Source organism: Panthera pardus, unplaced genomic scaffold (genome assembly GCF_024362965.1).
Source record: "Panthera pardus isolate Hobbes unplaced genomic scaffold, ASM2436296v1 HiC_scaffold_26, whole genome shotgun sequence".
NCBI lineage: Eukaryota > Metazoa > Chordata > Mammalia > Carnivora > Felidae > Panthera > Panthera pardus.
This window is the reverse complement of record NW_026526832.1, coordinates 26049244-26121332: the sequence shown is the minus strand read 5'-3', so window position 1 is coordinate 26121332 and position 72089 is coordinate 26049244. Positions and strand designations below refer to the sequence as shown.

At 42.7% G+C, this 72089-nt stretch overlaps 1 long non-coding RNA gene across 1 annotated transcript; it reads right to left on the bottom strand.

Moving 5' to 3' along the window:
• Positions 1-24112: 24112 nt before the first annotated feature.
• Positions 24113-54497, bottom strand: LOC109268086 (uncharacterized). The gene is made up of 3 exons (XR_002080463.2): positions 54404-54497; positions 50463-50566; positions 24113-24594 (listed from the first exon to the last, which is right to left on the bottom strand). It is a non-coding gene; the product is annotated as an uncharacterized LOC109268086 (long non-coding RNA).
• Positions 54498-72089: the final 17592 nt, after the last annotated feature.

Below are 72089 nucleotides of genomic sequence, written 5' to 3'. Positions count from 1 at the left end.
TTTTAAAAAAGACAAAGAAAAAAGTGAAAATCGTACATTTAATGCATAAATGTTTCACTTTTCTCAAAATGTCTGTTATTGAATCAGTTAATATTAATATTGATGAATAACTACATTAAAACTTAATAAAGCAGTACAATCTGATTCTCTAGATGTCTGTACCTTATCACAGAGTCACAGAAGATTCATGCTAAAAAAAAAAAGTGGAAATCATCTAGGTCAGTAGTTTTCAAACAGTATTCCATTGAGTATCAGGATTTGACAAAATTTTCTCAATAGGTTTAAAGGGAAGCTAAGTGAACAAAGTCCCATGTTCTCACATCTAATTTAAACAGGGCTTTTTTTTTAAATCTGTTTTTTTTTTGTTTTTTTTTTTGTACTGGGGCTCTACATAAATTTCATTTGTGACTGAGTGATTTGCTACAGAACTAGGCAGAAGCCTGCAGTGCTAATACTTATATGTCCTATTCAGACTATATTTTTAAACTATTTATACATTTATGTAAAAATACTGAGCACTGACTGCATGAAGGGGGCAGAAAAACAGGACAGCTAGTGGTGAGGTTCAGCCTTTCTTCTTGTCCCAAGCATCTTTTTTTTTTTTTTTTTTTTTTTTTTTTTTAATTTTTTTTTTTTTAATGTTTATTTATTTTTGAGACAGAGAGAGACAGAGTATGAATGGGGGAGGGTCAGAGAGAGGGAGACACAGAATCTGAAACGGGCTCCAGGCTCTGAGCTGTCAGCACAGAGCCCGACGCAGGGCTCGAACTCACGGACCGTGAGATCATGACCTGAGCCGAAGTCAGTCGCCTAACCGACTGAGCCACCCAGGCGCCCCATTGTCCCAAGCATCTTGGACGGGGCCCAAGCTTGCAGTTTAACAGAACAAAAGCTCCATGGTAAACCAGATTTTCTTTCTTTAGAAGGGTTTATCCTCCATGTGTTGTTTCTTAAGCATGCTCCTTGGGAATCTCACCCAATATCCCAAATGGCTAACTGTAAGATCACATATGGTACTCTTCCCCACAGGAGTTCTGATAAATTCAGTTTTCTCCATCTTACCCTATTTCCAATGCTGTTTTAGCACCTCATATAGGTGGATATACTGGGCAGCCAATCAGCTGGCCAGCCAATCAGCTGGCCAGCCCCATTGTCTGGCTTAGTGTTTTTAACATAAATGTTTGATAACCACAAGTTGAAATCAAGCCTCTCATTTGCAACTGAGGACATTGGGATCTAGAAGACAAAGTGACTTCATGAAGGTCACACACTTCCCCATTGTATTCAACAATGCTATCATGTTCTCTGACAGCTTCATTTGGGTATGTTTTTCTTCTCAAATAGGTGTCAGTGACCTTGGTTAAGGATCAGTGCTTAGATTCTTTTTCCAACTCCTTCAGCGTAATGTTAAAATTAAAACAGGTGACCAGTAAGTACTTGTTGGCCTGTCTTTTTAAAATAGTTTTAAAAACGAAAATAGATTTCCATTTTCAAGTTGTATGTAACAGGATGCAATAGCCCAACATTTCTGCTGCAACAATGAGGGGGAAAATAAGAAAATATTTTAAAATACCGGTCTTTTGAAGATTTCAGATAACTATAGAAGCAAAAATGGCTGAATCATCTAAATTCCTGGAGAAGAAAATGTTCTTTTTAGAGGGAGCTGACAAACACTGGCTGCTTTCTGTGCTGGTGACATTTGACAAACACGGCTGCTGGACTAGGTAGAGGTAATTTATTAATGGGAAATACAAACCAGTAGAGTGTGATAGTCACACAGACTAAGCTGAAGGATTGAAATCTAGTCAAACCTGAAATTTACCATAATTTTTTCCAATAGGACATCTGATGAGGTTTGGAAAAGCACAACATGCTGCTAACAGAAATTAAAAAGTGGTGGCTTCTGCTGGCAGGTATTGAGGAGGGGACCGGTTGGAAAGGGATATAAGGGACCTTTTGGTGATGAAGAATATATTCTATAAGTCGTCTTGAGGAGTGTGTCTGGGTAGGTAAAACCTCCAGTTCTCCCATACAGGGAAAAGCCCAGTTCTTTCCTCTTCCTATGAGTGTTTGATCTCTGTGTCTCCTTCACTGCTCACCATGAGCACAGAACACTTCCCTTCTGACACTACAGAGCAACAGGGGGTAGAGCGGCCAGGAGAGGTTACTCTGGGCATGTGGTGCTTGAGTTGAGTTATGAAAGCTAAGAATGGACCATGACATTGACATTTGGTTAAAGAAAGGAGGAAGGAAAAATTTTGTTGTTTCTTAGGAGCAGAATGGAGGCCATTGGAAGCCAAAGGAAGAAGTAGCATGAGGTGGTATGGAGACACCAGCAGGTTTCTGTAGGCCATGATAAAGTTAGGATTTCTTTTCTATTTATAGGAGGAAGTGATTGAAGGTTCATAAGCAGAGAAGTGACATGAAAAATATATGTATATATTTTTTTATTTTAGAGAGAGAGCACAAGGTGGGAAGAGAAGCAGGAGGAGAGAGAGGGACTCTCAAGCAGGCTCCACCATCAGTGCCTCAGAGCCCAACTCAGGACTAGATCCCACAACCCTGGGGTCGCAACCTGAGCCAAAATCAAGAGTTGGATGTTCAACCAGCTGAGCCAATGAGGCACCCTGAAATTAAATGTTTTAAATCAAGGACTCTGGCTAAAATTTATGATTAGAATGGAGGCAAGAGAATACTGAAGAGGCCATAACAGTAGAGCTGATGGCAGCACAGGCCTGGGGGGCAGTGACAACAGTGGGGAACAGTGGGGATCTGAGCTCAGGGGTGTCATCATCAGGGCTGGCTAATGGATAGATGCATGGGATGGAAGGAGGCCCTTCATCCTCATTCATCAAGTGCCTCAGGTCCTTAGGCTTCCAGTTCAGGAGCTTCTCCTGCTTTCCTTATGTTTTGCAGATTTCTTCTTCTCTTGCTCTCATTCTTCTGTTATACCCTAAATACCTTCCTTTACCTCTTCCTTCCCTAGAATTCCCTTGTATTCTCCAGAGTGCTTGGTCCTTTTTTCTCTTCCTTCTACATATTCCCCCAAGCACTTCTTCCTCTGCCACAATTCCCAGAGTTGTATTCCCAGTTCAGACCACTGTCCTGATAACAGATCTCATTGCCTATCAGCTATTGGCTCCAAAAACTCAAAATGTCTACTCAACCTTCTCCTAAATTTGATTGTTTAAAAACAAGATTTTTCACCCAGTCATCCAAGCCAGAAGCCTGAGGGCTGTCCTAAATTTTTTTTTTTCTCACCTCCCAATATCTAATCAGTCACAACATAGTATCTATTTTATCCTCTAATACTTTCCAAATCTTTCCCAGCATCCATCCCCACTGTTTCTTCCTTAATTCAGATACTTGACTTCTCTTACATAGATTGTTTCAAATATCCCCAGATTTCCCACTCTCAGTTCTCTTCAAATCCAACCTCTCCCGTGCCTGGGGAATGGTCCATATATTGTACAGTGCATTCTTGTGTTTCCTCTGCTTAAAAGTCCCATCAGCTCCATTGCTTCTGGGATAAAATACAAGTGGCTTGCATGGCATACCAGACTGTCTATACCCCACTTGTAGCATGCACCTCACCTCCCGTTATTTCCCAATTCATGGTGTATGCTACAGTTATGCTGAATTATTTACATTCTCCAAATTCTCCATATTGCTTTGTGCCTAAAGAGCTGGCATGAGTATTTCCTCATCTGGGAAGTCTTCTCCCACCCTCACAGATTCCATCAACTTCTTCCTCATTTCAAAATTTTCTTTTGGACATTTCTCCTACATACCACTAGTTTTAGACTGTGCAACCATGAATCGTTTGATTGTTGCCTTTATTCTCTCTTATTCCTCTTTATTCTTTTCATTTGTCTTTATACAGCTCCTTGGATTTCCCCCCATGGGCAACCAGGTGTTAACTCCGTGTCTTTACGATGCATCCACACTGCTATGTTACAGGTAGTATATTGCTTCTAACAGATTATTCATAATATTCCAAGGTGAACACACCCACCACATTTTATCCATACATTCGCCAAGTAATGCACAATCAGAATGCTTTCAGCTTCTCACTACCATACTAAGGTGGCAATGATAGATGTTCTCTCTTCTGCAAGTTGACTGTTCTTTGGCCTGCTAAGAATACATACACACTAGTAACTGAACAAAAAATAAGTCTCATTTTTCAAATCAGACATGCCATTTTTCTCTTCGTTCTCATTAGTAAATCATTTATTTGCTTGATACAGCCATCTTTTTTAGGTTAGATAGCAGGTTGAGTCTCCCAGGCTGATTAATTGGTTAAACTCAGGTTTTTGCACCTGCAAAGCAATGACCCCTGCAAGATATCTGTTCTCTGACATCCCTTTAATTTTATTAGTGGCTTATGGACAAAATCACTTGACTGAAACTTTTTCAAGTTTAAGTTATTTGGATTCACAAGAGCATTTTTCTCCCGGTTATAAATCAATGAACCTAGTCAAGATTAACTGCCTACACATGAGCTTCAAAAGATCCTCTATGGCCAGACAGAGTTGAAAGAAACACATAATTCCATAACACACTAAATACAAGCTGATCAAAGTTATTGGAGCTGGTTACCTAATACTGTACTTCCTCACTGTCATATAATCTGATTTCAAGTAGTTGGAATCTAAACACATATTGCTAGATCCAAAACCTCTTCCTTTGGAAATAAAATCACCATTTCTGTATCCTGACTGGTCAAAATGTGTATTTAGACAGGTCTAAACTAAACCCCAGGTTAAACATTTCTGAACTTAAATTTGTGAAATTCCATATGTTTTAGGAACTAAAGCAAAAAGAAAAGAAACATAGCTAATGAACCATTTCAAATAAGAACAGTTCCCATACAGAATCATCATGGAATCCTGGATGCAAAAGGAATCATAAATCCTTAGGTATTATGTAGCAAAGAGGGGGGTTGTTCGAGCCCTCAGAATTCCGAGGAGGTGCCAAGGGGCAGTCATGTGAGAGTTGAGACCCACCGGGTGGGTCTCCCTAAAGCAGCCTTCTTTAATCTGTTATACATATTTTAAAATTTTGTGCTTTCATGTAAGAGATGATTTGGAAAAAAGTTCCACTCCTTAAAAATAAATTGAAAGTCACTGATCTAGCCCAGACTTTTACACAAATCAGTTCCTCCTATGACATCCTTGACAGGCAGTAATCCAGTATCTGCTTAAACACTGCTGTCATTGTGAGTTCACGATCTCAAAGCAGCTCATTTCCATATTGGATATCTGGAGTTCTCAGAAAGTTTCTCCCTTCTAGAGTGCCAAGTTTACCTCCCCATAAGCTCTAGCCCCATATGTCCTCTGGAATAACACAGAATTTCTATTTGTGACCTCCCTTCTCCATGTCCCTTCAGAACTAGAAATATTCCACTTCTTTTCCACAATACACATTTTATTCACATTTAAGACTAACTTTAATCTCAAATCACATATCCATACATCTACATCCTTTTTGCTGATTTTACTTAAACTTGAACGCCTGCTTTGTTAAACAAAGACTGTAAACAAATATATACCATGTCTGTTACATGTGTCTGTTACACAGGAACAGCTTTTGACCAAATTTATCAATCCTTCCCCACCCCTGACATTTCTTTATCATAAATGCAGGTATCAAAACAATCCTGAATACACTTTGGATACTATTAGTAGTCAGCATCCACACTGTTCAAATAATTAACACAATCTCTGACAACATATATTGTACCTGCTACTTTGAACAATTTGAACTGTAGCTCTTCCACTAAGCAAGATGGATAGAGCATGTCATTTCTGCTTTTCCTTCTTGAGATTGTTACTTTTCAAAGACATGTGCCTCCACGGCCATCTACATTTCTTGCCATGCTTTCATTACGTAAACCTGAATTGCATTTCAGGTACTCCAGGTTTATGCCTAAATGACAGCGCCTTAAGAAGAGGGAAAACATGGGGCACCTGGGTGGCTCAGTTGGTTAAGCATCTGACTCTGGATTTCTGCTCAGATCTCATGATTTCTGCTCATGGTCATGAGATCAAGCCCCACATGGGGCTCTGTGCTGGGTGTGGAGCTTGCTTAGGATTCTCTCCCTCTTGGGCACCTGGGTGGCTCAGTTGGTTAAGCATCTGATGTTGGCTCAGGTCATGATCTTGTGGTCTATGAGTTCAAGACCCACATTGGGCTCTGTGCTGACAGCTCAGAGCCTGGAGCCTGCTGTGGATTCTGTGTCCCCCTCTCTCTCTGCCTCTCACCTGCTCATGCTCTGTCTCTCAAAAATAAATAAACGTTAAAATTTTTTTAAAAAAAGAAGGAAAAAGTAGTGCGTTTTCCTCCTGTTATCTGAAAACATAATGGGTGTATATAATATATACATATATGTATAATATATATATTCTTTTTTTAAAGCTTATTTATTATTTGAGAGAGAAAGAGAGAGAGAGGGACAGAGAGAGAGACTGAGCAGGGAAGGGGCAGAGAGAAAAACAGACAGAGAATCCCAAGTAGGCCCTGCACTGTCATCACAGAGCCTGATGCAGGGCTCTAACTCATGAACTGTGAGATCATGACCTGAGCCAAAATCAAGAGTCAGATGGTTAACCAACTGAGCCACCCAGGCGCCCCTAAAATATATTCTTACAAATACCCAGGTCATGTTCACCAGCTAGAATTCTTTTACTTCACGCATGGATATATTTCATTGTGATATTTAGACAAGGCATTAACATGAATAGAAGGCTATTAATTTCAGACAAGTTTGAGATCCACTAAAATTAACTGTTGTATGTTTGTCTTTCTGGGGGTTATGGATGTCTCATGTTTTCCGTAGACATTGATCATTAGACATCTTAGCCCTTGAAATGTAATTTTAATACTATACAAATTTTTCCATTTTGCTAATACTGGTAGATTCTGTGCATCTACTATTCCACTAGAATTATTTACTACATTAATATTAATTTTTGCTACAAATCTAATAGGGGAGCTTCTGAGCATTTAGGTCCACATTCTACTTTCAGGCTCTATATTCTGTTTTCATAATTTGTCTGTGGAGACTTCCATCTTATCCTGTGATGTGAAATACTAATATGTCTGTTTTGTGCAGGCTACCCAGGACTGGTTCCTTTAAACACATAGTTTTAAAAATCACCAGTGGAATATTCTCTTCATGTTAGCTGCTCCCTTACCCATGCCATCATGGCAACTTAGAATTGATCATTCTCTCTCCATCTCCTCCAAATACACATCTCAAGGCCTTGGATTTTCTTCCTTATTTGGGTATGCCCAGAGCATGAGCCCAGGAAATTATAATAGGCACTCACACTAGATTAGTTGGTAATTAAATTTAAAGTGAAATATCTGTTTTTGCATACTAGAATGAAAGAATGATAGGCAATAAAAATAGACCCTAAAGCCTTGCCTTGGATAAGCCTAACTATCAGCCACAAGCAGAAAACCTCACTTTCCTAAATCTACATTCCGACCCCTTCAAAACTCTACCTTTTCCTTAAGATGTGTAGAAAAGTCAGGGGCACCTGGGTGGCTCAGTCAGTTGAGCATCTGACTTTGGCTCAGGTCATGATCTCACGGTCTGTGGGTTCGAGGCCCACGTCGGGCTTTGTGCTGACAGCTCAGAGCCTGGAGCCTGCTTTGGGTTCTGTGTCTCCCTGTCTCTCTCTGCCCCTCCCCTGTTCATGCTCTGTCTCTCTGTCTCAAAAATAAATAAACATTAAAAAAAAAAGATGTATAGAAAAGTCAGAAAGGCCACCTGAGATTTTCAAGTGTGTTCCCCAAGGAAGTAAAAGTCAATGAAAATCCAGCCATACAATTCCACTGGAAAGATCGAGGCTTCTGATAGCACCCTCTCAAAGGAACAGAATGTTTGGGCACCTGTGGGGACAGAGTGCCAGCACCACGTAGTGCTGTAACCAGTAGACTCATTTTAGGAATCGGAATCATATGCCAAGGCAGGTGGGAAAATAAAGAATAGGTGTTCAACTCCTAGTAAACCTTGCTGGAAGAAGAAAAAGTACAGCTATCCAGTTGACTGTGGGTGGTGAATTTATGAGAAAATTAGAAACAAAATCAGACTATTTAAAGTCTTAAGCAGTAGGGAACCTTGGAGAAAGAAGGTGTGAGGTTTGTAAAAAGCCAAGAGTAAAGGAAACAAGTTATGCCCCAGGAAAAACCACTCTATTCCCTCCATTTTGAAAACTTTGGCAGACTAGAGCATTAGAAAATGAAATCCAAGCTCAGCCCATGGTAACTTTCCAACCCTGGATCTACAGAACAAACACACATACACCTACACTTACACACACACACACACACGCGCACACACACACTCCTGTTTAATTAAAAAAGAAGGCTGCCAAGACTGAATGAAAAACATCCTCAATGGCCTGAGGGGGCAGCCCTCTATGTGACTGAGAACCGAGAGCCTGGTAGCAGATGTCAAGTGAGACTATCAGCAGGAATATCTATCTCCCTTCACTTCACTGAATTTCACTCATGTCCATGTCTTCAGTTACCACCTATGTGGTAGCAATGACTAGCAAGTTTTTGTGATCAGCCATGACCTCTCTTCTGAGCTTCAGTCTCGTGTATCCATGCACCTAGTCCACATCTACACAGAGATGGCAAGAGAACACCTCAATATCAACATGTGAAAAATGAACTTGTGATCTTTCCTCATGCCTGTTGCTCTTCCAGGTTTCTTTACCTCAGGAAATAGCACCCTCACCTATCCAGTTGTACCATCCAAAATCTAGGAGTCACTGTTGTAGCCATCACATAAGTGTCTAATCTAGGGCCAAGTTGTATCAGTCTTTACCAAGTTCTCCATTCTTCCCATTCATCTTCACTTTTTTCTATCATCACCTTCATTTTTCTTAGCTGCCATCTTGTTTCATCTTGACTACTGTTCTAGCCTCTTAACAGATGTCCAACATTCACTTCCTTCTTCTAACAGTCCCTCATAATGAGCTTTTCTAATTTTTTTATGTTTTCCCATTTTTCTTAGGCTAAAGATCAGAATTCTTATCTTGGTCACAAAGCCTCTAATGGCCTGGTCCCTGCCTACCCTCCCAACATCAACATCAGCAGGTATCACTACTTCTTATTCTAATGTCACACCACACAATTTTTTCCAACTCTCCAGTATACCTTGCTTCCTCCTATATCAGTTTTTGCTGGAGTATCTACTTTTTCTTGGGTCTCTTCTGAGCTGACCCACTGTCATTCTTCTGATCTCACCTGAAATGTCATTTCCTTAGGGAAGACTTTCTGACACTCAAACTGGATTGGATCACACATTCTTATGCCATTATAGCTCTTGGTACCTTTCTTTCCTAGACCTTATCACAGTAGTAGTTTTATATTTGAATATGTGTCCTTTTAAGTCAAGTCTGTCTCTCCTTATAGACTATAATTGCATGAACCATTGCTGGTCTTGTCAGCACTGTGTGCCCAAGACCCTGCTGCTGCCTGAGCCACAGGCATTCAACCAAAATTTTCTACTGTGTTAATGAGTGAATGAGAACTGACACTCAAAGTCTCAGTGTAATAACCCACCTTCCTTCTTAAAAGTCCAGCTGGGTCCAATGTGGTGAAGCCCAGACTAAGACAGAGCCCTAGCTGACTTGGCTGTTCATGCCCAAGCTTGGGGAGGCCTTAGCCTGGAGGGAAAAAAGGGGAACCCAGGAATACTCCTCTTAGCGCCAGCCTCACACCTGCCTCAACAATGATCCCACTTGAGCCTGGGAGTGTCCAAGCTTGTAAAACAAAAGTGAGGTAGAGATCTGGTCATGTGGTTCAGAAGTCAGGCATGAGAGGGCACAAGCTCTCGTGGCACCAATAAGGGCAGGACTCATGACCTCTCACTGGGCAGCACACGTGAGGAGCCATCTCTTACATGGGTTCTCCCTGCTACATCATGATAGGAAGTTACCCGAACAACTTTGGCCACCATTTTTTACTGTAAAGGAGTTTGGGCTGGTACAGTCTGAACAAACTTCTTCATTAAGTGGAATATAAAATAGGTTCACCTGATAACAACATCATCTTGTACATGAGGAATATTTAAAGACTCGAGTGTCTTGGCTGGGCTGAGATAAGAACCCATAAAATACATGAAAGGATCCAAATGACTAGTGTCTGCAAATATATCCCAAAAATATTTTTTACACTCTTTTGGTATGTCTAGTTCTGATCACATCAGGAAAACCAGATGTTAAGAGAAAGAAAGAATGAAAAAAAAAAAAGAACACCACAAAACAATTTCTCTGACAATTTTACAAAAACAAAAATGAAATTAGATCATTCATTTCTCAAAATTCCAGAGTTCCAACTCTGATCTAAGTGGGTCTGCTTATCTGAAATTACACAGCAATAATGGTTAATGCCAAACCCCTGTTCCACAGAAGACATGGAGAGCTTTGCTCCATCTCCGTGAAATTATTAACTAAAATGCATTTTAGGGGCACCTGGGTGGCTCAGTCGGTTAAGCGTCCGACTTCAGCTCAGGTCATGAGCTCACAGTCCGTGAGTTCGAGCCCTGTGTCAGGCTCTGTGCTAACAGCTCAGAGCCCGGAGCCTGCTTCAGATTCTGTGTCTCCCTCTCTCTCTGCCCCTCCCCTGCTCATGCTCTGTCTCTCTCTGTCTCAAAAATAAATAAAAATATTTTAAAATAAATAAAATAAAATGGTGAAGCATTTTAGAATTTATATATCACAATTATATGCATTGTATCACTGGAGTCTGTCAAAACCCTGAGAGGTTATGTGGGCAAATTTTATTACCATACTGATACTGCAATTGAGGAAACTGAGGCTCAGAGACATTCACTGGGGATCGTGTGTTTTTTTCATATAAGTATTTTTACTTATCAAGCAATTGATCAAAAAATATTTGCTCTCGGCCTTATGCTGGAAGCTGAGGCTGACCAGGGTGGATAAGACACAGGACACTCACTAGTTACTGAGAATTGCTGGGGGACACTGTGTACACAAGAAGCCAGCAGCAGGCAGCAGGACCCGGGTGCCCACATTCAAGCATCAGTGCTGAGTACAGGGAAGGGAAAGGAAGAATGCATGGGGATAGTCAGCAAAAGCTACATAAGAGGGGAAGGTGAACCACCGCTATTTGCGAAAGCTAGAATCTCAGCAACCTGCTGACAGACAGCAGAATGCACAAAACAGCACAACATGAACTTGGCACTGGGACTTGGGCCATTAGATCTATTTTATTATTATTACTGCTGTTATTTTACTTTCCTGCCTGGAGGACAACTAAGGCCTATGGAAAATGTCCTTGGACATGATTCTTTTCACATGGCTGATTATCAGACATCATCTTATTTCACAACACCTCTACTTCCAAAATAGATATCAGTATTCTCATTCATTCTTCCCCTCATGCCCGGAAAAGTGGGGCGAGGCAGGTCTGTGCCCCCTCTCTTCAGATGGGGCAGCTCTTCCCCTGGGGGTATGCACCTGCACATTGCTCACGGGGGAACATGTACCCTTATTACTTGCTTTCTACTCCGGGCTTCTGCCTCCTTGTCCAGTGGGGTAGGTATGGGTATGTGTGTGCATGTACACAAGCTTTTTTGGGCTTATTTCGCTGTAATAGTCTGTCACTTTTCTTATAGGCACTTTTAAATGGTGGAAATAGAAGACAGAGACTTGAACAAACGTCATAGAAAATTTACCTTAGAAGCTTGAGATTCAGTACAAAAGTCTAGCAGTTTCTCCCAAGTTCACATGCGAAATTAACAATCTTTGTTCTTAGCCACATGACCACCTTATCAAGGATCTTAATTCCAGAGCAATTTCAACACAGCTGGACTCTTTCAAGGCTGCAAGGAATTCCTAATAGTGCCTGTCATTGCTGGATTTGAATCATCTCTTAGGGGAAGGTGAGTGCAAGTTGATATCCAAAGCAGAGAGCTTCCCTCAGGGTCACCCTGTTTCACAGGTGTTTAGATCCCAATTTAGCTCAAGCCTAAATCCCTGTGATATCTTTTGTTCTTTTCTCCAGCAAACACCTTCCTGGGTCCTGCCCTGGGGAAGAAAAGTGTGAACAGCATTTCCCACTTGGCTCATTAGGGATTCCATCCCAAGAAACAACCCCTCTGAATTCCTAAAGAACCTGCAAAGGGAGAGAAAGCTATTATATTAGAGCTAATAAACAATTTTAGCAAAATCAAAGAATACAAGATCAACATACAAATATCAGTTCTATTTCTATATACCAGCAACAAACAATCCAAAACAGAAATTTAAAAAATTCATTTATAATAGTATCCAAAAGAATAAAATGCTTACAAATAAATTTAACCAAGGAGGTGCAAGACATTTGAAAAGAAAAACAAAACACTGTTGAAAGAAATTTTAAAATACCAAAATAAATGGAAAGACATCCTATGTTCGTGGATTAAAAGTTTTGATACTGTTAAGATGGTAATATTCCCCAATCTAAAAATTCAATGCAATCTCTATCAAAATTCCAATGATCTTGGGGTTCCTGGGTGGCTCAGTCAGTTAAGCGTTTGACTTCAGCTCAGGTCATGATCTCATGGCTTGTGGGTTCACAGGCTCATGTCAGGCTCTGTACTGACAGCTCAGAGCCTGGAGTCTGCTTTGGATTCTGTGTCTCCGTCTCTATCTGCCCTTTCCCTGCTCATGCTCTTTCTCTCTCTCCCCAAAATAAATAAACATTAAAACATTTAAAAAGAAATTCCAGGGACGCTCAGTCAGTTAAGCATCCAATTTCAGCTCAGGTCATGGTCTCGCAGTTTGTGGGTTCGAGCCCCACGTTGGGCTCTGTGCTGACAGCTCAGAGCCTAGAGCCTGCTTCGGATTCTGTGTCTCCCTCTCTCTCTGCCCTTCCCCCGCTCACACTTTGTCTTTCTCTCTCACTCTCTCTCTCAAAAATAAACATTAAAAAAACAAAAAGAAATTCCAATGGCCTTTTATGCAGAAATGAACAAGCTGATCTTAAAACTCATATGAAATTGCAAGAGGCCCTGATTAGCCTAAATGATCTAGAAAAAGAAGAACAAAACTGGAGGACTCATATTTTCTAATTTCAAAACTACTATGAATCTATAGTAATTAAATGATATGGTATTGGTATAAAGGTAGACTCATAGATCAATAGAATAAAATTGAAAGTCCAAAACTAAACTCATACATGTATGGTTAACTGATTTTTGACAAGGGTAAAGAAAAAAAACATTTAGTGGGGAAAGCATAATCTTTTTAACAAATGCTGCTAGGACACCTGAATGTACACATGAAAAAGAATTAATTTGGACCACTATCTCACACCATAGACAAAAATTTACTCAATGTGGATGGCAGGTCTATATATAAGAGCTAAAGCTATTAACCTCTTAGAAGAAAATATAGGGGTAAATCTTCATGACCTTGGATTAGACTACAGTTTCTTAAATATGACACCAAAATCGTAAGGAACAAAAGAAAAAATAAATTGAGATTCATCAAAAATTCAAGTTTTCATGCAAAAAACACTATCAGGAAAGTAAAAAGATATCCCATAGAACAGGAGAAAGTATTTGCAAATCATGTATCTCATAAGGGTCTAGTATCCAGAATATATAAAAAATTCTTACAACTAAACAACAAAAAGACTAACAACCCAATTTAAAAATGGTCAAATGGCTTGGACAGACATTTCTCTAAAGAAGAGATATAATGGCCAATAAGCACATGAAAAGTTGCTCAACATCATTAGTCAATAGGGAAACGTGAATCAAAGCCACAATGAGACACTACTTTATGCCCACTAAAATGGCTCTAATTTAAAAAAAAAAAAAAGTAAAGACCAGAAAGTAGCAAGTGTTGGAGAAATTGGAGAAATTGGAACCTTCATACATTGCTGGTGAGAATCTAAAATGCAGCAGCCCTCTGGAAAAGTTTGGTGGTTTCTTAAAAAGTTAAAAATAAAATTACCATATGACCTAGAAATTCTACTCCTAGGTAAACCTAAGAGAATTGAAAACACAAATTCAAACAAAAACTTTTACGCTAGCACTCATAGAAATATCATTCATTAATGGCTGAAAATTGGAAACAACCCACATGTCTATCAACTGATGAAAGGAGACATAAAATGTAGCATATCCATACAATGGATTACTATTTAGCCATAAAAAGGAATGAAGTCATATACATACTACCATATGGATGGCCCTTAAAAACATTATGCTAAATGAAAGTAGCCAGTCACAAAAAAGACCACATAGTATAGGATGTGTTCATGAGAAATGTCTAGAATATGCAAGTCCATAGGGTTAAAAGCAGACTAGTGGTTGCCAGGGGCTCAGGGAAGAGGAGAATGAGGAGTGACTGCTTCATAGGTACAAGGTTTCTTTTCAGGGCGACACAAACAATAGGGAATTAGAGAGTGGTGATGGTTCCCAACATCATGAATGTACTTAAAAGCCACTCGTACACTTGGAAATGGTTAAACTGGCAAATTTTATCAAATCTCAGTAATTTCTTTTAAGAAAAAACAACCCAAAGACATGCAACAAAAAATCACACAGTACTAAAAGTGCTTTTTGACTCATTTTCTCATTTGTTTTCATAGAAATCACCCTATGTAGGGAGAATTATGCTCTGATGGTAAATTCAGGCTATGTGATGAACTGACAGGGGGAAAAAAAGTCCAGAGATTTCAGAGATTTCAAAAATTGAAGTCCCTTCAATTCTCTGGGCTCCAGTTACCTCAGATGACATCCCAGTGTCCACCTGCCCGATGTACGGGCGAGGCCTGGTCTGGATCCAAAGACTACATAGAAAGCCCATGAGTCAGTCCTGTGCCTGACTCATCACAAGATGGGTTAATGGTAAAGTAGGAGGAGAGGGGAAACAATCCAGTTTTTCCTAAGATTTCCTCTGAATTATCCTCATTTGTGGGCAAAATGCTCAAGAATGCTATTTTTAAGGAGTGACGATATTTGGGGAAAATGTCCTCGGAGGAAGGGGAGGTAAGGACTGGGAGAAGTTTGCCCAAACCACAGGGCCTCTGAGCTACAGTCCACATCACCAGCAACAGCCCTAATGAGCTCTGTGTTGGACTCTCCAAATTGAATTACATAATACATTTCCGTTTCATTTCATGAATCACAACTTGGGATACAATGTTCCTGGGTTGCAGTTGATATATTTCAGAGATTACCAAAGATTTCAAAAAGAAAAATCTATTTTATTAAATTCATATGTAAAATGTCTGCATGTCAGCCAACTTATTTATTTTCAAATTTGGGATTTTCTTAAATGCCCTAGTTAGAGCTCAGTGTCAGGAGAGTTCCCGATAAACCCATTAATGAATGGTAAGACTGCAGTTGCCCCTGGATTTTTCATTTCTTTTGACAGCTCAGTTCCTGGTTGATGACGGTGGGTTTTATTCCAGCTGCCCCTGTTGGAGTCCCTTTGCGCATGAGAGTGAAGAAAGAGCTGTAAAGCTCAGAACACGGCTGAGGCAAAGCCAAACTGGGATGCACGGAACTACGACCCTGAGCCCCGTATTCAAACAGTAACCGCTCTGTGGATGGCAGTGTCCTTGGCATCTGTCACTGCTCACCTCCCTTAGCTCAGTACAACCGAGGAGTTAGGGCACAGCTTCTGGAATCCAGAAGACACAGGTCCACATCCTAGCTCAGCCACTGTCAGCTACGTAGCCTTGGGAAGGTTATTTAATCTTTCTAAGCTTCAGGGCATTCGGCTGCAACATGGGACTAATAATAGTGCATATGTCACAGAGCGGTTCCCAGGACTAACAGCAGGGGGTATGCAGAGTGATTAGCACAGTGCCTCGCACCTAGTAAGCAGTCAGTAAATATCAGCCATGTGTTATTGTGATTCCATTTCTGAAGCAGCAACTTGGAGTTGGGAATTCAGTTTTGGCTCCTCTAACACTTCCGGAGTCGTCACTCATTTTCAACTTCTGATCAAGTTCAGTTTTGTGAAAAGCACATACTCCTTGAGACGTGACCTGGCTGTGCGTCATTAATTCATGTATTCATTCATATCCTCTGTGTGCCAGGCAGAGAGTTAAACAAGGGGAACAAAGTTGAGAACAAAACTCCTCTAGGTTCTGACCGGAAAGACAGGCAAAGATTGAGATGGGGACAAGCTGGTTTGGTGAGCACCAATGTGATTTAGGTCCCCTGGGGGCGAAGAGGGGCATGTGACCTGGAGCAGGAAGCTGAGAGAACAGTGCCCACCCTGCCAGGCTAGGATGAAACAGAACTGAGGGAAATGGGAAAGGGCGATATGTGGAAGACAGAGTCCAGCTGGGGAGATGCTGAGAACAGGTGCAGGGAACAGTAGTTTCCAATGTCTGTAAGTCATTGGAACAGGCACTTTATAGCTGTTACTCCAGCAAATATAACCCCCCATTTTACAGATGAGGAAATGGAGGCCCAGAGAGATTTTATACCTGGTTCGAGATCCTACAGGCAGTAGTTAATGGCAGAGGCAAGACTCAAAGCCGACGGACTCTTCCCATAGGGCCATACCAGCCCTCTTACTGTATCACACATTCTATAATGAAGATGTCAGGGGCTGGTATCAATTAGAAGTCCAAAGAGGCTTCTTCTGGACTAGCACACGTTTCACCTATTGGCATTTAATAGCCTATGGGCTGTCTGATCACTATTTCCTCCAGAGCAGTAATGAGCAGGTGATAGGTCACTTGAATAGTACCTGCAATTCCTTTTGGCCTACATTCTCACAACCCCGACACAACGCAGGTGTGTTGGGGCACTTTCCACTCTTCCTAGGGAGGACAAAAACAATCCCTAGTTTATAAAAGAATAATGTAGCTCTTTTAGAATGATTGGATATCTCTTTTTTTAAACCCCTAAATACATATCAATGGAGTAGGACCTCTTAGTTATCCCAACTCATGGTTATTAACAACCCTGTGGATCCGGCTTGCTAAGGACAGCTCACAGCAGTAAGGGGCTGGTGTGTGTGCCTTGCAGGCCCCGTCCCTGAGTATGACACCCCTCACCTTATCTTGCATTGCATTTGTAGTTTATAACGCACTGCGTTTCCTCTTTCTTTTCTGATGCCCATAGCAACTCTGGAAGGGAAATAAGATGGGTACTTTCACCTCCACTGTGCAGAGTGCTTAGGGGACACTCATGATGTCACAAGGGCCAGTCCTGATCCCCCATTGCTCGCATCCCAACCCAGTTCTGTTCCCTACACCATTCTCTCTCCTAATTGTTCTGTTCATTTTGTACCTGTGAGGGTTAACTAGGAACACAGGAGTTCTGTTAAATATCACAGTAGTTAGTACATTTTAATCCTGATCCCCTAGCCTACTGTAGCTGCTGTAAAATATATGGCAATAATTTCCTGAGGCAGGGTAATGTATAAGGAATGTCAGGCCAGCCTCTGGGCATATTTGCCTTAGCTCAGTTTTATTAAAGTGAAACTTTTATTAAGGCATGTGGTGAATTGAGCAATCGGCATGATTCATGCTGTTATAAACCCATTGCTACACTCACAATAAATCAATGAGCCATTGTCGTACATTTGCTGTGGAGTTGGGAGAAACGAGGAAAAAATCAATATGGGGATATTATTCAGACCATATGAAAGTATTAAAGTGTATTCTGTGTGTATTAAACCTGGCCAAACTATATTTCATGTGCACTTTTTTTTCCCTATAAATATCTCCGTTAGTATCCTCTACCCTATATTATTTGCTAATCCATATCCTATTGTGAAATAATTATAGGAAATATTTCAAATGCCACATAGGTCTTCATTACTTTAAAAATGCACTTCATAATGATAAATTTGCATAATAAAATTGTCCTGAGGAAAAAGCACTGACAATATTAACAATGAACCTCTTCCTTTACAAACGCACTATAGCTGTAACTCTGTATAATTAAAAAAAAAAAAAAATCAACCAACCAGAAGACATGACTTGAGCCTGAGAAAGGCACTTCTCATTATTCCTCACCTTGATGGGGACAATCATTGAGCCAATAGTAATCTCCACATAGTTGGAAATGATTATTGTATCTCTGTTTACCTGGAACCTCCCCAGAACATTGAAATACGTATTGGCAAGACACATCTCCCTACAGCTACTGCGCGGGATCACCTGTGTTTCTGCATTAGGAAGTTTCAGGTTCTTCTGCAGGCTGATGTGAGTTGGTCACAAAAAAAGGGGTAGCCACATCTGGCTTCAAACGCAAGCTGCAGTACCTCTGAGATCATTCTCCGTTTTAGGAAGTAGGGAGCTGGGCATTCATTGCCACCTTAATGATGTAAAAGCGTTTCTGAGGGTCTTTAGCACTCTCTGAAACAAAGGTTGCTGTTCACGAAACACCTATGCGCTTACAGTGGGGTCTGAGGCCATCTTCTAGGCCCAAAGGCAAAGGCATCACGTTCAGTCTTTGACAAGTGCCCTAAGCAGAGAAGACCATGGGCAGTGAGGGGAGGCAGAGACAGTTCCAACTGGAGATCTCAGATTTCTGGAGGAGGTTTTGAAGGATGGTTTTAGCTTCAGCAGCCTTAACACATGAACCAAAAATGTTTTCCCTGTCCTGGATTCGTTGGCTGTCTGTAGCTTGTCACCCAAGGGCTATCAGCTGGACAAGAGAATCCATAACTCCACATAGTTGGAAGTCAATTGGGAATCTCCTTATGTGACATCATTTTACATTTTCCAATAAAAAGAAGAGACCCAAATGCATACTCCTGGCACCAGGGACCTCAGGAGGTATCGTGATGACCCTAGTAAGGTCCGAAGCTTGTTGTAATCAAAAGGATTATGCTTATCCCCACGTAGAAACCTTTCTGTCCCACTTTGTTTTGTGTCTCTCGTGTATGACAGGTTTAAAAATACATATTCCTTAACTACTTAAGCTGGTTGAGACTAAGAAATGCTATTTTGCTTGATTTCAAAAGAAGTAGGAGGTGGAGATCACAAAATAAGGAGGAACACTGAATAAGAGAGCTGACCCTGCAGGAAGTGCAGGGTCAGGGAGGCAGGAACCAGTCTCCCCTTTGTCAGTTCACTCCTGACCCTGCCTGCTCCCAGGATACAGGATGGATGTCCCAGTTTTCTGCTGCCTCCCATGCTTCCATTTGGAGCCCAACTTATTGACAACAGGAGCTTCATTGGAGAGACCAGAGTGCATGTGACATAATCTTTGGCTTTAGTATGGTATGTGTGTCTTTCAGGGCATATGGTCCGAGATGATCCATCATGGCCTATGATGTCAGATTATCCACTGAGACTGAGGTCTCTCTGCAGAAATGCAATTATATTCAGATAATGGCATTTCCAGTTGTTTCGATAGACAAGACTGATGCTGGGAAGGAGTGACTGGTGGAATACTGGATGATATACGCATGGGGCAGGCACAAGAATGAGGCATCGGGACCCAAGCTGTCGGTGAGTTTAGCAGCTCTTTCCTTCCCTGAACATTTCTCAGCAGTCAGCATTGGTTGCCATCCAAAACCCCATGGTCAACCATTCCATGGGCTCAGCCCAACAGCCCAGTGAGTCCCAGGCCACGCAGTGACTCCCTGACCTCCACTTGTCCTCCAGTGGCGCACTGCCTTCCCGCTTCACGAACCACGAGGAACATTTAGAGGGCTGGCTGCCTTCAGTGCTTTCCTCTGCCTGTGTAATTACCCCAATCATTTTCCTCTTCCTCTCAATCTTTATTTTGCTTCACTTTTCTACCTTTCATTCATTCTCTTTGTTTTTAAGGTTTGTCTGTTTGTTTTATAGACTTTTCCTCTAAATCTAGATCCTGCTATGGGTCTTCTAGCCTCCAGCACAGGGTTGAGGATAAACAGGAATTGAACACTGTGGCTTATCTGCTCAGTCATTTACCCAGTATTGACTGAGAATCCACACATCCTGGCTCTGGGTACTGGGTGTCTAAAGAAGCAGTATGGTGTGATAGGAAGGTGGCCGTTGAAACCAAACTGATTTGGGTCCAAATAGCTGCTTTGTTACTTACTAAGCCATGTGGCCTTGGTTTCTCCATCTTGGCATAGTGCCTGATACATAGGACCCACTGCAAGGGACCCATTATATCTATTATCATTTCTAAGCTGCAATCAGGACCCTTACAGAGTACATGTTTCTTAGACTCATAATCTTTTTGTGGATTCTTGTTCCAGATTGCTGAATTAGCTTAACATTTGTTTAAATAATTGAAAGGAGATTTCTGAAGGGCTTTTCAAAACCCAAAGACATGGATACAACAGATAGATTCAGTGTTGATTAAAAAAAATCAGTGAATTTTTCTTTTTTGCTCTTGGACCTTCTCCTTCAGAGACCACCCCACCTGGATCTTATTCCCAGACCGACCCCCAGTTCCTTTTCTCTGCCTTGGGCCAGCAATGATCAGCAAGCCTTAGTAAATGTTTGAATTGACTTTCTCTTCCCAATTGCATGCATATTTTAATAGGGGGCATTATAAGACCAAACTGCCCTTCAGACACTAAGGAAGTTTTCTTGGCAGATCTAGGCTGTGTCCTGTCCTAGGCCAAGCCAATCAGAATCTCCAGGGAGAGGCACAGGGACATTAGGCAATTTAGATAACCAGATCTATATCATTCACAAAACAAGGATTGGGTGTCCCTATGTCTGTAAAAAGTACAGTATGAGGCAAGAAAAATGTAAAACAGGATATCTGCCCTCAGGGAGTTGATACTGTACTTGGAGATTACATATATGTGTATACATATGTATACATGTGTGTGTCTATATATGCATGTGAATATGTACATGCACACACACACAAAGGCAAGTAACGATGCAAAGATATCATTGCAAATGAGGTCAGTGGGAATAAAACGCACAGGAATAATATGCCCAAGAAGATGGAAATAGTGAGGCATCTTGGAAGAATTTTGTATAGAAATTTTCAATTCTTGTTGTTATAGAAGTGTTCAAATATCCACACAAGCCAAATAAATAGTGCAGTGAACCCCCCATGGACTTGTCACTGATTTTCAGTGACTTTGCCTAACTTTTCACCTGTCCTCCTCCCCATTTCTCCACACTCCCCATTTCTCCCTGAGTTTTTAGGCAGACACACAAGCCCCACACTGGGCCTGGAACTGTTTGTTCCCATCTGTGGCAAGACCACACTGATGTCCACTCTTCCTCCACACCCATCTTGTGAGGACAGGTCTACAGACTACATTTGAGGAGCACTACTTAAAAGCACATGCCAGACATCAGGATACCTGGGTGACTCTGTCGGTTAAGCATCTGACCCTTGATTTCTGCTCAGGTTGTGATCCCAGGGTCGTGAGATCAAGCCCCACGTCAGGCTCTGAGTTGGGCATGGAAACTGCTTAAGATTTTGCTGCTCTCTCTCTACCCCATTCTTCCCCTTCTCCCTCTCTCTCAACACAAAACAAAACAAAACAAAAAATAAACGTTCTTTATTAATTCATGCCAGACCTCAAGGCATGAGTTAGTAAAGACAAAAGTCAGAGGATCCCAGATAAGGGCAGTGTTAAACATGGTATAGTCGTGGCGGGGAGCAAGCCTTATTAAAGGTACCTATACCGTGCCAGGAACATATATATGTGTCTCACTTAATCCCTGTGGCAGTCCGAGAGATAAGTATTATCATTTCTCACTTTACAGATGAGGAAACAGAGGCTTTAAGGGAACAGGTAGTGTGCCCAGTCACCCAGCAATAAATGGACAAAGGTGGGTCCCTAAGTTCTGTCCATCTCCAAGGTCATCGTTTTCTTCTCTGACCCTGCAGCCTCCTTCTCACCTAGGACACAACCAAGGGCCAGCCTGATGAGAACATAGGAAGCACAAAAACCCAGTGTTCTGGGAGACAGGGATGGAAAGGAAGAACCAGGCAGCATGGTGGGGCTCGTAGGTGCTGAGAGAAGTTGTTTCCCTTTATATTACAGTGGGCAATGAGGAGCCTGTGAAAGTTTTGTAGTGACAACATTTATCATGGTAAAAATTAAAATTTTAGTATTATGAAAATAATGTAAAGCTGTTGCATAAATTTTGGATAATAGAAAAAAATCCTGTACAACAGTTATTTAAACTTCTTTAGTGTCTTTTTCCCCTTACTTTTATTTTTCACATCACATAATCATACTCTATATACACACACACACATACACACACATATGTTTTGGTTTTGAGAGCACACATGTGAGCAGAGGAGGGGCGGAGGGAGAGAGGGATAGAATCTTAAACAAGCTCTGCACCCTGTGCAGAGACACATGCAGAGCTTGATCTCATGACCATGAGATCATGACCTGAACAGAAATCAAGGGTCAGAGGCTTAATTCCTGACTGAGCCACCCAGGCACTCCTCTGCATATATTTTACATCCTGTTTTTATTTAACATTATATCTTATGTAGCATGTTATTTTATAGTTTGTATCTCCATAACTTATCAGGACCTCACTAGTTCAACTAGTAAATATATAATTAATCAAAAATCTCTTCAATGGGAAGCACTTGGGTTCTCCACAGTTTTGTGTTACATAAATAACGCTATGATGAACATCTTTATGCATACTTGTTTTTCTGTACTGAGGAACATTTCTTTAGGAAGTGGTCAAGACGTAGGATTACTGGGCCACATGAACATGTTTACGGTTCTTGATGCGTATTGCCAACTGCTTTCCAAAAGGATTATGCCAATTTACAGTATTGCCAACTACATAGGAGAATGCCAGCCACTATTGGATTCTGAGTGGGGAAAGGGAATCAGACTGTGAATGATTTCAACACATAGGAGATTTAACCTTGAGGGGCGCCTGGGTGGCTCAGTCTGTTAAGCATCTGACTCTTGATTTCAGCTCAGGTCATGATCTCACTGGTTCACGGGATCCAGCCCCATGTGGGGCTCTGTGCTGACAGTGCAGACCTGGCTTGGGATACTATCTCTCCCTCTTTCTCTGCCCTCTCTTACTCATGTGTGCACTCAAGTGCACTCTTTCTCTCTCTCAAAATAAACAAATAAACATTAAAAAAAAGATTTAACCTTGATCTTTGATCACTGGGTTTTTGTAAGTATTGAATCACTAAACTGTATACCTGAAACTAAGACTACATTGTATGTTACCTATAAAATTAAAATAATAATAAATATGTAAAAAATTTTTTAAGAGATTTGACCTTGATCTGTAAGGTATTAGGAAGCTATTGAAGGTTCTTGGGTAGGAGAGTGAGGTGTGAAAACTTTATAAGATTCATCTAAGGTTAGCACTTGTGAGAACTAAGGAGACAACAGACTAGTAGGTGCCTGGTTCTTGCCTTTGTTATCACCTTGGGTAAGTCACTTGTCTTGGCATTGGTTTCTTGCTAAGTTAAATGAAAGTATGTAATAAATGATCTTCTATGGTTTTATAGCACTAAGATCATATGAGTCATTTGAATTCTGAACATTAACTTAGAGATAATTGAACTTCCACAATTAATTGCTCATTCCTCTAAGTTACAACTTCTAGTAAAATCCCAGTTCTTTGGGGGATGGATACTACCTGGCACATATGTCACTATTTCCTCTCCTGAATTAATGGCACATAGAGCCCATTGATCATGGCTCTCTTTCTGGCTCAGAGTGACCATCTGCAAAGCACTTGGGCAGTCTTTTGCTAGTGACTGGTGGTGACACACAAGGGGAGCCCCATCAGCCATCCAGGCCCTGAACTAATGTCATCCCTGATTCCACAGTATCTAGAAAAGCAGGGCAACAGATGTAGACAAAGCAAAGCGAAAAGGCATGAAGCACCATGCAACGTGAATCCTTAAACTGCACTCACTATGGCCCATTATGTTCTACGAACTTTACAGAGACTACCTCGTCTCATCAACTCTGATAGATAGGTTATTATTAGCTATTTCACAATAAGGAAACTGAGGCATGCAGGCTATGGGGCATGCTCACAGTCAGGTGGGAAATGCCAAAACCCGGCTTGCAGCCTTGGCAGTCTGGCTTTGAAGACTGTGGACTCTGTCCTCCACTGTGACATGCATGAAGGGGGGGAGGAGACTGTGGGGACAGCAAGTAGGGGTGGTATGGGGACAGAAAGAGGAGGCCAGGCGCTGAAAGACAAACTGCTGATTCTGTCATTTCGCCACAAGAGGGCCCTGCGCTTACAATTCATTTATTCTCTCAATCATTAATTCCAAGTGACTTTAAAGATAGGGAGTTGGGTGGAGGGGGCCACTCGGTGCTCTGCTATGGGGATAACAAGGGTAAAATGAACATGAGCTTCCCAACTTCCCAAGAATTTACAAGTGGTCAGGGAAATAAGGTCTAGGAAACACCGGCTGACCCACAGCGGGATGAGAGGAGAAGATATGGTGGTCTGAGGCCCAGATGAGGGGTTGCTCCCTGCAGCTGCAGTGGCTGAGGAAAGCTGAGTGGAGCAGGGTCCCTTCCATGCATCTTGAGTCATAGGCAGGATGATGTGGATTCATTCAGGTAAGGATAAAGGCACCCAAGCAGGGAAGGCAAGGTGTGCACGGGCAGGTAACAAGTGTGTATGAAGAACGGAAGATTTGGCCTAAAGATGGGGATATAAATGACAGTGATGGAAATAAAGTTAAAACAACATTAGGCAGAACGAAAATAAATCCCAAAATTCTGGCTTAAGACAACACACAGCTATTTCTACATCACAAACCAGACCAACAAAGTCTCCCTTATCAGCAAAATGGTTTACTCCAAGTGGTGTTTCTGGGACCCATGCTTCTTCCATCTTGTGGCTCCTCAGTTCCCACAGGTACAGAATCCTCTGTTTCCAACTGACAGAACCAGAAAAAAAAGGGGATAGCAAAGGTGCACCCTCTTCCTAACTACCTTGACCCTGAAGTGACACATATCACTTTTGCTTACATTTCATTTGCAAAATTAAATGGGTGGGAAATGTAGCCCCAGTCTGGGCAGTTGCTTCCAAGAAATATCTGTATCTGAGGGTGGGGAGGACTGGCACAAACCTCGGTGCCTTGACCACAGAAGGTCTTAATGCCAGGCTAACAAGATATGGCATCATGGCATAAGCAAGCTGGCTTGGAAGGGTTTGGAATTATGTCAGCAAAGGTTCCTACTTTGGAAAGAGAAATCTGGCAACAGCATGTCTCCAAGGGATGGAAACAAGGTAAGAAGGGAGAATGGTAGGGGAAGGAGTGAGGGGGAGGGGCACTCATACCACGAGGTTCCCAGACAGGAAGCAGCAGTGATTCAGAACCCCCACAAGGCCCGGCTGCTAGGAGGAGACCCGCTTTCTTCCTACACCATTACAGAGGTATGAGCCAAAGGCACGGGGACACGACGCAGATATTCAGCTCCATTAGGTTTGGATGGAGCCAAAAGAAAACCAGCGAACCCACGAGTTCTCGGGCAGATCTTTCCTGGATTTGTCTCAAAGACAGCGTCCATCCAGGCTTCATCTGCATCTGGAGTGGAGAGTGTCTGGGACTCATGAATCTGCTGGTGGACCGTGGACATGGGCAGCTGCCAAATGTGGCCGAAGCTGCCACCGGAGATCTGTTTTCACAGGTTTTGTTTGGAAACTCAGTGTGGGGTTTGGGAGCAGCTGGGAGATTCTGAGTAATTGCGTACCCTGGGGGTGGAGGGAGGCCAAGTACAACAGCCTTTCCCAGAGACCCAAGTGAGGGCAGGCAGGAAGTCAGGTGAGGCCACCCGAGGCCCAAGGCTGGAGGTCAGCTTCAGTGCCCTGAGGATGAAGCTCCACCCAGACACAGATACAGTAGCTCTGATGCCAACATGCTGGGCACCCTAAGCCCTGCTCTCAGCCCCAGGGCTCACTTTCCATATCAGGGAGTTTGGGGTGCTTTATGTACTATAAGGGGCCCTCCTTAAAGTATCAGAACTGGATACCCTGAAACTTAAATAGACCAGCGGATGATCTTTTGTTCTGCAATGTGTTTCCCTTTAGGCTCAGATCAAGTATCAGCTTTGAAGTTTTCCTTGACCTTGTTCTTTTCTACACCCCAGGAAGATTGATCATCCCCTCTTCTCCACACTCAGGGCAATTCTACCACCAACTTAACATGTAACCATCCATATTCAATCACCAAATGCTGCTTAAATACTTGATGGGTGTTAAGGGCTGTGGATAGAAGGATCAAGAAGCTTCAATCTGTGCTATCCTCCTTGGGCCCTGAGCTCCCTCTAGGCTGGGATGTGCTTCCTTACTTTTGAACATCTGTCTGGCTCAAGAGTGCTTGTTAACGTTGATGGAACTGAACTGGATTCACCAAACTATTCTGCTCTCTCCGGTGGAAATCGCCAAGAGATACCTCAAAATGCAAGCTCTATAAGCACATTTGAAATCAACAATTTCATTCTCCTGCCCTTGACTCCAGTTGGCTGCCATTGGAAGGCAGCCCTACATGCTTCATTGTGTGCAGTGAGATATCGCTGCCTATCATTTCATTACTCAGCATCATTATTGTCAGGCAGTGTGAGAACAGAGCATTTCAGGACAGCCTTAGGAATACGCCTTTGTTATCCAGGAATGATTTCATCTCAAACGAGATAATAATCATACTGGTGCCAAAAAGCTCTGTGTTCTAGTCTAGCCTCGATGACAGAAGCCTTGTGACCTGGGGCAAGTTACACAACCCTCGAAGATCTTAATTTTGACACTTCCTCTGCAGTAAAATGAACACTTGACTTTCAGCTCCAAAGTGCTCTTATTCCCCAATACTAAGATCTTGTCCCTCGATCTGAGTTTTGGAATTTAGTTCAACATTAAGTTTTTCCACAGTTTAGACCCTCTGTGCTGCTTTTTCTTTAAAGTTCTATTTCTTAATCGAGGAATAAAAAGACAGCCTTTTTGACCAGACAGCCAAGATCCCCAGGTGGACCCCTCTCTGAGAAAAGCACATATGTCTGTCAAGATTCTGAAAAATGTATCTTCTTCAATTCCTGTGTTTTTCTTTAAAAGAAAATATATAGAAACCACAAACATATTTGTATCATTCCCATATGATGCCTTCATTCTTGAAGGAAGTGTTGGATTTTCTTGTTCTTTGGCTCAAAGAGGAATGGGTGACATCAGTGAGCTAAAACTGTAAGTTCTACTGCCCTTTCCCTGTTAAACTTGAATGTTTACTTTCAGGGGATTGGCCAAGAAAAGTCCATTTGGGCTGGAACACAGCATATTTAGTCTCAGAATTAAGGTAATTTCTTTGGAAGAGTTTCAACCAAATCAATTTATTTCAGAGATGTTGGTGTTGGGTCCCTTTTAAAAATTCCAAAGCCCCAGGCTTTTTAACTGTACCTGCTCTGCTAACACAATCCCAAGCTGGCTCTCACTCTGAAAGCCATATACTCTAGGTGTATGGGATTCTGTGATGCGTGCCTTGGGTGTGCTAGAAAAAGGTTGCCGTTTTACAGGCTGAGTGTAGATTCATAGCTGCATGGGCTCCCTGGATACTGAAGACCCAAGGGCCTGGCGAGTCCAGACAAGATCCACCCCTCATATCTATAAATTCCCTTCAATAATAATATACATTCATACACATTATTTTCCACTTAATTCTTGTAAAAACTTTGTGAAGCAGATTGGTATCATTATATCTGTTTTTATCAAAACATACAGGGGTTTGGTGGTATTACTGCCTTGGCCAAGGCCTCTTGGCTGCTGAATGGCAAACCTGGAAGTGGTCTTCTTGTGAATAGCACCCCTGCTACAAGCCTGTCCTGTCTATCAAATCAGGAAGAATTGAGAGTGAAGAGCTGTTACAAAGTGCTTACCTTTGAAGATGCTCCTTTGAGAAAACAGAAGAGAAATGTCTAAGTATGGTTTGAAGACCATCTAGAAAGCTCTTCCCTAAAAGTATTTCCTCTACTTACTTGTCAATAACACCAAAATTTTACCATTAGAGAGTCACTTCTTTTAGTAAAGGACTAGGATTCTTGTAATTCTCTGAGTTTAAAAGGGGCCCATCAAAGAACTAGGGTATTGTCTAGTACTTCTAGACCAACATTTAATTGTGGTAAAATGAGTGAGCATTCCTTCCTTGTTCCCAATAGGCATGTTTTATCATGTTAAGACAGTAACTATTATCTGTATTTTACTAAAAGTTGTCAACATAAATCATTCCTCTCAGCCAAACTGACCTCTTTCCTGTCCCCGAAACAGCTAATAACCATTACTCCCTTGCTCCAGCCACTACTCCCTCATCAGATCTTTTAACAGGATCTTGTTTTCCCCAGCTCTAGGGCTGGAAAGTCTATGGATTTTCTTAGAGATGACCTATTCTTGTTTCTTGTTCAGTAGATGAGTGAGGAGGTTGTTTGAGTTGCCAAGACCACATAATGGACTTCCGCCTAAATGCTGGAACCTAAGACAAATGCATTTTTTTTTCCTGAACCTACGTCCATATGTCATTTTGAAGTAGTAGTAACAGCAATTCAGAAGCTATTCCACAGATAGCTTCCTCTCCATTCCTTATTCCCTTTTTTGTGTCAAAATCCCTAGCACCCTTCCCTGCCATGTAGAAGACCCATGAGGGTGTATGCAACTGAAAACTGTCCAGTTCTGTGTAGATAAATTTCTCAGGGAGAGAAAATGATATCAGGTCGAAATCTTGCTCGTTGATGATCTAGTAATCAAAGTTCAAATCCCAACTATGCCACTAACTTGTTAAGTAACATGGCAAGCTGCTACTCGTTTCTGGGTCTCAGTTTCTTCACCAACAAAGTAAGGAGTATCAGCGGCATTTCTGTTGGCCGTTTCACTTCTAAAATGCCAGTACTCAACAATCTTTGGCTCTAACTGGGTACTAAGAACAGCAAGTAGCAGACATGATCTTACAAGCTCCTTGCTGATGACCAGTGTTCCTTTTCCTGTGAACAGAGCTTTTCTTTTCCTAATAAAATATCATACTTTCCCCGCAAACTGACATTCACAGTGAAATGTAAATAACTGGGTGCTGATTCTTTCTTGAGAGTCAGGTATGAACCAAAGCAGCTGCTGACAAGTGGGCATCAGGTGACTGAAAGACGGGGAAGAGCAGAATGAAAGTCCAAGGAGAGAAGAGTGGAGAACTCCAAAGGTGGTCTTTGCTGTGGGGTGGCCTTGGCAGGTTAGAGGGCAAAGGCAAGCCTAAGTTTAACCTTTCAAAGCTTCAAATGAAACACCAGGGCATCTGGCCTGCCTCTCTTTGCCAAAACAGCCACCCCTCTGGAGTGCAGAGCTGCTTGAGATCCGTCAGTCTCCAAGGTCAGAAGGTTAATGTCCCAACCTGACTCAGGTCACCTCTCTATGCCCCCTCTGAAACTTCAGCTCTACATTTTTAAGATGCATATAATAAAACGTGACCCTGAGGTCTACCCCATTAAAGAATAAAACGGTAATCCAGATACATACAACATCTCAGATACACGGAGGCTCCATTTGCCTCTGTTCGGAAATGGAATGCCGACAGATTTATGATAATTCGGATATTGTCTTTCTTCATGTACTAAACGTACTGTGGAGGAGGCTATGGAAAGTGGAAAAGAACCTCAACTGTCCTAGTAATAATCTATGGAAATGCCCATGGAACTTAAGATAAGAGGCTTTTATTTTTACCTATGACACACATTCTTAATAGAGACCGGAGAAACAGGTTACGGCCTATTTAAAATGTGGTCATTTAACCTGCTTTGAATGTCACGCTAGGCATAGACTATAGGTTACTTGAAAGAAAAGAGATGCTTTCTTACTCATCTGTGAATCCACCAAAGTGCCCAGCACAGCTCCTGGCATGTAGTACATGCCCAGGAATACTTACTGTGGTTGATGAATGAACTTGAAAATAGCCATTGGGGAGCAGTGTGTTAACAGAGTGAACACAGCACTAGATTAGGGGAGTTAGCATACCTGCATTTTCATCACAATCAGTGCACTGAAGGCAACCTTGTGTAACTTCTGAGATAGGTCTTTGAGAGGCCTTGCAGCCTTCCCCCTCTTAGAACTGCTCTGACATTGCCCTTCAAGGAAGCCAATCAATCTCCTAGAGGGTGTGAGGTCACATGGAGAACAAGGACCCCCAACCAACAGCCGGTACCAACTTTCGAATGTGTGAATGAAACCATCGTGGACCTTCTGGCCCAGCTGACCCTCCAGCTAAAATCCATCATGAGTGAGCCCAGGAAAAGCAGAAGAGAGACTGCTGGGCCATACAGAATCATGAGAAATAACATTTTTGTTTGTTTGTTTCCACCCACTAAGTTTTTGCATGGTTTGGCACACAGCAAGGGCTAACGTAGCCAGGAAGTTAGACGAGGTAGCTTCTAAGGTGCTGTCAGCTTTATGATTCTAAAACCTTAGTATAGAGCTAATAGTGAGAATAGAACAGCATTTCTGGAAGCGTCTCTATTCTGCACCATTGGTTTTGCAGAGGAGGAAACAGACACAGAGAGGAGAGGTCATTTTCCCAAGTTTGCCTTATATAATGCTTGATTGTGTCGCATAGACTCTAAAAAGAAGAAAAGCAGAGGCTGGCCCATTGTCCATGCCCCCTGAAGTGTGTCCCTCCACACACTTGAGAAGATGGTGCTTCTGCTCTGTTTGACAGGACCAAGGAGAACTCCCTTCTGGAAAGCAGCCAGTCCATTAACGGACAAAACCCCAAGAAATAGCCCACACCATGAGACCATCCTTCCCCTTAAAAGACCCTAAATCTTTGTACCTTTATCTTAGGACAAAATTCAAATGTAATTAAAGAGTGCATCTTAAATCTGGAGAGACTGGCTTTCCAGCACGTGCTTCTAATACACATTTGGTGTCCTAACACCGACTCTCTCCTCTCTCCACTGTATCGTTTCTACCTGCCTTAAGTAGTGATGGCTGCAGCCTAAATGTGTGCTGTCTGCTGCTTTTATGTGCATCTCTGAAACTACTGATGAAAATTCTTCCCCCTGAAGTGTGAGCCGTTACTAACATACCATACAGTCTGGCATTGATTTAGGGCCAACCTGGGAATTTCAGGGTTGGGCTTGGATTTATCTGAGAGGAGTTAAATGTTTGGGGCAGGGGTGTAGTGCTGTTCCAACAAAATGGCAAAAGTAAACTTCAAGATGAGTGTCAGTAGAGAGAATTAGAAGAGACAATTAAATAAATACCTGGATGGAAATTCTGGGTCCGGTGCCATCAGCAGAGCACACAACATCCATTTTAGACACATTCTAAAGACAATTTCAATAAGTCATCTGAGAAGATGAATCAAATAAATCCCAAATCTTAAGAACAGATTGGTTGCTATGTGGCTTCTTGCAAGTGGACCATTAAATCAACTTTTTTAAAACTAACAGTTTCTCCTGTCATCACCAAGTGAAGAAGTGGAGGGGGAAAAAAATCAGTTAGCCAAAGGAATGACATTCAGATGTTGAAAGGCTGAAACCTGAGGAACACTACCAAACTGTTGCTAAAAAACAACAAGGAGCTGGTGTTGAAAATGAAGACACAAAGGAGCGTGCTCTCCAAGGCTTAGCACATGGTCTGTGCCCACACGTGCTGACTGGCATCAGTGATCTGCCTAAGAAAACACAGTAGCTGGTTTCCTTCCAGAACCTTCTCACCTATGGTTGTAACTCCGTGTGATGCTGGTGAATCTGGAAGGCGGATGATGACCTGCACCTCCTCACACGGCGCTGCCTTGCATTTCTGCAACCAGCAGTCATCTGAACCTCTGGTTTTGTCTGACCCGTTGATCACTTACCACCTTATACTGTGGGCTGTTGGCACATCACAGACAGATTCACTGGCCCAGGAGCTCCTGCACCCACCAAAGGCAGCACAACTGAGGAGAGAAAATGCCAGCATCCCCCATGGGCCCGAGGACATGGAGTTGGCAGCCAGGGGTGTTTAGTCCCAGGCTAAACTATGTGACTGAAACCCAAGTCAGAATTCTTGAGAGACCACTGGAATAAGAATAAGAAGTCATGGAGATTAGCCCAGCTGTGCTAATAACTGCCTGAGAAACCGTATCACTCAACCGCTCTGGCCTCAGTTTCCTGATTCAGAAACAAAATGGTTTGAGTAGATGATCTCTCTAAAGGTGGAACAGAGACGCCTTCTCTCCCTCAAAAACCACTCTGCCATGTTAGCCGTGCAATCTCAGCCCACCTGACCTCAGCTCCTCAGTCCCTCATCCACAAAGTCCTAGAGTCGTAAGGATAAAATAAGTTATAATGTGTTACAAATTTAGGACACTATCTGGCATGTAGAGATTAAGTATTTAATATATGTTAGCATAAATAAATATGTTATAACTCAGTTGTTCAAGTAACTTGGAAGCAAGGAGAAAGCAAACTATGGTAGCCCTCTGATAGCATGAATGCTTTTGAGATTATAATAGGGACTGGCCACACCTCCCCATTTCCCCCATAATGTGTCTGCTCATCTTTCTTCAAGTGCTTTGTCACTTTTGTGGAATCAGTTTTATTACAGATTAGCTTTTCTCTATTAATCTTTATTGAAGAATAATCATAAAAATCAGCATACTTTTGTGTACTTCAATAAAGAAAAATGGTCTTGCTTGCTTGTTTGTCTAGACTTTGATGTGTCTTCTAACCTTTGACTGAGTTTTACTAACCAGGCACTTAAATGCATGCCCATCAGAGATGTATTAAAACACATGAACAACAACTTCTTCATGTTTATATGTTTCGAAAAAGAGAAAATGAAAGCAAAAGAGATTTAGGAATTTCTCTTACACTGAAGAAACATCTGTTAAGGAACCGAGTCATTTCTTCTATTTCTTTTTATCCTGCTAAATACAAATGTAATGGAAATTCTCTATCACATAAAATCTCAAATAGCCAATCCTTGGGTGGGAGGATTAGAGTAGGGTTTTTTAAATTTCCATCATTATAATATCTTTAATTTCCAAATTTTCTAACATGACCTTGTATTTTATAATAAGAAAAAATAATGTTATTTTTAAAAGTACTCATTGGTCCAGCAATCAGCCAGACTTGTACTAACTGTTCCATCCACCAAACAGAAGGCATCTCTTTGGGGGCCAGGAAAACTGCCAAGAGAGAAGGTAGTGTCTCCCTCTTGGAACTGTACAGTTTACGGAAGAGACAAGACACACAGATAAAGTGAACTGAGATACACTTAACACCAAAGGGGATGTTCAGAGTAAATAAACCTAAAGCAAGAGAAGGAGTTGGAGTTTTGGGGCTTCTTTGTAGTAGGATCATCTCTATCCTACATTCACTAATTTCACAACCATGAGCTTGAGAGTGTCCTGCTCACCAGGCCCTGCTGTAGGCTTCAGGGATATAATGATGAAAAAGATGCCCTCCCTGCCCATATCAAAGCCATTGGATAATAAGGAGATACAGAGACTTAAAAAGATCATTTAAAATGGGCTGATGAATGGAGAAAGAAATTGTGGTTTATATACAAAGTGGAATACTACTTGGCAATGAGAAAGAATGAAATATGGCCTTTTGTAGCAACGTGGATGGAACTGAAGAGTGTTATGCTAAGTTAAATAAGTCAGAGAAAGACAGATACCATATGTTTCACTCTTATGTGGATCCTGAGAAACTTAACAGAAGACCATGGGGGAGGGGAAGGGAAAAAAAAGTTAGAGAGCGAGAGAGCCAAACCATGAGAGACTCTTAAAAACTGAAAACAAACGGAGGGTTGATGGGGGGTGGGAGGGAGGGAGGGTGGGTGATGGGCATTGAGGAGGACACCTGTTGGGATGAGCACTGGGTGTTGCATGGAAACCAGTTTGACAATAAATTTCATAATAAAATAAAATAAAATAAAATAAAATAAAATAAAATAAAATAAAATAAAATAAAATAAAACAAAATGGGTTACTGAGGGTGTGTAGTGCTCTTTCATACACCTATTCATTCAACAAAAATGCACTAAACAGTTTTTCTGTGTCAAACAGAGAGAGGCATGAATAAGAATCAAACTGCGTCCTCAGTGAAGCTTCCATGTGAATGGTCAAGGATACATTGCAGCCTCCAGTGAGATTGCAGAGTGTATATTGTTACCTGCCTTCCATAAAAAACTGAAGCTTGAGCTAATGTGCCCAAAGCCACACAGCGACTAGGGGCAAATCAGGGCTGGAAACCAGAACCTTTGGGGCCCAGTGTTCGTGGAGCCTTCACTTCTCCATTGTTGGCTTCCATGGAGGCAGAAGTCTTTCTGTACTACTCTCATCATGAGAGAGCAGCTGTGAGACATCCCTTTTTTCTGAGTGGGAATAAAAAACCACGCATTTTAAGGAAAGCACGAAAGGTTTGAGTGCAGCCATCCATCCACCCAGACATTCACCTAACAGACATTTCCTGATGCCACTTGGCCACCGTAGCCTTCCATGGGCCAGGCCATTCAGAGCTGTTCACATTTCCAGGGCACCTGGGTGGTTTAGTTGGTTAAGCGTCTGACCTCGGCTCTGGTCATGCTCTCACGGTTCATGAGTCCAAGCCCTGCATCAGGCTCTGTGCTGACAGCTCAGAGCCTGGAGCTTGTTTCATATTCTGTGTCTCCCTCTCTTTGCTCCTCTCCCACTTGCTCGCACACACTCTCTCTCTCTCTTTCTCAAAAATAAATAAACATTTTTTCAAAAATTCAGAAATGTTCACATTTCCACATCAGTGCATTTCCAGCCTCCCTGGGCTGGGAAGATTGTCAGCTACCAAGTAGGAAAAAGAATGTGATTCAGTCACATGAAGGAAGGATGCTCAAAGCTCTGAGCTGAGACCCACAGAATTAATTCCACTACATTCTCCAAGCCTGAACTGTGGTTTTGGTGACGAAAGGTTCAAACCATCGCTGCTGGAAGAGCAAACCTACAGTGCCATCCACTTCGTGGAGCGCAAGCACGTAGATGTGGTTTTGTATTCCATGTCTAGACCCGCTGCTTCCTTCTAGAGGTTAGGTGTGAGCAGAGAAGGTCAGGATGGAGGGGTCTGTAGGGCATTCTCTTCCATCTGTTCTGAAGCTGCCCCTACTGAGGTGGAAGGTGCTAGAAGATTCTTCCCCAAGTCACTGTGAGAGTCAGAGCTGTGGTCAAGAAGCATATGTGCTCACCCTCTGGGTGGGTGGGCAGTTCAGCCTACACTGAACATCAAGCCTATTTCTGTTGTTTGCTTCTTTCTCATTTTCGGCTCTTCTGAGCCCAGGTTTAAGTGGCAGGTGGGGCAGTGCTAACTGCACTGGGCTGGCTCCCAAAGCCAGAGTTCCTATGCACTGACTCAGGGGCCTGGGTCAAGTCCACAGTCTCTCTGAGAAAATTCCTCATCTGCACATGACCGAGAATTTTCGGAAGCTGATTTTGGCAAGTGCTGATTAGTGGGCCATGCTCTCTGCCCAGCACGTGGTAGGCATCACCTCACTTAATCCTCGCATCCAGTGAGGGTGCTGTCATTATCCCTGTGATAGAGGTATGAGAACTGAGGGCCGGAGAAGTAATGTGCCAGTGATGGAGGCACTGGTGAGAGGAGGAACAAGGTCTCTGCCTTTGCACTCCAGGACCTGAGCTTGTGGCTCGGCGGTCAGACTTGCATCGTGCAGGCCATCCCTCATTACGATGGTTTGGCTTATGAGTTTTTGACTTTACAAATGTGCCAAAGTGGTATGCATTCAGTAGAAATCGTACTTTGGATTTGGAATTTGGATCTTTTCCTAGCCTGGCGAGATGCAGTCCAATCCCTTCATGACACTAGGCGGTGAAAACACTCCCCGTCAGCCACATGACCATGAGAGTGAACAACCAATACGCAGACACCTCTTCTGCACCCATACGACCATTCTGTTTCTCACTTTTTGTACCAGTATTTAATAAATTACATGAAATATACAATACCTTATTATCAAATAGGCTTTGTGTTAGATAATTTTGCCCAGCTGTAGGCTTAATGCAAGTGCTCCGAGCACATGTGAGGTAGGTGAGGCTAAGCTATGATGTTTGGTATGATCGAGACATAACCCCATTGTAAGTTGAGGAAGACCTGTGATAACTTTGTCTTATTCCTGATTTCATTGGTAATGATTTTTCTGTTTCTCTGTAAGAAGGCTGTTAGATGTTGGTGACATATGAATCCTTTAAAGCATTTTTTAAGGGACCCTTCTCATTAATTTTAATGTTCTTGTTTGCTTTGACTTGGGACGAGCCTATGATTCCATGTTCTAAATGTTTTAACAAACACATCAGATAAAACAAATAAAGCCAAAATAATAAGGTCTCAACATCCCAGTGCTAGATGTGTAGTGTTTCTCAATTTTCCTTAATAATAACATCGCCTTGGATGTTTGTTTTCAAAAAAAAATCACCAGACTTCTCTCCTGGAAATTCTGGCTGAGTAGTATGGAGTGAGGCCCAGGAATCTGGAATTTTAATACGGTTGCTAGGTGTTTCTAAGGAGGAAGATGTGCACAAGTTACCATAAGGCAAACTATGTGTTATGGTGGTTTTATAAAACAAACTTCGAAGGATATTTGAAAATTTTAATAAATGAAATAGACTAAATAATACAAGGACCACCTGCATAGTTTAACTCTGACAACCTAGCTAGAATAGCCCAGGTCCTGGAATCCAGAGGCCCTGAGCAGTGACCCCAGTTTTTGCATTAACTAGCTTTTTAAATTAGACATGTATCTTTCTTGTCCTAAGTTTTAAAAGAGCTTTATCAGGAATGAGTGCTTAGTAGATATTTTTTGGAGCCTCTATTGGTATGGTAAGTAAAAATAAAAGTACTGAATATGTGCCAGATACTGTGTTAAGAACATTATAGTTATTATCTCACTTAATCCTCATAAAACCTCCAAGAGAAAGCACAACAGATTATTGGAAGAAGATCACGTTATATGAGTAAACATAAGCAGGCTAAACTCTCTTAATAAAAAGCGGAAGACCTTCTCAGGTCAAGTTAGAAAGTGTAACAATGATATGACACCTGTAATTGCAACGAAGTAAATGACACAGAAAGGTTAAAGGCAAAAGGATTTTATCCAGATGTATCAGGAAAATGCAAATAAAATTAGAGCAGGATTAGAAGTAACAACATTTAAAGGGGGCAAAAAATATTAAATGAGTAAAGCAATACTTTTCATATTGAAAACTAATAACAATCGTATAAGTCCTAAATACTTATGTGCTGAATAATTTAATACTTAGGTAATAGTTTTTAAAAACTATTTTAATCACAAAAAGAATGCCAGCAATGAAACTCACCAATGCAAATTTGGGGGAACCAACCCTAAATTTTCACAGAAGAACAAGTTGAATAATGTGCATTGAAAGCCTCTGTGGCCTGATTTCACCAGCAGCTTCACCTCTCCAGGTCAGTGTCATCACTGAGATCCTACCTGTGTCATCACAACAGGATTCCCTAGACTCTGCTCCCTCTGACACATGATTCTCCACGGAGCCTTGTTTTCAGCCCAAACCCTATCACGTCTATTTCAGAAATTCTTCAGTGTTACAGCATGGATCCCCGGTTTCTAGTGTGCGTGTATACAGGTATTTTTCTAAATGTGTGTATTTCATTAATCAGTTCAGTGGACAGTGGGAACCCCCAAACCCTAACCTCTTGCCCAGAAGATTCTGCTTGAAGTACTTTATAAATGTGTTGAGAAAAATATTTTAAAATAAAATAAAAATAAAACAGCTTCTTCGGTGCCTGCTTGCTGCAGACAGAGCAAAAACTCAAGGCTGACCTTGGGATAGTCCGCAGGAAGGTGGGTACCTCTCAGCAGTGCACTTGCCCCAAACCCAGGAGGGACCACGGGAGATTTCAAAGAATGGCAAACTCCCTGATGTCTCCTAGGCCTCAGTTTTGTATCCCAGATGATCCCAGTTTAAGGAGGTGTTACAAAGTAGTGATCGAGAACACACACTGGACAATTGTATCACATATTTGAAAGTTGCTAAGAGAGTAGATCTTAAAAGTTCTCATCGTGAGAAGAAAAATATTTTTGTAACTGTGTGTGGTGATGGATGTTAGCTAGATTTGCTGTGGTGATCACTTCACAATATACACAAATGATGAACTGTTGTATACCTGAAACTAATATAATGGTACACGTCAATTACATACCAATAAAAATTTAGAAAAAAAAAAAGAATACACACTCTGAAATCAGGCAGGTCTCGGGCAGACTATTTTGAACCTTAACATCCTTGTGTGTGAAATAGGGAAAACATCTCACAGGGTCTGTTGCAAAGCAAAACAGGAGAATATACACAAAGCACCAAGCAGGGGAGTGCACACTTGATTTTCAATAAATATTACTACTGATACTATTATTGCTGGTGTTATTAATGAGACTAAGGCTTACACGAAAAAAGCTGCTTCCAGTTATTGGAAGTACTCCAAATCCAAATATTATTTCATGTCAGAGAAAACACGGTTAATTCAGACGGCTGTGGGTGAGACAAATTCAGAGAGCACTCAACAGCTTTACATCGTTGCAGCTCCTCAAATGTTAAATTGAGCTGGTGACATGGCCCCCTCAGCCAGTCACACACGTGGGACAGCTGCCCATTCACACAGCACTCGCTCACTTGGAACTAGGAGGAACCGGGTCCTGTCCTCCTCTCCTGTATTCCCCCAGAATTGGGGTCTTAGCGCTGACTGCGCACTTCTCTTGCTGACCCTGTGAAAGTCTCTTCTCTTCCAAGGTCAAGTTCAGGAGGCTGGTGAGGATAATCTCCAACACTAACCCCCTGTGACCATTATTCTTTCTTACTGTGACAGTCACTCTACTGCGAAGCTGAATTCCCAAAGGCAGAGGAAGAACCATCTCAGTAAGGAGCCACCTCTCTGGGGCTCACTGGGCCTCTAGTCCAAAGTCCTGTGCTTTTCTGTTTCCTTCCATGAGGGTATCACCTCTTTCTTGTCCATCTCCAATGTGTCCCCAAATGTTGTTTGATTCCATGAATTACAAAGAAGTGTGTTTGGAGACGCTCAAAACAACCCCTTGGGAATATGAAACCAAACTGGGACATTCAAAGGCAAGAGTGTCATTTGCAGTCAAAAAATCATGATAAAAGCATTACAATACTGGAGATTCCCAAGGGTCTGAGGACTACTGAGGCTGGAGAAGCAGGCTCTGAGGTCTGTGCTGGCCAGGGCCAGGAAGCACACACCTTGCACAGTGGGCGGTGAGACAACAGAACCAATAAGACGTTCTCAAATTAGGAGAGGTAAATTTGGAATAGCAGACCAACTGCCAGCAACTACTGAGCTCTCCAAAACAAATTAGCTCAATTCAATTCTCCTTCATCAGAAGTTGGTTAGTTAGATAGAGTTAATATCATCCCTCCCCCTTTCCATTTCTCCCTCATTGGGAGAGCTGAAAGAATCCCAGGAAAACATCCTGGTCCAGCGACTGTGCTAGAAATTAATTTTGGAGACTGAAAGGTTGCCATGACTTGTGTGGGGACACCAATCTAAAATGCTGGGGGTGAGAGGGTGGCTGAGAAGCATGGGCTATCCTCCAGGTCACACGTTCATTCATTCATTTATCCATCCCACCCAGCAACATTTGCAGATGGCCGCATGGCAGGCACGGGGGTGAGGGGCAGCATGAGGGAGGTAGCAAAGATGGCCTGTAGGAGCACCAGGAGAAAAACCACAGGGCCTCACAGGGGCACAAAGCACAGTGCCAGGAAAGAAGCAGCAAGGGGGAGAGCGTTTCTGGCTGGTGGCATCCCAGGATCTGGGCTTGGAAAAACGAACAAGGCTTTGGTGAGCAGAGAGGAGGAAAGGCCAGTGCTGCTGGAGAACCCAGGCTCAGCAGGCCCAGAAGGTGGGAAACCCCACAGGAGCCAGTGCACTGGCTCCTTCCTGGCTCCGCCGGGGCCAGCACCCAGGTTTCCTACAGCTTCACTTCACCACGCCAGGCGCTGACAGGTAATAGTTGTCCCTTGACTGCACCCTGGAATCAGTCAGCCCTCCTCAGTAGTGTAAACACTACTGTGCTGAGTCCTACCTCCAGAAAGTCTACTTAAGGCACTGAACTGGGGGTGTGGCCGGGGCATCAGGACATGTCACAAGCTGCCCAGGAGCTTCTCGTTTTGACCGGGGATGAGAACACCTGCTCCAGGTGATCCTCACTGCTCCAGGCCCTGGCAGAAACCACGTGGCCTTCACCCAGCCTCCTCTGCACCCCTGAGCAGTCCAAGAGACGACAAGCGGCTCCAGGAAACGTGAAGACCTGTACCCCACACTGGAGGGGCGGGATGGCATGGTGGCTCCTGTCTTGGGGTGCCTCCTGCACACGCTACTTAGTGACTCTGGCAAGTACACACCTCTCTCAAGCTCTGGTCCCCTCCTAGTAACAGTGACCACACAGAAAGAGCAGTGATGGTAGAACACTGGGGTCCCACATCTGTTTGAGAATCTAAAAGCTTCGGATTCTGTCCTGAAAAGAACGTACCTGCCCATACCCAAATGTGAATCCCTTTTCAAAAGTCAGCAGACTCCACAAAGATCCTCCACAGACCGAGGTTAGGCACGCCTCCTGCAAAGGGTTTGAGGCTTGCCTCTCGCTGGCTCCAGAAATTTTGCTCTGGTTAGGGTTTCATTCACGCTCAAGCTCTTCTGAACCTGTTCAGCTCTCTTCAGATCACGAGGTGGGGTGGGGGGAGGGGGGGCGGTTGGCAAGACTGGTTAGGAGCGCTGAGTTTCAACCAGGCTGTGCAACAGATACGTAAACAGAGCAAGGTGAACGCGGAGGCCGCTGCATGGTGAAGAGAATGAGAACCAGATGCCCCAGTTCAGGGAAGAGTGGAGAGAAAGACAGCTGCCCGAGGGGGCTGCTCTGTGGCTTACCCCTAATCAAGGCTCCCAAGGAACAAAACCAGAGGAAGGCAAGACGGGAAATCACCGCCTCGGAAGGACTGGGAGTGGGAAGGTGGAGGTGAGGGAGCGCCGAGGTCAGAGAGAGAAGAAAGGCGGTCTTTTCAGAAGCCTTAAAAGAAGACCTGGGGGAACCGGACAAAACATGTCAGTCAATAGGTATTACTGATTTCCTAGCAGAACAGCAGGCGCTGTGGATCAGCTAAGCAGGAAAGCACCCTCCCTGAGGAGTCATTATATAAATTCCTGTTGTGTCCATAGATGCGGGAGGCACTCATTCAAAAAGAAAATATGTTTTATGAATTTACCAGTGGTGATGTTTCTCCTCCAAGCCCTGCTGATAGCCCGGTACCCAGAGCTCTCCTCTCCGGCTGGGCTCATGTCCTCCGGGCCTTCAACCACATCCTATTCTTGCTGCCCCCACATCCCCTTCCCGAGCTCTTACTCATATTGTGCACCCTAGAGCTGCCCGACCCTTCCCCTCCTTCCAGATGGATTCTGTGTGTTCCTCAGAGCTCGGTTTTGCCACCTTTCAGGAAGCTGTCTCAGATTCTTTTCATGCACTCTGGGAACACACAGTTTTTCCATCCTCTGCACTCCTATGATGCTGACTTGTCTGTAACACCCCTCTGGTATTATTTACACACTTCTTTGTCTTATAAATATAACAAAATAAAAAGGAGAGAGGAGGTCACTAACCACAGCGGAGGTTTATAGAAGGGAAGTTGTATTTAATGGTGGTCTCCTCAGCTCCACTGAACATCTTTGGATATACATATTTGGGAGCAAGACACAAGGCAAATTCAGTCACTTTATGTCAGTGTTTGCAAAGGTACGGTCCACAGACACTAGTATATGAATCACTTTAATGGCTTATCGAAAAATGCAGAACAAAGTTTTCATACAAGGAAGCAGAATTCTAGAAAGAAAAAAGTCTATGAGTTTTAAAAAAAAGGCCCTGGGACTTCACAGAAACGTTGGAAAGGTATTTGGACTTTCATAAGCTAGAATTCCCAAAATGGGAGTTGGGAGCTATGTCAAGCCTAGATCTCAAGGAGCACAAACATCCCAGCTGAGCCTGAGGTGTGCCTTGCATTTCCTGCACTGGAAGGTAAACTTGTAGCAGTTAAAACTTTCATAGTACACCCCTAGCTCCATGCCCTACAGTTAGAAAGTGTTGGGGTGTGTGTGTGTGTATATAATATACCTATATATGTATCTGAGTTATGGGAATTGACAGTTTGAGAAGAGTGTAAAATAATAGAGAATTGGTCCAAATACAAGCCACACAAAACACCAACATCTTGAAAAAGAAAAAAATAAGAAAAATATTGTAAGGGGATTGACCCAATTTTGGAAATTAGTATCTCAGTTTTAAAAAGTTATGCATGGAATATCAACACATATTATATATATAATTATATATATAATATATATCAGCTTTTATATCTTGATCTATATCTGTATCTATATCTATATATCTATTCCCAGAGAACAGAATAAATTAAAGTGGTCTACTAGAGCATCTCAAAGTTGTTTTCCATCAATTTACGGGTTCCGTATTTGAGGACTGTGACATCTTGTTTTGCAAGCAGCATAATTTGGAAATGCTTGCTCATCCTTAAATTTGGAGGTCGATAATTTCCTATTGGATACGTTGACTTTACCAAGTGTCTCAAACTGCCATCAATATATAGATAAGGTCTCAGAGTGAACTACAGTCTGATGTTGTAAGGTCTGGGCTACATTCCACATGTGGCAGAATATCACCCCCAGTCAATTTCAGAATTTACATCTGGGTCAAGTGCCTGTGAGTGTTGACACATTGGAGGAGTTGAGCTTTCCATTGGTCAGCAGTGGGTAGTGGTGCCACAGAACTCCATTACGTGCTCCAGCTGTTCAGTACACAGTATAGGGTTCCTGGAATGACCATATGAACCGGATTCAAAGTAAAGAGCCCCACTGAAGTTCCACCATACCCTCATCCCCATCGCCTATCACCTAAAGGGATAATGTCAATCCACTGGTTTTGGCCTCTGACACTGTTTGTGTATTAGCCCTACCTCCGTATCTACATCACAGATTTCTCTGTCTGTCACATCAGCCAGAGATGTGTCACATCAGCCAGAGATGTCACATCTCAAATCTTTTAATTCAGGACAAAAAGTATAGGAATAGAATTGAATATTGTAATTAAAATTCTTAAAACCACCTAAATAGACACAAACGACATGTAGTCACAGTTCCCTAAACCTTGCTTCAAGGTCATATCAATATCAATCTCAAGGTGACATCAACATGTTTATACACAATTCAACTTTCTCAGTTTATATTTACTGCTGACCAACCACCTGTAATGAAAAGAGCTTCTGAGCTGTCAAGAAGACAGGATTCAGTACATGAAAAGTTCACTCTAGAGCTCTCAAGAGGGTGGGGAGAACTTCTGATCCCCCAGAACTTCTTTTTGAGGCAGCACCTGAGTCTCCACTGAAGAGCTGGGAGTTGCCACTCCAGTTTCCCTGTGATCAGCTCCTGTAAGCTCTTAGAGTGACACAATTCATGGCACCTGGTCTTTGTGACCATAGTGTTCATGAGTATTCAGCCATCTATCACTGGGGTGCTGCTCAATTGTTTGACTGCTTATCCCTTGCCCTAAGATAGTCCAAACATGGTAGTGCAGATTGGAGCGGCAGAGGAGAACCAATATCACAGGGTGTCATGTGCTACAACACACAAATGGACCCAATGCTATAGCTTTCACTTTGCCTAAACAAAGGAGGTAAAGTCAGACTGGGTGCTCGGGGACAGGTGATGGAGAGCTAGCAAAAGCTGGGGGCACAGCATATGCAAAGGACCAGAGGCCCACAGTGTCACTATAAAGCACCAAAAGAGGAAGAGGAAGAGGAAGTAGAATGAGGGATATGACATCAGAGAGCTTAAGACCCAAATGCTAAGGACCTTAAATGCTAGGCTAAGCAATTTGGGCTTCACTTGAAAGCGATGGGGATACACTGAAGGCTTTTGAGTTAAGGAGTATCACAGTCCAATGTGACTTTTAAAAAGATAATACTGATCTCACTGAGGGGTATGGGTAAATTGGAGAGGTGTGGAATCAGAGATAAGAAAATCTGTTACAGGATTTTATTTAAACAGACCAGGAGAGAGGCTGTAAGAATGCATTTGGTTTTGAAAAATACATACAAAATAAATTCAGTTGACTATTGTCTAATTGAAATTTGTTGTGTGTGTGTGTGTGTGTGTGTGTGACAGAGAGAGAGAGAGAGAGAGAGAGACAGAGAAGACAAAGATCCTAAAGATTCAATATTTGTTGTATTATTAAGCTAAAAAAATATGTGGCCCAAGGCAGCAATGATGAGTAGAAATGGAGTGGATATTGGGTGTGGGGCCTTGGTAGTCCTATTGATGCCACCAGAGAGAAGGAGATTGGGCTCCGGAAATAGAGGTGAGAATCATGGGCAGCCCCACTCTTGATTTTGGCTCAAGTCATGATTTCATGGTTCGTGAGTTCAAGCCCTGCGTTGGGCTCCACGCTGGTGATGTGGCGCCTGCCTGGGATTCTGTGTCTCCCTCTCTCTCACTGCCCCTCCCCCACTCACGTGTGTGTGCTCTCTCTCTCTCTTAGTAATAAATAAATAAAAACTCTTAAAAAAATAAAAATAAAAGAGGGCTATAAGGGACACAGCCCTAGGAGGAGACTGATGAGTCAGAAAAGTAGAAAGTGACCCAGGAGAGCAGAGGGGCAGAGACCCAAGGAAAATAAAGGAACAGCAATGGGAAATGCCTCAAGGGTCACCATCATAGGCCACTTCTTCCATTATAGTGACAGTGACATTTGGAGCATGCACCCACCCCCCTCTAAAATAAGACTCAACTTTTGATCTGACTGCAGTGTGACAGGTCTTCCAGGTGTCACCCAGAAGTCAGCTCTCAACAGGCTCTCAGCTGTGGTAGCCGTGGGAGAGAAAGGGACGGTCCCTATCACCTTTCTAACGTAGATGGACATAAAGTTAGGGATGTGCTTCATCTAGGATAACCAACTGTACTGGTTTGCCAGGACACAGGAACCAGGACAGTATAGAAGGATCGCTTCTTTCCGAGCCAATGGTAACTATGGGAACCAGAGTCCGAGGGCTGATCGGAGGTCAGGTCCCACACATCGTCTGGACTCCACACAAGGGGAGGCAAGGTCCTTTTGGGGGCAATGGGTCCTCTTCATTTGAAGGGGTCTTGATTCTGGACTTTTCCAAGGCTAAGCAAGAACCCTTCAGGAATTTCCTGGGGCAAATACCTGGAGCTAACACCTATCCCAGCAGTAAAGATCGCAGAACAAGTTGGCCTTTGCCAGTTTCATACCAGCCTCCTGATGATTCCCTGCCCTGTGTAGGTAACCACAGGCTTGGGGTGACAGGGTATTTCTGCACCCTACAGGTCTTATGCACCCTACCTCCCACTGGTTCCCACGTCTCTGCTGCCTCAGCCAGTGTAGACACATCCTTAACCACTCTCATGCCATTGTCTCCACGACCCATCTTGGCTTAGGCTTTTCCTTGCCAGTATGCTCTCTCTACTCTCCCAACAGAACTAGTAATAAGAAACAAGATTGGCGCAATGTAATGTATAACAAATATTTTAGTTCAAAGGAGGTTCTCATCATGTCTGGTTGGTTTGTTAAGGAGGTGGATCCCCGTTCATCTGTCTCCCCATATGATGAAAGTAATTCACAGCTGTAAAACACTGTGGCTCCCTGAATCACGACTTATTTATATTCTGGCCCATGACCATATCTTTCCTTCTCCACCTCCTCCCTGTTGTCATCTCTGCCCTGGTCTTGAGAAGGAGACCTGCCATCAGGCAGGACTCACAAGGAGCTGGTTCTAAGAACATGCCAGTCTCTTGGCTGAATTTCTATAGGCCATTAATTTCCCTGGGCCCATATCCAGAAGGAGGAGAAAAGGGGGACAGGGAGAAGAGAAAGTTCAAGAGCAGTACATGGATCTCATGCTTTCCTACATCTCCCCACAGTTGAGCAGCATTTACCACTTTGAAAGGAGAACATCCTGTCTCCTGGCCACTCACTTCTGCCCCTCACTCTGCCCAGCACCCTGCAGCTGGGACGGGTGGCAAACAGGGACATTCTCCTCTGTGCAGAGTATAATCTGGGAAAGGGAAGGAGGGCAGCTCTCTCCCAGTACAGGAGATTCATCCAGACCTTACTCCCCCAAGTGTTTATTCTTCTTTCTGACCCCACAGAGAAAAAAAAAATCAATTTTAAAATACCAATTAAAAATCCCTTCTCCCAGTGCGTATTTGGTTACAGTAGTCTACATCATGCTCCCCTCCTTACAGATGTGTAATTGCCCTGAAAGCAGAGTTGTCCAGAAGTGAAATATTAAATAATTCAAACCTAAAATGTTCCAGAGGTAGAGCAAAGAGGGCCGGGTGTGTGTAAGTAACATACGATGTAGAACCAGGAAAAACACACACACGCACACAAAGCATGCGCAGTGCACTTTTGTGACTGCTAAAACTATAACATCTGGAATGCCATTCTGGAAACCTTCCAGATGTTTTCCATGAGGAACACTTTGTAAAAATTGTTAGCCTTCTAGGCATTTGTGAATTTTGTAAGGAGAGTACACTCCCAGGCCCACATAGGAGCAAATATGGGATTATAAAGTGCTAAATGCTTTTCACAACTGTATAAGCAATAATGCGCTTTGGGTAAATATTCAGGGAAAATTATTTTTACAGACTAAGTGAATGGATATGTTCCAATCTGCAATTAGATTTGTATTTCAGAGAAATCAAGGAATGCAGGACAGCTCGTCTTAAGGCAGCCTGCCTGGGAGCCAAAGCTCCTAACCTGGGCAACATCACACATCCTGGTCATTAATTTCTTCGTTTGTAGTCATTCCAACACTGGAAGAGGCTAACGTAGTTTCATAGCTTGTTATATTTATCTTCCTTCCCGAGGATTTTTATACTGCATTTTATAAATCCGGCTTCAATTTATGTGTAAGCCCCATAATCATTAGCTTAATGTTGAAAGAAAGAAAGAAAGAAAGAAAGAAAGAAAGAAAGAAAGAAAGAAAGAAAGAAAGAAAAAAAGAGAAAGAAAGAAAGAAAGAAAGAAAGAAAGAAAGAAAGAAAGAAAGAAAGAGAGTGAGCTTGCGAAGAAAAAAACCCACTCCAACAACAATGCTTGGGAAGCCCTTGGAAGAATTGTTAGTTTTTAAAATGCATAATATATAAACATCTTAAAGGAATACCCAGCGTCTCTTTTGAAATCAGAAATTATGTGAAGCAAGGAAAGAATCATAAAAGCTTATTGATTTCCTGAACCCACTGAGTAAAAGTATTTTTAAACCATGATTCACATAAGGGATACATTTGACACATCAAGAGAAACTGGAAACCAGGCTCCATGCAGCCACATCAGATACTGCTCTGAGCCGAGTTTGTTTACCATTACAAAGTGAAAAGAAATTTGCTTTTCCTCCCCTGCTCCCTTTCCCTTGAGGATGGCGATTTTTATTGATTTTGTCCTTCTTTATAAAAAAAAAAAGTCGAAGTTAAATGTCCATGATAAACTAATCAGAAGCCCTGACATTTCTGCATATTGCTGCTGTCCATCCTATGTGGGCCTTGACCCCAAACCCAGAGACAGAGTTCCTGAGGTCTTTTTGTTTTGAGATCCTAACGGTTTCCACTTCCTCAAAAAAAAAAAAAAAATCCGTCAACTGCGATCTGCAAGATACTCCCAGAAAAGATCTGGAAAAGCAGAGCCTTTCAGTAAATAGGTGAGATGTCTGACCTGGAGGCCATGAGAAGGGCCCAGAGAAGACAGGCCCAGCAGACGTCCAGAGGGCTATGGGAACTTTAGCACAGGATGATGGTCTTCCCCCTGCCTGTCACTTCTTTGTCTCTTTCATTTGAACTCCTCCTCATCACTTGCATGGCATCTCCACCAGGAGAGCTTTTCTGGGGCAATAGTAAGTCAATAGTAAAATGGAGACGCACAGCCCAGCAAGGCAGAAGAAAGTAGGAGCATCTTCCATTTGCTTATTCCATAGAGTCCTGGTGAGCCAGCCCTGGGGTCTCGGTGTCTCACTGGGACTCCCTCATTCCTATGTCTGTTGAAATTCAAAGGAGAAAGAGACACACTGCCACATTTTGCTGTGACACAGACACTTTCTCAGGTGGTTGGTTTCGAAACACCATGCTTCGCACAGGTTACCCTCAGCTCTCAGTTGCTGGTACGTGAAAAGAACAGAAAGCTAAGGATATCCCAACTCTACTTCAGGACTGCTTCAAAGACAAAGGAAAAGAAATGAGAAATGGGAAAATGCCCAACGAATCAGAAAATATCGCAAGGTCAACCCACCTGGTATAAATCAGTGTGCACAGTTCCAGAGGGTCGCATAGAAACCTCACGCTCAGGTGTAATTTGCCCATCCCGAAGTATTTTTCCTAGTAGTGCCAAATGCCATAATGCTCTCTGTCAGTGATTTGAAATTATTCTATAAGCTACATATCGGGTACACTATTGTTAATGAAATGCACACAAGATGATGAACAACTTCCTTTTCCTGCTGGAGCCCCAGCTGCAAGCAGTGCCTGGATCCTTCGTGCTGTAAATCAGCCCTTTGTACTCCAGGAGGATTCAATGAGCTGCAGGTGTGGGCTTGTGGAAGGCCGCCTGGGATTAGGTAGCAGCATTTGATATGAGATCCCAAGCAGCACTGGCAATCTACACGCCACATGCGGCCACAGGCTTTGGAGAAAGCAAAGGGAAAACGCTGATGAAATGTGGCACGGGACCATGGAATGCAATGTCAAACTTTCACATCTGCAGGACAAGAAAGAGAGTTCCTAATTTTACAGTGATGATGTCATTGAGAATTCATGACAGTGGAAATGATGGGCCAAGGTTTGCAAACTTAACCACTTAGGAGGTTGCTAACCGAAGGTTGAGCTTTTCAAGGGACAGTGCGGGTTTAAGTGTAGTGCTGCTTTGCCTTCCTGGCCTGAGGCATCACTGGGGTGTGTGTGTGTGTGTGTGTGTGTGTACACACGTGTGTGTGTGAACATGTGTGCACACATCTGCACACAGGCACTAGAGAGATGGGACAGGAAAAGAAGTTTTATTTGAGAGGTGATGCTTTGCACAGGCATATAAAGCTAATGCTTTGCATGCCAAATGTGTCCTTAAAAATATACTGTCTCTGTGTAATTCAGCATAAAACATTGCTAGCTGTCCTTAATAACAATATATTTTTTAAAGATTGATTTCAGACACTCTAGAAAGTCACCAGCCAAAAAAAACCATCATAATTGCACACTTTCTCCTCAATGTTAACTACCGAGAAGCTCTTCTTTTTAAATATTTTCTTCTTACTTGGGGCTGAAGAGACGTGCAAATAAGTCTGGTTTTGTTATTAGCATGCTGATAAAATATATATTGAAGAAAACATATCTTTAATTTTTTAAGAGTCTGTTTTTCATTAGCTTATCTTGATAGTTTAAGTTAATCATTATTTTCAACCATATATGATTTAGATATTATGTCATTAATTCATGTATAGTCCATCTGAGTAATGATTGTGGTTTTCTACTTTACAAATTCATCTACTTCACCAAGAAACCAAGAGAGTCAAATTCCATGCAACATCTGGTTTCCATTGAATGTAATTGCCATTTGCAGAGTTATAATCATGTGTTATTGTAAGGACCACGGTGTCAATCACTTCCCTAATGGGGAAAATTCAATGCCTAAATACCTGGGAGAACAAGAAGCTGACTTAAACAGGTGCATTCAGACACTGGGTTTTAAGTAGAATTCTAGCCTACCCATTTAAATAAATCATTTTAAGGAGAAACAATATTCTTTCCATCCCCTGTAGCAAGGGAAAGCATAATACCCAGGGCCTCAATCTCCCATGCTCAGTTCCAGTACTATATCACATTTAATCTTTTTTAAAATGTACAAATATGTCCGTATCGTACTGACTCCTCATGTGGCGTGCACTTGGTGGGAACCCCTCAAGGCCAGGCAGGAGTTTTGAAGACTTTCTGGGGATGAGGACATCTTCTGTTCTTCCTGCCTTACATGAACTCAGTCATCTCTTTTATAACGCAAACAGGCTAAGCTCGATGTAAAGAAAATATTAAGGGCTCAAAACTACCAAGGTTATTATAGTCCTTTCTAGCCCAAGGGGTTTTTGCTGGGATAATCACGTAAGAGGTTAAAAAATCACGAGGCGCTGTGTTCTCATGTGCAATATGTAAGCACTTTATGGCAAAAAGTGAATCACATCTCCGTGACCTCAATCCCCATTGTGTTCCTAAGCCAAGCCTTGTTTGAACTGGTAAACGTTTGGCCACTTCACTGAGAGAACATTTCCGAAGGCAAAAATAACATGCCAGGAATTGTGCTGGACATTAAGGATGCAAAGATGAATAGGACAGAATCTAGAGCACAGGTAACATGGTAACATGCAGTAGAAATAGGCCCATGTGTCATGGCAGCAGAGCAGGGTCATTTTATCCCACCTGATTGAGGAGGATCAGGGAGTCCAAGAAGACGTCCTGGAGGAGGTAAGAGCTGAGCCAGGTCTTAAAGGATAAGCAGGAGTGGAAGGCTTCCTGTATGTGAGCTGTAATAAAGACATGTGATTTTAGCTGCTGCTAATGAAATGTTTATGGGAATAAACTTCATGATTCAATACAAACACTGTATAAAGGTAATTTACAATCCCTTTCAGTTCATTCATTCACATACTTATACAGAGGCTAGTTACTAACCTACTCACTGAACCTACTCTTCTCATGCATAAGGACTTAGGATGCAGAACAGAAGCAGTTTCTATTATCTTTGGCATTATCGTTACCATAAAACCATCTTAGGTCTGAGGAACACTCTGCAATCCACAAAAGACTTTCGAAGACGTTTTATTTTCTTATTATAATAGGGAAGGAAGCGCAAACAACAGATGAACTGCATTGCAATTCACAGATCTTAAAAGGTCACGGGTGAAGAAAGGCCTAGAACCCGGGTCTTTAACTTCCATTCTAAGACTAATTGGCTTAAAATGTGCAGCTTCACCTCGATGAGGAGGTAGGAAGGGAAACCTTAGCACCTGGCCCATCGTTGATGTTCGCCGTAACTGAACAGATGAACACATTCCCAGCTCTTAATTAGACATGCATATGGAGAAGGCTCATATACAGAAACTCCAAACCAGAGCTGACATTCTGCACCATTTCTACTGGGGTCTATCATGCGCTTTGAGACCATATTGACGGCACTGTTACTCTCACGCTTTTCCTTCTTTTCAAGCAACTAGTCGAAGGGTTCCACATCCCTGAGGCACTTCCAGACTCTCAGCTGGTGAGATAACCCAGAAATGCTTGCAAGGATGGCCTGATGAGGCAAGCTGCGATGAATGAGTGCTTGTAAATAAACATGAGGATAATTAATAAGGGGCAATGTCAATAAAATAAAAAAACTTCCAAAACAGGAAGGTAAGGATTAGAGAGCCAGTGTAAGTGAGTGGCACTGGATCAAGACCAGGGATCCTGGCCCATGGGTTGTTTGTTTAGCCCCTATGAGCCCCGAGTGTTGTCATCTGCTCAGCCCCTCCCCCCACACCCCAAAAGCTTGTTGCAAGAATCGACAGAAATATCTAATATAAAGCTGTGCAAATTATAAATAGTGAGCAAATTCAAGGAAGTTGTCATTATCCCTGACAAATTGAGAGGTGCTTCCCTTTCCACCCAAGGCTGCCAGATACTGGTTTATAGTAATAACATCTGTCCGGCGGAGGCCCCACTGAAGATCATAAGACCCACGGAGGCAGGAATCCGGTTTCTAGGTTCTCTGAAGTGCAGATGAGGGCTCTTTCTCCGAAAACTCCTGTTGCTTTTTTGGTTTTAGTTTTTAGTTTCTTTTTTTTTGTTTGTTTCTTTCTTTGTTTAGGAGAGAGATAATGACTGAATTCCAAGGGACTTTAAGGCTCCTTGAGTCTACAGCTTCCAGAATGCCCAGGTGCTGGCTATAACTCGCAGAGTCCCATACTGCGACATGGCAGAGCACGTGACATTCAGAAGCTTTCCCCCGACATTGTATCCCAAAGCTTCTCAGAAGGCAGCCAGTGGGAGGCTTTTCAGCCTCAGGATTAACGACTGGCCCTCTTTGTTGGAACTGCTGGGAGAATCCGTGCTCAAACACGCGTGTGCACATGACGGCAGTTCACAACAGGTAATGACACGGATAACAAAAGGCCTCTTGAAGGCGCTCGGTCCCCAGAAATTCCTCAGAGTATAAAAGAAGGCAAAGTGACAGACAGTTATATCGGTGTCACCTATGGAAAAGAATCTCCTCCAGGATTAGTTGTCAGGACAGCTGAGGATCAGCTCCAAGGCACACCAATCATCAGTTGTGGGGGACGTAGGTTAAGTTCCTGGCCTTTTCTTGGCCTCAACTTGCAGACCAATACAATGGGGGCAATATTTCTTGCTGTTATACTTTATGGGATAATTATAATAATTAAATATGAAAATTAATCATAAACTCCAAAGTGTTATATTCATTATAGTCAGTAGATCAACAAATGTGTATATACAACATGCCCTATCACCAAGCATCCATAGATGGCTCTACATCGTATAATAAGAGCTGATGTTCACTGCACACTTGCCACATGCTTGCACTGTGCCCAGCTGGTCACAGGTTTTCACCCGTCTAATTCTCACAACGGACCGATGTGGGCACCACTACTGTCTCATATTATCCAGGCCCAGATTGCTTACGTAAAAAGTAGCACAGCTCACAAATAGTACAGCCAGGTTTGGACCCAGGAAATTAGCTCCTGTGGTCCTCGCCTGTGTCCTCAACCACTATGCTATATGGCCTCTCCTGTATACAGGATGAGACACACAACCACGTGCATTTTTAAACTCTCTGTCTTGAAACAACTTCAGACCTATGGAAAAGTTGCAAGAATAGTACAAAGATTTCCCTAAATATTTTTCACCAAGATTCGCCAAATGTTAACACGTTAGCATATTTGCTTTATCATTCTCCCCCCCATACATTCACGTGTTTACATTTTTCTAAACCCTTGGAGAGTTAAGTTGTAGACATGAGGCCTCTTTATGTCTAAATACCTCTGTACATTTCCTACAAACAAGGACATTCCCTTATACAACTCCAATATAATTACTACAATCAGAAGTTAACATTGGTACCGTATTATGGCCTGCATTTGAGATCGTATTCACGTTCGGCTAATTATCTCAGTAGTATCCTTTATAACAACAGCTTTGTGGGTGTTTTTTTTTTTCTTAATTTTTTTGCCCCAGATCCCATTGAGGATCACATGTTGCCTGACCTTCACATTTTTTAAGGCAACTGAATTCAGTCTTTTCTTGTGTTTTCCCCTGATTAGATTCAGGTTATGCATTTTTGGCCAGCATACCACAGAAGTGATGATGTGTCCTTCTCGGTGCATCATATCAGGAAGCATATGATATCTATTTGTCCCATTACTGGTGATGTAAAAACACATATATCTTTAAACCATAGCCCTTACCCCGTAACACATCTCCCCAGCTGCCCAGGGAGCTCCCTAAGGGTGGGGCAGGGCCTGATTCGTGTGCGCATTCTCCACCACACCCTGCATGGGCTATATACTCAGTCTGTGCTCAGTTTTCTCATTTCTGACTCAGTCTTTCCTGGTGATTCTTTCATGGTCACTCCCTATAACGACAGAGTCAAGGACCAGCCTACCTGTTTCCTCCTTCATTCATTCTACAGGTGAACTCAATTTAAGGAGCACCTTTTCCAAGTCAGGCCCTGACCCAGATGCTGGGGAATACAGGGATAAACGAAATACAGCCCTGTGGCCCTCGGGAGATGGCACTTGCCCACACAATCACCAGAAGGAAGACAATGACACATTCACCCCTCCTCCACCGGCGAGCTCTCTCCCTCCTCTCGTCCCTGTCCTTCACCTCCGCAGTCACACCTTCTTTCCCAAAAATCAGGGTCCTGCTATTGTGTCATGAATCACTCAGTATCAAGTGTCAGAAGCTTCTAATAAGTTAATGTGTTTCCTTCCTGATTGCATGTTTGGTATTATCAGCAATTTCTCAGAAACGAGATCTTACCCAAAGAAGAGATTTCTTGTGGTGAGAACGCCAGGAGGGAAGAAGGTTTCTGGCCAGCAGTGCCATTCATGACACCCCATGCCTCATGCCATAGTGGGTGTCCCCTGCCTTATTGTTCTGTGAGCATGACCCCTATAAAGAACTCAGCCCCCAATCACCCTGTGGGATGGAGAGGTCCCAATATAGACATCATGCCTGTGCTCTCCAAGGAACAGCTAAATAAGGCAAAAAAGGAAGAAATGGGACCGACACCATCTTTATGCCACCAAAAATGTCTTTGGTTTGTCCCTTGGACTTAATTAGAAAATGCAGAATCAAATCACCTATTCATTTGTTGAAAAGCTGGTCCTGTAAAGTATCACGCTCAAGGTGATCCAGGATGCAAGGAAATCATGCTCCTGCCCTTTTGGAGTTAGCCAGCACATGCAGTAGGCGTCCAGCAAACCTATCAACATGTCACTGCCCACCGATATGTCATAATAGCCTTTGACAAGTGCACGTTACCGTCCACTCAAGAGCTGGTGATTAAAGAGAAAAAGCAACACAAAGTGCTGCTTTCAAAGAAAGTGGTCTTACTCTCTGGGGGCGGGGCACATGCTGAGCCCCCAGCAGCTGTGCAGACAGACAGGAGGCCGGACCAGCAAGGTTAAGAGCACGGGCTCTGGAGTTCAAGGGCCTGGACTGTGGTGCCAGCTCTAACGCTTGCAAGCTGGGGACTGCAGATAAATTATTTAGCTGAGCTAGCTAAATTGCCCTCCCTGTAAAACTCCAGTCTTAACAAAACCTTTCTCATAATGTTCTGAGGACTGAGCTAGATAATTCTCTAAGTTGTCTAGCTGTGCTACCAGACAGATAATAAATCCTCAAGAACTGATAGCTATACTTGGATGCCTTAGGCTTTCTGGGGCTGGGGGCCTCAGTATAATGAGTATCTACTCCACCTCTACGTGGGCCCCGCATTTCTAAACAACAGGGCAGCAAGGGGAAATCTTCTATAAAACTCTACTGATATGTTTTTATAGAGGCCTATGAAAATCTGTATAAATTCTGTATATCTATAGAATATTCTAGATATCTATAGACATTTGAAATTTCTATATCAAAGATGGGGGAGGGGGCAATGCTCCCTGATGTCAAAGGTCCCAAAGGAATCCTCTTGAAGAGCTCCCTTTAAAAGGTGCTACAAACTTCCAGAAGATAAGTACCCAGGACTCTGCTGGAATCTCTGTGCCCTTCACTGCTAAAAAGGAATCTCTATGATTGCCTCCGTATTCGAACTTTAGTAATGGAGGCAACTTTGTCGCTTTTTTCCTCCACCTTATGCATTTGGTACTTTCTAAAAAGTTTGTATCTTGCCTCTTTTTCACTTGTTTCTAGGTAGCTTTCTTTTCTTTTTTTCTTTTTTGTTAATTTTTTTTTTTTAACATTTGTTTTTGACAGACAGAGAGTGACCAGGGGAGGCACAGAGAGAGAGGGAGACACAGAATCCGAAGCAGGCTCCAGGCTCTGAGCTGTCAGCACTGAGCCCACCACGGGGCTTGAACCCATGAAGCGTGAGATTGTGACCTGAGCCAAAGTTGGACACTTAACTGACTGAGCCACCCAGGCGCCCCGTAGGTAGCTTTATTTTCAGTTGTTAGTGTATCTTTTGACTTCTGACATTTCTTCACGTTTTAACTTCTATCTAAACTTACATGTACTGAGGTCACTTTTACTTTTGGCCTCTCAGCTTTTCAGGTTTACTTTTTATACTGTTGTTTCTCCAAATCTCTTCATATTTGTTTACTTATATTTTTGTTTTGCCAAAATTTCTTAGCTTTTATTATCTTTATTTGAACCATGTTTGTATCTTCTCTTTTTATAATAATGCTATTTTTAAGTATTCCAACATTACATTTCTTATCATTCTAAATGTAAAGTCTGTCTTCCCTCTCTTACTTGATTCCTTAAGTCTTTCATTTCTACAATTTCTGGATTTTACCATTTGCCCTGTGGTTTTTATCTCCTTTAAACAGTTTGATGTTCTCATTGACCGAGAACATCAGGCAGAAATCTTCACCTTGTTGGAGGGGTCACAGTCATATTCCAGAGTGATTCAATATCTTTGCCCCATCTGCTTCCCCCACAGCTGTCCCTCTGGAGCCCCTTAATTGGATTTCTGGCAATTTTTAAGTCAGTAATAAAAATTTTAAGTCATAATCTTAAAACCTGTGTGAAAACCTCAAGTTTAAATCCCTTCTTCAGAACAACAGTGAATGTAGTCTGGCGTTCATCACACACAGCTTACTCCTCCCATGTTAGAGGGGGTCACAGCCCAGCCTGGAATCACCCCTAGCCAACTCTGGGAAATCCAGCGAGCCAGGTGAGCGGTGAGCTACCCACCAGGCAGGAGTGCTGAGAGAAGAGCGGGTTCCTGAATCTTTCTTGTCCTTGCCGCCAGACCAAGCGCCCCAGTCAGAGGGCTCTGACTGCTCTAGAAAGTTTTGGCACAGCCTGAAACCCCAGAGGAGAATACACTCGCCTGGAGGAAGGCCATTCTGGCTCGGACTAGATATTATAACTTTGTCTCCATCTCAAAATAGAAACACCAGTTCCAATATGGACTGAAATTGGGCAGGACGGGATATGCCTTGTCTAAGTCACCACTTGCTGCATGCAAATGATCGATCGGAGTAGCAAATGCAATCAATTGAAAGAATTATTTTAATCTGAACAATGTTTTTTAAGGCTTTCAATACCCTTTCCCATTCCCTATTTCATATAATCCTCGTAGGGGAAGAGTGAACTCAAACGATCAATTAATAGATCCAAGGACTCATGGTTAGTGGCAGGTTCAGAACTGGAAGCCATGTGTCCTGCCCCTTTCCCAGACTTCTTCCCCCATCAGAATACCTGTTACCGTTACTCAGCAAGAACCTCCACCCCAAAAGAGGAATGTGTCTGTCTGCACAGTATTATCAGGGGGGCCAGGGCCCACCTGGTGACTGGCTGCTGAAATCATTTTCTTCCTTAAGGAGAGATCAGGGGACACAGTGACTTTGCATTCTCAAGGGCAACTGACTAACAGTAGATTCTTCCTGGAGAGTAGAGCTGACAAAGGCAAGGGCAACAAGGGAGAATATGAGGACTGAACCCCAGTGTGATATGGAGATATCAAGCAAGCCGGGGAATATAGAAGCCAAATAGCGCCCTTCCACCCACCAAAGGTCTCCCCACCAAGCTCTTCTGCCCATCAGAACCTGACTCCTATTGCTTGTAACGCTCCATGATGAGCCACAGCTTTTATATTTCAGTGGACTTAACTTTCCAAACCTGGCCTTTAAACAATGTACCTGTGTCCTGTATCAGAGGCAAAACTTTGCCTCGGGGCTCCAGGTCACTGAACATGTATAACGTTGATTGAACCATTTTGTGGAACAAACAAATTAACTTCCTGACTGAAAAATACAACCTTGCTTATTACCAACGAGTAAATCCCAAGTGTGAGATTTATCTCTAATAGTCTATCAGGGAAAAAAAATCTGAACTCAATACCCTTTTGCCTATTGAATATCACTAATCCTGTGCAATCCCTCTTCGGTAACCTCGCTTGTCTGCAGGCTGACTCAAGCTTGTTAAAACTAACCCATTTTTCTTCTATGAAAGATGTAATCAGTAGTAAGGAAACTAGAACTTCGAGGATCCTGCTAATCAATCTACGTTCCACAAATGAAAACACTCCCCAATTGGTAATTAGTTTTCAATGATGAAGTAATTAAATATTTCACTCCAAATTCCCTCTGCTCCACATCTGCGGCTTTGTGAATGTTGCATTTTCCAAGCCCCTGTGTGCAATCTTGCTTTATTTATGGCGGGGCCTTTATAAGTTTTCTGAAATTCTATTGAAACCACACAAAGGCACGGGGAGACCTGACAAGTTAAGTGTTGAACTTGATTACACAGTCAGTCAAGCCAGGTAAAGCAGAGACACCTGATCTGCACTTGGCCTAGCGTTATCAAGAAAACATGATTATATAGTTCAGGATAGTTTTAAGAGTTCAAGACAGAAAAGTGGAAGCCAAATGTTCTCTTATTTAACCTTGACGAGGAGCTTTGGGGAATGAGAGATGAGCCTGAGTTTTCCAAACATATGTCTGTCTCCATTTGCTCCCACCCTACTGGCTCTTCTGGTCTTCTACTACGGAGATGCAGCATTTAGAGCTAATGCAGGAGTGAAAAATGCCAATGCCACATCAATTCAAAAGTGCACTTTTGGGGCGCCTGGGTGGCTCAGTCGGTTAAGCCTCCGACTTCAGCTCAGGTCACGATCTCATGGTCCATGAGTTCGAGCCCCGCGTCGGGCTCTGGGCTGATGGCTCAGAGCCTGGAGCCTGCTTCCGATTCTGTGTCTCCCTCTCTCTCTGACCCTCCCCCGTTCATGCTCTGTCTCTCTCTGTCTCAAAAATAAATAAACGTTAAAAAAAAATTAAAAAAAAAAAAAGTGCACTTTTAGTTACCTGACCAAGGTGGAGTAAGATATGTCACTAAAGTCCATTTTTTAAAACTTAACATTTCATCAAATAATCGGCTATTGTAAATATGCATGTCAGAAGTTGAAACCGAAAGTTTTTGTGAAGAAATGTTTAGTCTTTCTCTTCATATGCTTGGTCAGCTGTCAACTGGTTACTAGAAGGCGGCAGGAGAGGATCTGGAATGAGGAGTGTCCCCTCTCCATCCTCAAGCCTCCAGGGCCAGATGCACTGGTTGGATGAAATTCCCCGTCCTGTCTCAAATTCACACTCCACTCACTTACCTCTGGAAAATTGCCATTAGCAACAGGTAATCATGCACGTTTTCAAGGTTTCCCATCATGATTTAAACACCTCAAGTTTTATCATTTTCAACAGCAGCCACAATTTCCTGTCCCTAAGGAATTCTCAGCTCAGCAGGTTTGGGGGAAGGAAGAGCAGCCTCAAATGAAGACGTGCTCTTTCAGAAGGTCAGGGAGAATGTAAGTAATGTGCTTCGTCCCAGGGGAAATTCTAACTAACCAGGTAGAGAACAAATGAGAATGGGTGAGATGAGCAGCCCATCTCCATAAAGAAAAAAAAACAAACAGAGTTTAAGAGCCAGTAGCAGCACAGAGTTAGTGGAAAGAATCTCAGACTGGGTATCAGAAAGCCTGGATTTTAATCCTGGATCTAGCACTCAACAGCCACATAACCTGATAGCAAAAAGGGGACTGGTTTTAGGTTCTTCCAGGTCCTTCTCACACTGACATGCTGTATTTTCAGGAAGTTCAGCGATTCCTGATCATTGGCAAGGAATCCCTGACAGCATTCTCCCCTAAGTCCCATGACAGCCTATTTTAAGGTACAGCGTAAAGAGTCCAGGGGCACTTGGGTGGCTCAGTTGGCTAAGCATCCGACTTTTGGTTTCAGCTCAGGTCATGATCTCATGGTCTGTGAATTCTGTGAATTCAAGCACCACTTTGGTCTCTGCACTGACAGTGCAGAGCCTGCTTGGGATTCTCTCTCTTCCCGGCTCTCTGCCCTTCCCCCACCCATGCTCTCTAAATAAATAAATAAATAAATAAATAAATAAATAAATAAATAAATAAATAAATAATAAAATACATAAATGTAAAGAGTCGGCACTGAAGCTCTTCTCCTTAACAGAAGGATGACCTAATACAGGTCTCTTGACCCAGCGATTTCTTCATCTGCAAGTGAGACGTGAAAGTTTCATGAGAAACTTAGGATCAGTGAGATAAAGTATGTGCAGACACTTTATAAACAGTAAAGACCCATACAAATACTTGTCTTTTTTTTCCCTGTCTTATCAAATGTAAATGTCATAAAATCCACTGTCCACTAGGCTACCTGCCTATCTAGCCAGCAAGCCTGGTGTTAATAGTAGGAGACAAGGTGAACCCCAAGGCCTGATTTGGGGTGATCTTGTGTGTCATTTGACATATGATTTGTAAATGATGTGAGAAAAGAAGCCTAGAGACAGGTCTTGTCTTTCATTTGTAGGAATATGCATTTAACTTCTGAAAAATGAGTCCAGCACCTCTTGAATCAAGGACAGGAAAGAAAAAAAAAACCCACATTATGTGAATATATTGGAGGGGAAGGTTCAGAAAATGGAATTTAACATACGCTTCTATCTGCAATGGAAAGTGGAGATTTGCAGGACTTAAAAATGTTTTGAACAGTTCATGATGAAATGTTATTACATAATTTTCAAATTCTCTGAGGGGCACCTGGGTGGCTCAGTCAGTTAAGCAGCCGACTCGATTTGGGCTCAAGTCATGATCTTGAGGTTTGTGAGATTTTGCCCCAAATTGGCTCTGGGCTGATAGCATGGAAGCTGCCTGGCATTCTCTCTCTCCCTCTCTCTCTCTGCCCCTCTCCAGCTTGCGCACATGCTTGCTCTCTCTCTCCCTCAAAAATAAATAAAGTTAAAAAAAGTCAAAATTCTTTCATGAGTGGGTCATATAGCAGCATCAGCTCAGCTTAAGAATTTAGTTATGTTCGGTTAATAGGTGCAGGCACAATGCCTCACAAAATTGCAGAATTTGCCATTTTACTAGTCTGAAAGATTACCAGCAGTCTGGGGCCAAAAGGGCAAAGAAATAGGAAAGGTTCTGCTTTTGAACAGCACTCCTAAAGTACATGGTCAACAACAAGTCAGGTGACGCGGATACTAATCTAAGAGATCATTAAATTTTAAAATGTTTTCACTCTAGCTTCATGAATCTATAAATATTAGTAACTATGCTCGATTAATAACACTTGTCAGTATCGCTGAGAAAGAAATAGTTAGAAAAATACCATTTGTTCTGCAAAAGAAAAAGTACCAAAATAAACTATCAGAGGCACAATAAATATTTATAAAGTGATAAAAGTCAACACGTGCTACATTTGTAACAGGTATGATATTAAAGGAACACAATGTCGCCTTGTGACCTGAGGAGTGTTGCTGCAATGAGAGAAAACTAGGAAAACAAGACCTCTGTCTTCCTCATCATCATGGGGTTCTGATAATGCTTTGCTCACAGAGAATTCTCTCCTGTAAACATGTGAATTTCACATTAAACCATGCTATCAGATGGCAATCCTAATTAAACCCATGCACCACAGTTATTATGAAGAAACCGAATCAGAATACAACTCTGTGTTGTTTTACAAAAAAAATATTTCAGATACCTAAAGGAAGAATTTTAAAGAGGTCATGAGCTAATAAAGGAAGACCTGAAAAACTTCCTGGGGTGGGGTGGTGAAGGAGAGGAATAAGTTCCACTTTGCAGATTTGTGTAAGGGTAACTATCAGCTTCAGGAAAGTGCTTAATTAACTGACACTTGAATACGCTTAATCTACAGTTGCAAAGTCCCCACAAAAATTCACCAACAGGCACTTAAAAGGTTTATGGATTCAAAGCAAAAAATCCAACTTTGGAAAAGCAAAGTTAAAAATGGTTTATTGACAATGTATAATTAATATTTCAGTTCGCATACAAAAGACTAAGGATCACTAAGACTAGTAGAGCAACATTTGTGAAAATCATCATTTTGCAATAATTTATATGAAGAATTCATAGGGATTTGAAATCCCATTACATTATCATAAGAAATTTCAACATTGCGTCTACCACTGAAAAAAGGAAAGAGAAACAGGTTAGATGGAAAGAATGGATCATCCCCTCGATGTGCTAATTTCATCTTTAAAGAGGCTGAATCACCTATTTTTCAGTTAACAGAAAGAAAGCATTTCTATCCACTGGAGGACAATAAACTAACATGCAAGCTCTTCTGCTATTTGCTAGAACACTGAGCAAGTATTATTTCTTTGAGAATTTGTGTGAATATCACTTATCTTAAATGGTGACCATCAGGACTTTTAAAAGATAATTAAAAAGTATTGATGAGGGTTTGTGCATCGCCATTTCAAGCATAAAACATATTTTTTAAAAGTTATGCTCAAAGAAGTTAAAAATAATAAAATGCATTTGTTATGTTTTCCCTAACAATTCATGTGTTAATATTCTTTCCATACTTACATAATACAAAGATAATACAGTAAATGTTTTCTCCAGACCCCACTAGATGCCTCCAATTCTTGTCCGAGCTATTCCATACACATATTTTCATTTCCTGGGTGTTCCACATTATGATGGTCAATTTTACATGTCAATTTCATTGTGCCACAGGGTATTCAGATTTAAACCGTATTTCTGAGTGTGTCTGTGACAGTGTTTCTGGATGAGATTAGCACTGAAATCAGTGGATGCCGTAAAGTAGGTTGGCTTTTCCAACGGGGGCGGGTCCTGTCCAATCCCTCGAGCACCTGAGCAGAATAAAAACGGGACAGCTGCTCTCTGTGTTAAACACTAGTAAAGCCCAAACGTGAAGGGACAGCTGAATGCTCAGTATAGTTAGAGAGATGGAAAGTGTGGGCTCAAATCCTGGCCTCACCACATATTAGCTATGTGATCTTGAACAAGTTACTTTGCCTGTCTGTGGCTGAGTTTCCTTTTTGTAAAACATGGATAAAAACTATCCCTACCTTGTATGGTTGTTGGGAGAGTTAAATAATGCTCGTTATACACCAGTACTTGATAATGCTTTAAAAATATTGTTCTTCCCTCTTTCTCCTTGGCTAATAAGTTTAACTTTCAGTTATTGTGTCATGAATTAACAAAAGGCAAAGACCCCAACCACCTATTGTAGCAACTGGTCTCCTGATAACCATACCCTGAGCCCACAGACTATGTCTTCCACACAACACACAACCCTGGAAGGACTTAGGACTCAGGCCAGAAACGCTGTAAGGCTAGAGGCACTGAGGAACATAATGGTCTCGTGGCTGTTTATGACTGTAATGTCACCCTAGGACTTGAGATCCTAGGAAAAGGGTGATCTGGGATTTAGGGGTGCACCCCAAAGCACCCTCACAGGATTGACATAGCAGAGAAGAAAGCAGTGTCACACAGGATCAGGCCTGGAGAGAATAACTCCCTTTATTCTCCAACACAATGAGTTTCTAATATGATGGACAGATTAATATTATTAATTTTGGCAAATCCACAGCCCACCAACCCCTTGAGGGTAGAGAATGGGACTTGTTGATTTGGAGAGTCTCCAAAAATAATTTCATGTGAGAAATATCTCTCTTGGAAGGTCCCTCCAGAGGAAGCATGCTAAATTAGAAACCGTAACCTGAAGGGATCATGTAACGGTACAGATGCTCTTGTTGGTTGAAAGGTCAGCGTGCCACGTCCGAAACGTGGACTCATTTGGGGGACTAGAGTGTGGGGTAATGAAGTCTTGTCGTGAAGAGGCCATGTCTTGAGTAGGAAGATAGAAAGGCAGCTACAGACCACACCAACCTGGATAAGAAGCTGGGCTTCAGCTGCAAAGAAGTTCACCCACAGGACCTGTGAGGAGGGGTGCGTATGAGGACCTTGCGCATGTCTTAAAAAGGAGAAGCTTCCAGGGAAACAAGCAGGCATTGTGAGTTCTGTGGGATAAGATTTCAGAGTTTCTTCTAACCCACACATGGAGACCAGAGGACAGACCCTCGCCTGCTCCCTGAGAAAACGCAGACCTTCAGCACAGCCAACCAAGGCTGGAATGAGCTGTCTGTCCTACACGGAAGCAGCTGCTCATCCTTAACAAACTCCGAAGGGCCAGAGAGGTCAGGAAATCTTAGAAGTAAGAGATGGAAAGCATCCAAGAGGTCACCTTATTTATCCTCCTGACAGTTGGAGTGTTCTGTCCAATGCTCCTTGCCGCGTTTGATCTATCTCCCGGTTGAGAGTCCCCCTTAAGAGCCACATTCCCTCTGGAGACTCATGCTGTCAGGAAGCATTTCATGATTTCTGGCCTATTTTCTTCTCCTCTGACTTTCAACACTACAGGTCTAGTCTGACGAGACCAGATGTTTGGTTGGAGGTTTGGGACTGAACCAAGGAAAAGAAGGTTGGGACCAGCCACGGAGCTCCGCGCATTTCAACGGCTCCCAACAACAGTGTGCACTTGGAGAGAGGCAAAATCTCTGGCAGGGAGGATCGCTGGGGGCAGGGCTTGTGTCACCTGGTGGAGGAGGTGGCTGCCAGGAGCTCAGGGAAATTTGACAGGTCTCTGCAGGACCCCTCTGCCTGTCACCAACCCCAGACTCTCTCTTAATCCCGCTCTTCCTGCTGTAATCCTACCTCCAGGAACTAATGTCCTTTATCTCACAGTGAAAGCCAAAGCTTAAAAAAGGAGACATGGGGGCTGATATTGGCACCCAAGAAAACACAGCCAATATCAGCTCCTTTCCAAAACCAGTTCTTGCTAGAACTGCATGCTGTAAACTCTGGGATGAAGAGATTATGTCTGTCTTGTTTATCATGATATAGCACACAGCAAAGCACCAAAAACATAGTAGATCTTCAATAAATATGTGTCCAACTGAATGGAAGTGAAGTAGGAGGCATCGTACACATACAGGAGAAAGAGGCCCTTCACAAATCAATCTGCAGAAAGCAAATAGCCCAAATGTGTGGCTAAGATCTTTGAAGAAAACTTTTATTAACTTCGTATTTTAATTATCCCAAGTGGCCCAGTAGAAAGGTGCCTTTGTTTATCATTTTGCGAAAGACACTGACATGCAACGGTCTACTGGGTGCTTGATTGTTGCATAGACCAAAATGAACCCATCATCTCTAACGCAGGACAGTATCAGCCCAGGAGACAAACTATCTGCCATTTACTAACTATATAACCTTGGGAAAGTTACTTAACTTCTCCGTGCCCTGGTTTCTTCATCTGTAAAACGGCATCATTGTACTTACCTTACGGAGCCATTATGAGATTAAGTGCTTAGGCCCATGTTTGTGCTAAACAAATGTTAACTCTGTTATTTCACCCCCACCCCGACCCCCATTTCTTCTCTTCTCCACATCTGCATTTCTTCTTGTGTTCTCTATTCTTGGAAATACTGTCACCATCCACCTAGGCACCAAGCCAGAAAACCCAGTGTCATCCTGCCCAACTCCTGCTCACTGTCTAATATCCCTCCCCAAACCCCAATCAGTCTCCAAACTTCTAAAGTCTACCTTATTCGTATCTCTTGCCATCTTTCATCACTGGCTCTTAGTTAAGACCCAAAACTCTTCCAGGTCTGGGCATAGCCCTCTCCAATCTATCTTCACCAGTAGTTTCCAGTCGCCAAAACTATGACTTGCCCTTTAAAAATCTGTCAATTTCTTCTCGCTGTCCCCAGACTGACTTACACACTTCTCCTCTTACTAACACTCAGCACACAGATGGCTTCTAGTGCTCAGGACACTACTCTCTGCCCACCCCACTAGGCTGTGAGCTCCTTGAAAGCAGCACCACATCTTCCCCTATGATTCTCTGAAACTGAGAACAGGACCTGGCATATCACAGGCTCACATAGATGTTTGTTAGCTAGATGGAAGGATGGATGGATGGGAAAGCAGAAGCGGACCTCTCTCACTCTCTCCTCACACCAATGGAGACGGAGTCAAAGCCAAGATTTCCCAGCCGCCAGTGGAAATAAGATCCCACGGGGGGAAAAAATGGCTTTGTTAGAATCATCTCACTCAGGGGGCAGGTGGATATTGAGGAAGGCCTTTCACAGTTCGTTTCACATAGGAGACATTGGCAAAAACAGTCCCAACAAACAATGCAAACAGAACTGACACCAGGAAAGAGACCCAGACTATCATTAATTACCCTGTCACTTTAATTCATTGTATTCTAGCATACGCCAAACTAATTATGTCTTATTTTGCAAACAAAAATTTCATGGCCTGCTACATGAAATTCTTCTCTAATAGGTAGCATCTGCCTCATTTATTCCATCCATTAATTTTGTAACCTTCTCCAAAGCAAACATCAGACTCATGTGATTTGATTCAGACAGAGATGAGCTATGCAGCCTGGTCTTAGTCCCTATGTCAGGCACTCTTCCTTGATGTGACTTCCCAGAGTCTAGACAGAAGACGGCTGGCGAGCCCAGTCCCTGGTAGGCTGTGTCTAAGTGAAGAGGGGCCCAACCATCCTCCCATGGAGCATGCATTCAGAACTCACCCACGTGCTGCAGTCAGAGATGAATTCTGTTACTGGGTATGAACTGGCATTAAACATAGTAGAAGCCCAGAAAAAAGGGAGGTACCAATGGGCTGGTCTAACCAGAGGCCTAGTTAATTTTCCTGTATAAGAGAGGACTGGAATAGGGACCTGAAGAATGATAGTACAAGAACAGCAAGAAGGTAGGGTAGTCTTTTTTAATTTTTTTGAGAAGGGTCTACAATAAAATCAAAAGACTGGGGGCACCTGGGTGGCTCAGGTCATGATCTCACAGCTTGTGAGTTCAAGCCCCACCCACTGTTGGGCTCTATGCTAACAGCTCAGAGGCTGGAGCCTGCTTCAGATTCTGTGTCTCCCTCTCTCTCTGGCCCTCCCCCACTTGTGCTCTGTCTCTCAAAAATAAATAAACAGTAAAAAATAAAAATTAAAAAAAAAGACAACATGGAGAGTGGGAGCCATGCCTAGTTCTGGTATTTCCAAACTAGAAAGCCATTGCACCCATGCTGTGAGCAAATTTGAACAGCAACAATCATCACTGCTCAGAAAATTACCATTGTCACCAAATGCACTGAGCCCTTCACCACCACTATGTGACAAGGGATCAGATGGCAAAGTTGCCAAATAGGGAATGTGGCAAAACTTTCTGAGGGCACCTGGCACACCCAACTCTGTGCTTATCAAGCTACAGGGATACCGAGGGGCAGACAACCTAGTGCTTGGCTTTGGCAAAGAGGCAGCTCTCAGATATAAAGTAAAAATGTTGGGGCACCTGTGTGGCTCAGTCAGTCAAGCGTCTGACTTTGGCTCAGGTCATGATCTCACCGTTCGTGAGTTTGAGCCCCGTGTCGGGCTCTGTGCTGACAGCTTGGAGCCTGGAGCTTGGAGCCTGCTTCATATTCTGTGTCTCCCTCTCTCTCTCTCTGCCCCTCCCCTGCTTGTGCTCTGTCTCTCCCTTTCTCTGAAAAATTAATAAACATTAAAAAAATTTTTTTAAGTAAAAATGTTCAAAGGAATGGATCCCCGGCCCTAAAGTGTGTCTCACCCAGCCTTGGTATGTCCTTCTAGGTTTTCAGCAGGCTCTGCGAGAAAGCACAGAGGCATTGCCTTTGTGTCTATGCAAACTGCCTTCAGCCTGGGTCTTTCTCATGACTGTGGGTGGGTGATGGGTTTGGGGGGGACATGGGAACCCCTGCTTCTTCTCCCAGTTAGCAGCATTTTCCATGGTGAGAAAGAAAGAGAAGGCTCCCTTCCCACTGGATTCATTCAGCACACCATGGATTTTCCCAATGCCTCCCTGATAGAATCCTGCTTTCTAGAAAGTGGTGCCCTTTGCCCTTCCAGTTCTCTGGCTTACATCATTTTGTTCCATGCCTGCTGACTCACCTGGCTGACTGCTTCTGCCTCAAGCACACAACTCACTGACTTGCTGCACCTGCCCTTCTCTGCCCTGCATCCCCCAGGAGCCCATCAGACAAGCATGCCTGCATAGTCGAAAGTACAGTGACTTCCACTCTAGGGGCACCTAGACCAAGGAGCCAGAGGACCCCATGATTCTATCTCTGCTGGCCAATCCTTGGGGGCCACGGGGGAGGCATTCCTTATCATTGAGTTTCTGTTGCCCTCAGCACTCCATTGGTAATGTACCTTCACGCTGGCTTTTGTTCTTCCCACAGGCTGCCCAGTCCTCAAGCCTGTTTCCTGGGATGACCTTCTAAACAAACTACCTTGCAAGTCCTTGTCTCAAGGTCTGCTTTCAAGGCAGAACCAATCCTTGCAGCTAAGACCCTGCTTCTGAGCTGTTGAATTAATATCATAGATGCAACTCTGCCTGTGGGCATGAATCACCTCTCTGTGAAAAGATCAGTCAGTCCCTGAGTGACAGACTGAAACTAGCCCAAATTCTACCAGTGATCCTTCCCAGATGGTCAACCTCTAGGGCTTGCCAGGTCTTTTGTTCTTCCCTAATAATAGCTTTTCTTTTAAAAAAAAAATCAAAAGAAAAATAACTTTTTGGTGAGTTTTGCTTTGCTTTGATGTCAAAAGCATGAAGAGCTGTATTAAATTTTTCTTTTTACAGGGAACCTGGGTGGCTCAGTCAGTTAAGTGTCTTACTCTTGGTTTCAGCTCAGGTCATGATCTCACGGTTCACGGGATCAAGACCTACATTGGGCTCTGTGCTGATAGTGCGGAGCCTGCTTGGGATTCTCTCTCTCCCTCACTCTTTATCCCTCCCCGGCTCATACCCGCTCTCTGTCTCTCTCTAAATAAATAAATAAACATTAAAAAAATTCTTTTTGCAAATATATGACAATCAAATGCATAGTATTTTGGGGCAAGCCACTACAATAATGATAGTTGTGTCTGTGATGAAAAGCAAAAAGCTTAATGTGAAGTTTTATTTCAGAATAACAGGCAGTCTGCATGTCAGAAGGGCTGGATTCTACATCATCCAGACAGATTTTCACTCTGTGTGTACCTGGGCTTGTTCCGTTACGATTTCTGGTCCCTTGGTTTTCCATAGGTAATTCAAGAATAAAAGTGCTTGAGATGATATATGTGAGGACATGTAAGTGATTCTGAAGAAACACACTTCATGTTCATTGTTTTTAGAATTCCATGACTTTGGAGTCAAACTGCAGCAATAGACACATTAGCAGCTGAATTGTATACACTCATTTATTCCATCAGCAAATATTAACTAAAAGCCAACTATGTGCCAGGCCCCCTTCTATGTGCTGGGTAGACGTGTATGTGAAATGTGAAGTAATTATAAGAAGACCCACATGAATCAGTAGAGGCAGAGACCCCAAGAACAGCAGGGCAACCTTCTTACTGACAACATTGCTCACAGTTTGAGCAAGTATGGTCAGTCTGTCTCTTTTAAAACGTAGGAACGTTTTCAAGCATGAAAAAGCAGAGACAGAGAGATGGAGAGATGATGGGGTTGGTGAGGGGACGTGGAGATTTTTTTCTGCTAGAACATCAGTCTATTTATATCATTTGTCAAAATCTTCTCATTCAATAACATAAAATAAAACTCCGTGTCTGTTAAAGTATTGAGGGTAAATATCTAATATGTGTTGGATGGACACTGACCACCAGGCTAGGCAAAGGGTGACCAGGGGAAGACTCTAGAAGCCACATCATTTGAGGAGTGGCTGAGGGAAAGGTGGTTTACCTCGGGGGACAAAATTTAAAGGATACCAGCACCTGCTATGAAACATGTGGCATGATGTCACAAACAGCGGGAGATAATTAGTTGTGGTTCCAAAGCAAAGAATTAGAACCAATGGACAAGATGCACGGCACACGAATTTTGGCAAAAGAGAAGGACAAATTCTCTAGTGATTAGAACAATCCAACGATGGGCATGGCATGGCTGCCCCACAGGTAGGGTAAGGCAGTGTTGCTCATGACCAGTATTGGCTGCTAGACTGTGGTTACTGGTCTGCTACCAGGCACATATAGAAACTGACAGCAGGCACTTAGAGACTTTTATAGCAACAGGCATTGTTGTGACGTCGAAGCGTGGCTGCATCTGGTTGAACAGGAGACGGATTCTTGTCAGACTCCTCTGGTGAGCCGTATGTGGCCTGAACTGCGTACTTGCCGTAAGCAGCTAGTACCATGTTACGAAGTGGCTACCTTAATGCTAACTTGTTGATCTGAAAGCGTTTTACAACCTAGAGTCCATTTCTTTCATCAATTAAAGACTATTTAATTTACCCATAACCTTCAGGATAAAATTGTTGCAAATGGCTACTGGGGAGAAGTTGAAGTTTTCAAACACAGTATCATTTTGAATAAAAGCTTAAATCAAACATCCTGAAGCAGCTGAAATTGTTTTTAATACCACTTTTCTTCCCACTAACCAAGCTCTGGTCTGCCTACTATGACCAATATTTAAACAAAACAGGAACAATTTAGACATACATCCCCTCTGAGAGTAATATTGTCGTCAATCCAACCTTCCTTAGATAAATTAGCAAGCAAGAAGCTCATTCGTTTGTTGCACTAAAGTGATCATACCTGGTGCCCCTTCAGACTTCATGTAGAGGGATTTAACATGGGGACTCCCCATTTGACTCAAAATGCATCATACTGCCATAGAATGGCACATATTTACTAGTGGGAAAGCAATTCTTTATGTTTATCACACAAAGGCACACCTGTAATAAACATGTCCGGTTTTTGTAATTCATTTTTCCAGGCTATATTTGTTTTGATGACATTTATTGAAACAATTTTAGGTCTGTGAATTTAACAGTAAAAAGTTACAGCTTGTATTTTATATTTCTTATTTCTTCTTCCAGTAATTCGTCTTTACTGTATTTAGCAAATGTGGTGGTTTGCATTGGATTGGAGATTTAAAAAACTGGTCCAGAGGTGCCTGGGTGGCTCAGTTGGATAAGCATCCAACTTCAGCTCAGGTCGTAATCTCACAGTTGGTGAGTTCAAGCCCTGCATCAGGCTCTGTGCTGACAGCTCAGAGCCTGGATCCTGCTTCTGATTCTGTGTGTATCTCTCTCTCTCTCCCTTTCTCTCTCTGCCCCTCTCCTGCTTCTTCTTCTTCTCTCTCTCTCTCTCTCTCTCTCTCAAAAATAAATAAAGATTTAAAAAATTAAAAAAAAAAAACTGGTCCTTACCCACATAAAGAGAAGAACAGGCACAGATGTCCAACCAGAGCTGGAGGACCCACTGCTATGAGGCTATACTGGGAAAAGTTGCTTTGGGAGGTGGGGGACGCTAACTTATATGGCCCCTCGGTGCAGGGTCTTGACATGGCAGGCCTTCAGGGTTAAATACTGACTCTGAACCCATGAACAGTGTAAAGTGTCCACAACTGCAAATACCAAACCTATGAATGATATAATTTGCAAATTGACTTTTAAAAATACTACATAGTCCAGGGGAGGCAAGAGACATTATTGAATGCTCAAAACTATGTCAGATGAATAAGGCTTAATGGAAAGAGAGCTTTTTAGCCTTGAAAAGTCAAACAAAACGTCAATAATATGTCATCACTGTATTCAAAAAATCTTAAGGTTATCATGGCAGAAGTTATGAGAATTCTAAGAAGTATACTGAGATAATCGAAGTGGTAAAACCACAGGTACAAGGGGTGGAAAGGAAGATACTGATTCAAACAACAATTTCTCAACAATTTTAACTGCTCAGAAATGGAGAGAGAGCTGCCTCATAAGGCAGTGAGTTTCCTGTCATTGTCACGCTCGTTCTCTGTAAGATGAGGGGCATCTGGAGCTGCGGAGATGTCTGCATATGGCAGAGCTTGCATTTTGTTGGGTTCTTAGCGATTTTTTCCAGGGAAAAAAGTGCTAAGCTTTTTGCCATGTAGTATTTTTATCCTAACCTCACAGCCAATCTGGAAAATAGGTGTCATGATCCCTGCTCTATAAATAAGAAATCAGAAGCTCTGAGTAGTTACATAATATAATCAGAGATATACAGAAATTGCAGGCAACAGGTGGCATCACGGGCTAGCTGACTCCATGCTCTAACCAGAATGTGACACTGTCACCGACTCTGAAAGTCCGTAATTTGATGGAACACCCCCCTCCCCAAAACATGGAAATGTGATGAGAAACCTACAAAGAGAAGAAATATCTCCAAGATCAAAGTGACAGTTGTGTTGTTGTTGTTTTTTTTATTCCACATGCCATGAAATGCCGTTTGAAGTTTGGAGCTCTTCATTTTCTGAAGACTTCTAGAACACAGTGTGCAAATGCCTCCAGTCTTCTTTCCGTTTGCTTCTTCCTATTCCACAACCTTCCCCCCTTCTCACCTCCAAGTATCCAGAACTCCCATGCTGCCTAGGATGGAACAGATCTCACTGGTGTCTTGAAGCCATTCTGGATGTCACCTCTTCCTCATTGTATTTTAAGAGAAGTGGCTAGAGACAGAAATG